This window comes from Apis mellifera, linkage group LG13 (genome assembly GCF_003254395.2).
Source record: "Apis mellifera strain DH4 linkage group LG13, Amel_HAv3.1, whole genome shotgun sequence".
Lineage (NCBI taxonomy): Eukaryota > Metazoa > Arthropoda > Insecta > Hymenoptera > Apidae > Apis > Apis mellifera.
In genome coordinates, this window is record NC_037650.1 from 10,899,659 (window position 1) to 10,971,747 (window position 72,089).

General features: G+C 29.3%; 3 protein-coding genes across 7 annotated transcripts; all 3 read right to left on the minus strand.

Moving 5' to 3' along the window:
* Positions 1 to 340: 340 nt before the first annotated feature.
* Positions 341 to 28,732, minus strand: LOC412876 (pyruvate carboxylase, mitochondrial). Of its 2 annotated transcripts, XM_006568043.3 has the most exons (14): positions 28,575 to 28,732; positions 16,390 to 16,984; positions 14,371 to 14,690; positions 12,980 to 13,130; positions 11,191 to 11,402; positions 9,973 to 10,175; positions 9,361 to 9,622; positions 8,884 to 9,202; positions 6,340 to 6,390; positions 4,839 to 5,306; positions 2,985 to 3,374; positions 2,355 to 2,790; positions 1,819 to 2,215; positions 341 to 1,741 (listed from the first exon to the last, which is right to left on the minus strand). In XM_006568043.3, exons 2-14 carry the CDS (start codon positions 16,520 to 16,522, stop codon positions 1,493 to 1,495), a joined length of 3,591 nt encoding a protein of 1,196 aa, XP_006568106.1. In that variant the 5' UTR covers positions 16,523 to 16,984; positions 28,575 to 28,732; the 3' UTR covers positions 341 to 1,492. The 2 variants fall into 2 exon arrangements, with proteins under 2 accessions (XP_006568106.1, XP_006568107.1); XM_006568044.3 differs by lacking the exon at positions 6,340 to 6,390 and having other exon boundaries at positions 28,575 to 28,731.
* Positions 28,733 to 36,654: 7,922 nt separating this feature from the next.
* Positions 36,655 to 49,595, minus strand: LOC100577322 (cell wall integrity and stress response component 2). The gene is made up of 4 exons (XM_006568046.3): positions 49,463 to 49,595; positions 45,686 to 46,153; positions 43,681 to 44,096; positions 36,655 to 38,155 (listed from the first exon to the last, which is right to left on the minus strand). Exons 2-4 carry the CDS (start codon positions 46,140 to 46,142, stop codon positions 37,946 to 37,948), a joined length of 1,083 nt encoding a protein of 360 aa, XP_006568109.1. The 5' UTR covers positions 46,143 to 46,153; positions 49,463 to 49,595; the 3' UTR covers positions 36,655 to 37,945.
* Positions 49,596 to 50,164: 569 nt separating this feature from the next.
* On the minus strand, positions 50,165 to 57,114 carry LOC409736 (methylmalonate-semialdehyde dehydrogenase [acylating]-like protein). Of its 4 annotated transcripts, none has more exons than XM_393234.7 (8): positions 56,990 to 57,114; positions 55,289 to 55,361; positions 53,633 to 53,832; positions 53,415 to 53,493; positions 52,845 to 53,212; positions 51,070 to 51,498; positions 50,698 to 50,976; positions 50,165 to 50,509 (listed from the first exon to the last, which is right to left on the minus strand). In XM_393234.7, exons 1-8 carry the CDS (start codon positions 57,020 to 57,022, stop codon positions 50,408 to 50,410), a joined length of 1,563 nt encoding a protein of 520 aa, XP_393234.2. In that variant the 5' UTR covers positions 57,023 to 57,114; the 3' UTR covers positions 50,165 to 50,407. The 4 variants fall into 4 exon arrangements, with proteins under 4 accessions (XP_393234.2, XP_006568110.1, XP_006568114.1 ...); XM_006568047.3 differs by lacking the exon at positions 56,990 to 57,114 and adding an exon at positions 56,635 to 56,756; XM_006568051.3 differs by lacking the exon at positions 55,289 to 55,361 and having other exon boundaries at positions 56,990 to 57,059.
* Between the last annotated feature and the right edge of the window lie 14,975 nt (positions 57,115 to 72,089).

Here is a 72,089-nt window from a genome sequence, read left to right on the forward strand (position 1 = left end):
AAATAATTTATCATTGTTTTTTGAAACGTTTTTTTCACGTGAAAAAAAATAAACTAACACCAATTTTAATAATTCAATTCTCGTGAAAATATGGTTTGGAAAACGCTGATGTAAACGTTGGCACTTAACACATTTAAGAAATTCATCTTCGTAAAGAACATTTCGTAAAATCCGTTTGAATCTCTTTGATATCGAATATAACAGAGAAGTATCATCATTCAATTTCAATGTTCATGATGAGACTATACGTAGGCCTTTGACATATATATATATATATATATATATATATATATATATATATATATATATATATATATATATATATATATATATATATATATATATATATATTTTATTTTCAACTTAATTAATCAAATATGAACACGAAGATATCGACATTTCAGGCAGCATAGATCAATTCTCATTGCAACGCGTAATAGTTTTTCGTCGAATCGCTTTAACTCTCTTATTCGAGCTTAATGATTCAATAGACGACATTATTCTTTCTTGTAATTTACAGATCACGATATTTTCATCGAAAGCATTTCATTTGTGCGTGCAATGTTAAAATTAAATAAACTAGAGATGTGATCATCGCAAAAAGGATGAAGATAAAGATATAACTGTACAACGTGTGTCTCATCTAAAACAAGATATCCTGTTTCAAATGATCTGTATAATATTCAAAAATGTAATAGTCGATAAAAAAATATGTTCGATGATGAAGATGTTCATGAAGGATACATTAATGGAACGTTCGTTGCTTTCGTTCCTCGATAATGATTTCGTTTCTCGTGTTGGAGCGAATGTTTATACACAATTTTTTTTTCGTCGGCGAACAAGAGGTGCACCTTTGTTTAATCAAGCTAACATTACACATTTTATTTCCTTTCTATTATTTTCTCGAGGTAGCAGTAAAAAATTTACAATCTTTGTATAACGATTTCCTTAACACTTTCGTATATTTAAAGTTTCGAAATTTGTAATCAAATTTGCTTCTTTCTTATATAACATTCGAAATCTTAAAAGTCATCGAAACTGAAAAAAGAATTCTTTTTTTTTTTTTTTTGCAAGTTTCGAAGTCTCGTGAAATATCAGATTCGAATTTTTAAAATGTAATTAAATTTTCGACTTGATTCGACATCGTAAATGTAAAAATCTTATGTTATCAGAGAATATTTATATTTATATCGATAGATTCCGATGCTTAAACGATTAAAAAGTGGATTAAAGTAGTTCAAAAGAAGTATACGTACATATATATATATATATAAAAAGTACTTTCAAGTTTTGATTATCGATCAAAAAGATAAATAGTATGCGATTCTTAGATCTAAAAATTTTTACAAGTGATTATTCTCTACTATTTTTTTAGGCAGCAATGTTGCTTCATCTTCGATCAATCGAACAAAATGCACTCTTGTCTCATCAAACGTGCACAATGAAACGAATTTTTCAAGAGACGATTCAGTCCCAGGATTGGTTAACAGTTCTATTCAAAGGTTAACACTAAGTCGTCCCCTTCTAATCTCATTCCCTGAGTGACGTCCAGCGTCTTGATCTTTCCAGCTTTCGGCGCCTGGACCACCATTTCCATTTTCATGGCGGACAATACGACCAACGGCGCTCCTTTCTCGACAGTGTCGCCTACTTTCACCCTGATGTCGATCACGGTACCAGGCATGGGTGCTCCGACCTGATTTTTGTCTCCTTTCGCAGCTTTGGGGTGTACGTGAAGCTCCTGAAGTCAAAGATATAATTTTTTTCTTCCTCTTCAACTTAAAAGTAACAAATAGAGGAAGGACAATTGGATTGTACCTTGACAGCTTCTTTATCCTTGATGAACACGGATCTGAGTTGGCCGTTCATCTCGAAGAATACCTCGCGTTCTCCGTTCTTCGTGAGATCTTCGGCAACAGCCAGGGTCTTGATGGCCAACGTTTTACCTTTTTCGATCGTCACGTCGAACTCCTCGCCAACTTTCGGTCCCGTCAAAAAGATCCTGGTTTCCAATTTGTCCACGGGCCCATACTGTTCCCGAAAGTTTAAATAATCGTTGGTGACCTCGGGATACAGGGCTGCCGACATGATATCTCTGTTCGTGAGGTGAGGATGAGATTCTCGTAACTGGCTTTTCAACGCGTCGAAATCCAACGGTGGCAGAGTCTCGCCAGGCCTTCCTTTCACGCGTGGCATGTCTTTCAATACCTTTGACCTGTGAAACAAAGGTATATTGAGGGAAAACATAAGGCCAAATATTTGATTTTTTGAATTCTTTTTTTTGTAATTAATTGGAAATAGAAATAATCCTTTAAAGATAACTTTGCAACGTTTTATAACATATTTGAACGTACCTGAGAGGCTCAGGGAATCCTCCGTGAGGCTCGCCGATAGCACCTTGCAAGAATTCTACGACCGACTTAGGGAAGGACAATTCCTCTGCCTTGTTCACGACATCTTCGGAAGAAAGTTTGTTTTGAACCATGAACTGCGCCAAATCGCCAACCACTTTCGAGCTTGGAGTGACTTTGATGATATCGCCTAGCAATAAATTAGCTTCTCTGTAAGCTTTCTTCACGTCCTCGAAGAACGCCCCCAAACCAAGGGAATAGGCTTGGAATTGCAAGTTTGTGTATTGACCTCCGGGGATTTCGTTCAGGTAAACGTCCGCGTTTCCAGATTTCATGGTCGTCGTGCATTCGAAGGGGGCGTACAGAGTTCTGGTCTGCTCCCAATACGCAGAATATTCCGAAATGTCGCTCAGATTAATCTCGGTGTCCTTTGGCGTTCCTGTATTATTTTTTAAAACGTGCTGATAACTATACTCATTCACCTCGTTCTTTTATACGTGTTCTATTTTCGACGAATTTTAACTTGATCTTTAAAACAACTTTAACTTTTTCTCGTATTATTATTACGAATTTTGTTTATCATCGATTGGGCAAAATCGATGGCATGAACATAAAACAAAAGAAACAGGTTACCGATAAGAGAGGCGACCACGGCACCCATGGAAGGTTGGCTGGTCATTCCAGACATGCTATCAACGGCAACGTCAACGACATCTGCCCCGCTCTCCGCGCAAGATAACATGGACGCCACCCCAGCTCCCGCGGTGTCGTGCGTGTGAACGTGGATCGGTATATCGGGATGCTTCTGCCTGATCGCATCGATCAACATGCTGGCGGCTTTCGGCTTCAGAAGACCGGCCATATCCTTGATCGATAACACGTGAGTACCGGCCTTCACCAACTCATCCGCCAAGTCCGTGTAATACTTCAAATTGTACTTCTTTTTGTTCGGATCGCTCACGTCACCCGTGTACGAAATCGCAGCCTCGACTATGCCTCCTGCTTTGCCAGCCGCGTCCATACCTGTTCAAAATATAATTATACTGATATTTGATATTTCATTCTCTTGCTCTCTTTTAGATTCTTTTAGACTTTACTATTGGGTTGGCAACTAAGTAACTGCGGATCTTTTTTAAAAAATCAAAGACAATTTTTTCATGGAACTAAATAACTTTATTCTGTAATGTGTTGCCCATTTTGATCAATGACCTTTTGCCATCTTTCAGGCAGCATCATAATCCCACGTTCATAAAACTTCTGGTTTTTATTAGCAAAAAACTGAATCAGGTACGATTTGATATCATCATCATTATTGAAATTTTTACCATTCAAGGAGTTTTGTAAAGATCGAAACAAAAAGTAATCAGATGGTGCAAGGTCAGGACTATATGGTGGATGTGGCAAAACATCCCAACCAAGCTCCAATAATTTTTGCCGAGTGACCAAAGATGTGTGTGGCCTTGCATTGTCATGATGGAATACAACACCTTTTCGATTTGTCAATTCGGGCCGCTTTTCTTCAACTGCATTGTTTAATTTCGTTAGTTGTTCAATGTAGACAACAGAATTGATCGTTCGGTTGGGTGGTAAGAGTTCAAAATAGACAATTCCTTTGTAATCCCACGAAACTGATAACAAAACCTTCTTTTGACGAATACCAGCTTTTGATGTTGTTTGAGCTGGTTCACGTGGCCTGCTCCACCATCTTTTCCGCTTGATATTGTTGTAAACAACCCATTTTTCATCGCCAGTTATCAATCGTTTTAAAAATGGATCATTTTCATTACGTTTCTTTAGCAAATCGCAGCTGTTAACGCGTTGCGTTAAATGCTTTTCTTTCAGTTCGTGAGGAACCCATGTATTGAGTTTTTGAACATAGCCAAGTTGTTTTAAGTGGTTTTCAATGCATGTATGTGATACATGAAGTTTCTCTGCAATCTCCCGAGTTGTACTGTGACGATCTGAATCGATTATTACTTTGATTAAGTCGTCATTAACTTCAACTGAAATCCGCAATTACTTAGTTGCCAACCCAATATTTTAAATTGCCAGTTCCAATCTATTTTTGAAGCTATTAATTAATTTATATTAAAGTTCTATTCTGAACAACAGCAAGTTCATGTGTTGATGAAGGTTTACATTTATCATTAAATTCCCAAGGTTCTAAAGTTCTGATTTTGAAAAAATTCTGAGGTTACAAAAGTTCTGAAGTTGAAAGAGTTCTAAAGTCCAAAAAGTTCTCCTAATAACTCTTTTTTAATAACATTGTGGATCATGTTTGATCGACAATTTAAAGAAAATTTCTAGAAACTAGAAACAAACAAGGATGATTCTGATTAAGATAATCGTTTCTAATAAATGTATAAAAGCATTCTCAAAATTCTTCTCTCAAAAACAAGCATTGCCCTCGCAGTATCATCCTGTACCTAAATCTGTTCAATGTCTGAACAATAAATAGACATTTTCCTTTTCTCTCGAGATTCTTACCGAGAATTAAATTCGGCAAATAATTCAACGAATCGAACACCCTGAAGATATCCATCCCAGTCTGCACAGCCAGCTCGCAGAATTTATAAACGACATTGTCCGGATAATTGGTGTAGCCGACAGCGTTGGCGCCTCTCAGAAGCATCTGGAAGGGAATGTTGGGTATCGCCTTCCTCATGTCCTCCAACCTTTCCCAGGGACACTCGTGCAAGAATCTGAGGGCAACGTCGAACGTGGCGCCACCCCAATTCTCCAGGGAGTAAAGGTTGCTGAACTTGTGCGCGACGAATGGCGCGATCATCAAGAGATCGTGCGACCTCACGCGAGTCGCTAGAAGAGATTGGTGAGCATCACGGAACGTGGTGTCCATCAGAAGTAATCCTTTGTGCTGCCTTATAGCTTTGGCGAAAGCTTCCGGACCTTGCTTCTTGTAGATGTCGCGAAAGCCTTTCGGTGGTTCCAATACACCTGAAAAATTTGAAAAAGTTTTTTCAAATAAATGGAAATTGGGAGAAATTTTGAGAAGCTTTTACGTGCAGGGATTAGTGTAGCTTACGTATGCAGTGTAAAAAAAGAAGCGTTAAACAGTTGAAATGGAAAATGTCTTTTGATGAGATTGGAAAAATTTTTTTTTTTTTGTATATTGCTTTGGTTTTAATATAATATTACATCATTGTTATTAGGAATTTATAATTTAAGATATTTTAAACCACATTTTGAAAGTTTTATTAATTATGATATAATGATTAACAATATGAAATCATGTGTTAATTAGCAATTGTTAGAAACTTTATTTTCACAAATATTAATTTAAAGTAGACTTAATTATTGTAATTGTTATTAACGACATTTTCCATTCTTCGATTCTTTTGCATTATCCTTTTTTTTTTAATTATTTTCCCTTCCTAAAAATTTAAACATTATGAAACAACTTTTCGTTAATTAAAATCATGGTATTAAATAGAATAATATTGAAATGTTTAATTATCTCCTTTGTACAATTTTGATATTTCAATTTGTATAGTGATCGCTTAATTGATATTTAAAATGTAACATTAATTTGAATTTTTGAAATATTTTCATTTTTCTAATGTAATGTAAAATTCCATTACTATTTGTCATATTTAAATCATGTCAATTGTCAATTAATAATTATCTTTAAATAAATTATTACATTAATAATAAGTGAAAAGTAGATATTATAATATTTTATTTCAATTTTCACATGTAAAAATATAATGTAATGAATTTTACTTGATATTATTGAATTTTATTTTATGAAAGACTTAACGAATTTTTTTTTCATTGCACAAATTCCAATTACAATTATACATATCTGCAATGAAATGAAGTGAAATGAAAATAAAAAATAATAAAATTTGTTTAATAAATTTGTTTAGTAAATAATTTACCATTTCCTAGCTGTATTTCTATATTGTCAATCTTACCCAATTAACTTAAAAAGAAAAAAATAAAGAAATGAACACATATTAAAGCATACCTGTTGCATCTGGATCATTGTTCTCTTCTGCAGCTGCAAGCTTAGCAAAGTCTAAAAAAAAATGGCCAAACGAAAAGGTAAAAGCATGCGATAAACAATTTGGTGTAATGTACGAGGGATTATTAATAAAGTTTAAAATATAAGAAAAATGATAAAAAAAATTATTGAATGATAGAAAAGGAGAAAAGTAGCGATGATAATTTAAATAAATAACATTTTATCAAGGATAAAAGTAACTACAATTTCAGTTATGTAATTGTTGTTAATTAATAAACACAGATAAAAGAAGTTTTATATCACAAATATTTATGTTATTTTCGTGTGTCGAAAGAAAAATTTAAAGTTACGTAGAAATGAAAACACCATATGTATGAAAATAAAAAATTTCTTGTGTCTGTGTCTATGTATATATTATATGTGTATGTGTATATAGTGTACATTAAAGAAATGGATAATGCGCAACATAAAATATATATTAGAATGAATCCCTTGCAAATATGTTTTTAACGGAGCAGAAAGCTTAGTGTTTTATTGAACAAATAAAAATGTCTACGTGAAATAAAATAAATTATAATAAATTATAAATTTATTAACCCCACAACTTTTCATTTTATATTCTATAAATCTACGTATGTAAAGAATAAAATAGATTTTGATGTAAAAAATTAAAAATAATATTATGCAATATTAATATTATGATTAGTTATTAGCCATATTAAATAAAATAATGTCAATAAAAATGAAAAAAATATTTTAAAAAATTATAAAAATATCTATTTGATTTAGATATAATAAAAATAATATATTATAATTGGATTTATGCATTATTTAAATTTGTTATTATGTTCCTTTAAATATATAATTATACATAGATTATGTATAGTTTAGAATTGTTAAAATTTATTAAAATAAATTCAAAAAGAAATCGTGTAATTTTATAATTTTTTCCAAAATACGAAAATTCAATTTCGCCAATTATATATATTTTCAAATAGCATTTGAATTCAACAACTCTCTACTGTTGAAATCTTCAATATTGAAATAAATTTTAACCTTTTGAAGTCTTATGTAACTTTTTCTATATCTTTGTTTCATAATGAATAATGTTTCATATTTTTTTTTTGTTGAAAACACTAATGAAAACAATATTAAATACAAAAAATAAAAAATTAAAAAATATTTTAATATACTTTGTGAAATAATTTATAAATAATAAATATCAAAACAATAAGCTATCTCTTAAACATAATATCTAATGAAAAATAAAATTTTTAATTATTATATAACGAAAAAATGAAATAATAAAATAATAAAATATTCTGGACAACAAAAGGTTAATTTTGAAACCACATTTCTCCATGGAACACTGATTATTATTTAAGTAAGTAATAATATATGATCAAATAAATAATATAAAAATTACACAAAGTGTTAATATATTCTATAATTCAAAACAAACACAAAAGTCAATATACAAAAGTATCGATTAAAGCTTATTTATTAAGTTACAAGCAATTTAAATTTACATTAAATGAAGCGAGAGGGAAACAGAGTGAGACGACACAATTGCACAACGAAGATAGATCTGTTTCGCTGCCTCGCCGCTACGCGGCGCAACGTGACGTTGTCGTGCTTCATCTATGCAAATTAAATCGCTCGTAATTTAATAAATAATCATTCAATATTTTTGAATTTTATTTTATGTTTTTGTACTTCTTTTAGCCTTTAAAATCAAGAAACTGTCAGACGAATATATTAACATCCTATATTTTTCGATAATGTCCTTTACATTATCTATTATCATATACGATGTTTGAAGTACAGTTTTTTTACATACCGTCTACGTCATGTGAACTTTTTATCCTATCTTTATCTATAATAACACATACCAAAACTACCGTTAATCTATACATATAGAGACCGTTACACGTGAAAAAATGTTGTATGCACTATATGAAATTTGAAGACAATTTTGAAGTACATAAAAAATATTAAATCGATACTCGAAAATTATCTCGTTTCTCATTAATATAGCGTAAAAAGAAGTAATAATTCTTCGTGTTTGAAAAGTTAAAGAAAAAAAGATTCTCTATTTTAATTTATCAATTAACAAAAGTCTAAGATTTGAAGAAAAAAAATTCACCTTAATTTTATAAAGATTAAAGATATCTAGAAATGAGAATAATTTTAACTATTTCATTATAAATATATATTTTACTGTAAATAAATATTCAGTGTTCCATAGTGACAAAAAATCAAAGAAACAAACCGCTGTGCAGCAACCAATAATCAAACCCTCTATGCACAAGTGAAGAAAATAAAAAAATTTGGCCCCTTCGATTCGTTGTCCCATATATTGAAAGCAATTCTTCTCTTTAATTCCAATATCTCAACCCAAAATATAACTCCAATATCTTTTCCATGCCCAATCGTCTTCATCACGAAATCACGGTGAGAAGCGACTCGATTGATATAATATTAATTAATATTTAAGGATTGACACCTGATTTAAGTTTACTTATTCCTACGTAAATGATACTATACCTAGAGCGACTTGAGGAATGTGAGGTTTTATCTCTGCTGGTTTTAACGGCGTAGCCAATGGAGTGCTGGGTCCATTTACCAAGACTGAGCCAAGATAGTTGAGCAACTTCTGAGCACGATTCTGACTCGGTTGGAATTGAAACAACTGTGGATTCTCATCAATGAAGTAAGTGTCCACCTTTCCGTTCAGGAATTTCTGATTCTCCAACACGTTCAGAAGGAACGGTATGTTCGTTTTCACTCCACGGACACGAAATTCCCGGAGGGCACGATTCATTTTCGCGCAAGACGATTGCAAATCACCCGCGTGAGCTATAACCTGGGAACAGAATTATATAGAAGAGATATACACTGAAAATTAATTAAAATTTTGACAGACGTCGTTCAACATCGTTGCCTCTCTTAAAGCTTTTCAAAATCATATCTCGAAACAATTTTCTTCAGATTTTTTCCCAAGATTTATGCAAGTGTTTTTACCTTGACTAGAAGCGAGTCGTAGTAAGGCGAGATAATCGCGCCAGCGAATGCAGAGGCACCATCCAATCGAATACCCATACCTTCTCCAGAACGGAACACCTCGATTCTTCCGGTATCCGGCTGGAAATTCTTCGCAGGATCTTCCGTGGTAACTCGGCATTGTATCGCGAAACCTTGAGGAACGATTTTTTCTTGCGTCATACCCAGCTCAGGTAACGTGATACCCTCGGCAATACGGATTTGAGATTGCACCAAGTCGATTCTGGAAGATTAATCTTGATTGGTTTAATGCACGTCTGATCGAATACTTGTAATCTTTAATTTAAATAAGTTTCTTCCCATTGGAGCAATATCGAGTTTAATAATAAAATTTATTACTTTAATATAACTATTTATCTTAATTATATTATTAATTTGATCGAATATTGAATGTTCTTTTAATATACCATAAAAATGAATATGGAAATTTATAAAGTTTTGAGATATTTAGAGTATCTGTTATTTAGTTTAATATTTTAAAATTGTTTTATAATTCGTTATGTAAAATATTGTTACATCATGTAATATCTATGAGACAAATTCAACATGCAACAATATCTTTTATACACGTACCCAGTGATCTCCTCCGTGACAGTGTGCTCGACTTGCAATCTAGCATTGACCTCAATGAAGTAGAAATTTCCGGATTCATCAGCCAAAAATTCGACGGTACCAGCGTTCGAATATCCAACATGTTTTGCCAACCTTACAGCGTGCTCGGTCATTTTATTTCTAACTTTGGGATCTAATCGTGGAGCAGGAGCGATCTCGACCACCTGAAATTTCCGTTTTCGTTGTTGACATACTCGAACACACACATTCGATGGAACGAAGATTAATTTACTTCGCGCTATTTTACTTGATGTTTTCAATGTCTCTTGACGAATGAGTCGGCGTAGAAGTTTTTAATTATTGTCATATTTTTCTGTCTTTTATTTTTTCTTTTTTTTTCTTTTTTTTTGCACATTTTTGTTCCACATTTTTTCCAACGTTGCCCTCGTTTTCTCTACGGTATATGGGCAAACAATCGAGCAATCGTGAAACGTATTTAAATTCCTATTCGAATTCTCGAGAAGCAAGAGAGTGAAATTTAATTATTTCTCGTGAAAAATAAAATTTTTATTATATTTCTTTCTTATGGAATTTTGGAATATTAATTTTAATCGTTTAATTTTGGAATGTTTACGCTAATCATTACATACAATCTATATTTATTTCATAAAAGATCAAATAGCAGAATATTATTAAACGAATAAAATTTTTATCAAGAAATATTTATTTTTTAAAGTTGTATCGTAAAGTTACCATCGTAAATTCATATTTCTCTTGTAATATAATTTGTAATAATATCTATTGATACATCTATTGATATGTGATTAATGAATTTGCAAAAATGAATAATTCATAACAACTTATCAATAATTATATCGTATAAGTCAAACCATATAATCATACAATCATATTTTACATAATATTTCCATCAATAATTGCAATATGAGCAAACTTTTAATCTCAACATTGAAATTTATTTTCGTTCTCTCTATATAAAATTTCATCAATATTTATTATACAAGAAATACTAAAAAAAAAAAAAAAAAAAAAAAAGACATCGATTATAATTTTTGTTTAAAATATATCCGATCCTCTAGTGCAATTGTATTATTTCTATGAATAATGTAAACGTGTCTTTAAAAATAGATCAAAAACGATTAAAGAGAATTAAAAAGAATGATTTTGTAAATAAGTAAGAGTATCCACGATTACTTATGTTAATTTTTCTCGTTTACCAACCTTCTGGTGACGGCGTTGCACGGAACAATCGCGTTCATAAAGATGGACAACATTGCCAGCTTGATCTCCCAATAATTGAACCTCGATGTGCCTTGGCCTCTCGATGAATTTTTCAATGAACATCGCCCCATTCCCGAAAGCTGCCTTAGCTTCGGAAGATGCCCGATCGAACATTTCTCGGACCTCCTCCATGTGCCTTACGACTCTCATTCCTGTAAAAAAAGCCTTCCTTTTAGAATCGTTTAAATAAGATCAATCGATTAATAAAAATTTAGAAGAAAAAATGAAGAATCGTGATACAGCGTTATATTTTTTATTATAACAATTATTTTTATATTGTGCTTATGGAAATATTTGCACGTAAGATTCTACCCATGTCTGATCTATTTCGTATTCTTTTCGTGTTATTGTTCGTACAAGATGACTCAGTACTCGTATTACAAACATATATATATATATATTTTTTTTTTCTTAGAATACATTTATTGAATGTCTATTATGAACTACTATTTTACTGGTTTTGAACTTTTGCCAAGAAAATAGAATATGTAAATATATTGTATTTCTTTTATATACTGCTATTATTTAAAATATAATCGAGATTCAAGCAGATTGAATTATATTTTTACTTTGAAAATGAAATTTCTAGAAATGAAAGAAATTTAAATTATAATTTATTAAATTATAATTTATTTGGTTTAATATGTAAATATATTATATTTCTTTTATATACTGCTATTATTTAAAATATAATCGAGATTCAAACAGATTGAATTATACGTATATTTTTACTTTGAAAATGAAATTTCTAGAAATGAAAGAAATTTAAATTATAATTTATTAAATTATAATTTATTTGGTTTAATATGTAAATATATTGTATTTCTTTTATATACTGCTATTATTTAAAATATAATCGAGATTCAAGCAGATTGAATTATACGTATATTTTTACTTTGAAAATGAAATTTCTAGAAATGAAAGAAATTTAAATTATAATTTATTAAATTATAATTTATTTGGTTTAATATGTAAATATATTGTATTTCTTTTATATACTGCTATTATTTAAAATATAATCGAGATTCAAATAGATTGAATTATACGTATATTTTTACTTTGAAAATGAAATTTCTAGAAATGAAAGAAATTTAAATTATAATTTATTAAATTATAATATTCATTTCAATTTTAAATAAAATTAAATATTTAATTCAAAGGATATTCAAATGATTTGATGATAGGTAACGACGAATGACAAAAAAGACAATAAATGTGGATTCTACAAAATAGTTCTCGCGATGAATAGACGTTTATGGAGAAGAAAATGAGAGACAAAAAATATTAGAAATAATAGAAGTGAATACATATTGTACCATCTATCAGCTTACTTTACCGAGACCTAGATTTCTGTAAGACAGGAAACAATTATAAAAGAAAATAGATACATATTATGACTTATACAACTTAAATACAATATTTTCTTATGATACAATACCTTTTTTACGATTATTCCGTAGAATTTTTCAAAGGTATTCCAGGAGATTCATTAAAATTTATAAAAATTAAAAAAAAAATACTTTTAAAAACGTATAAAAGCTAAATTAACGAATGATTCGAGAAAAAACAATTTACAAAAAGAGCGAATGACTCGAAAGAATAAAAGGAGAAAAGAATGAAAGAAAAGAAAAACATTTTAAAAATGTAACAAATTTTAGAAAAATAAGAAACGATCGATATTGCATTTGATAGAAAATTTAAAGTTGAATTGAACAGAATAAAATTCTACCTCTTCCACCTCCTCCGTAAGCGGCTTTGAAAATGACCGGAAGTCCGTGTTTCATGCAAAATTCCATCGCCTCGTCGGACGTGGTTACCGGTCCATCTGTCCCCGGAACAATCGGCACACCAGCATCTATCGCAGCTTGTCTCGCGGCTACCTAATAACATATATATATTTATTTTTCATTTTTATCAATAAACGATTTTAAATAAAATATTTATTTAAAAATCAATCTATATCTTTATACTTTTGCAAGAATATTTTTTCTCCTTTAATCCTTTAACTGCGGATATGGTTTTTAAATCACATACTGAATAGCCAAAGATGGATAATATAAATAACATGTTAATTTTTGCTATATATCAAATAAGGGTTTATATATAGCACTAAAGTAAAAATAAAATAAATAGAATAAAAAAAATTTTTGGAAATAGAATATCACTTTAGTACTTTTATTTCTTATCCTATTTTATCTTATTTTATCCTAGATAAAGATAAAAGTTTAGTTTCATTTTGTCTATAATTATTCTCTTTCAAAGTATATTTCTAATATGGATAAGCCTTCTACTTTTTCCAGAGTTCTTCAAGAAAAGGCATTTTAAAAATGTTGACGAATATAGTGATGAAATTCAGTATAAATTTTGAGATTTTTAGAAATCTCTGTAATAACAACTTGTATATTTATTATATGATATTTTTATTTTGTATACTTTTTGTAATTTATAAAATAATCGAAATTATATCGTCTGATATTATGATTTGATTTTGATAAAGTATTTTTCCTCTTTTAGAAAGAAAAAACGTATTTTCATAAAATTATTGCTTTTGAAAATGTATTAATAATTATTAATAAAATATTCAATATAATTCTAGTGCCTTACAAAAAATACAATTAAATGATTCTTCTTAATAAAATATAATAGAATTTTGCAAAAATTTTTAAAAAATATTTATAAATATAATGAAATTCTGATAACTTTTAATAAATTATATAATACAACTTCTTATAGTTCCAAATAGATGATATTGATAGACTTTTTTAAAATTGAATTTATGATATCATATAATGATTTGAAAAGTTAGAAAGTTTACTAAATTATATATGCATAAAGTAGAATCTTGCAAAAATTATAATTGGAATAGTAAAATGGTTAGAATAGTTTTTTACAATTTTTTTAATTTATATTAATAAATATTATAATAATAAATTTGAATTATATTAATAAATTTGAAAATTTAAAAAAAATACATTTTAAAGATTTATGTTATACATATCATTATGAAAAACTACAACTTTTATCATCTTCAATCGTTAATTCATATTCATAATTAATCGATTTTAATGAAATTTTTAACACGTATAATTTTTGATTAACATAATTTTTAAAGACATATACCTTGTCACCCATTTGTTGAACCACTTTCGGGCTAGGGCCAATGAATCTTATTCCAGCATTGATCACCGCCTCCGCGAAATCCGATCGCTCAGACAGGAAACCGTAACCGGGATGAATAGCGTCCACGTTATTCTCTTTCGCGACTTTGATGATTTCCGGGATATTCAAGTATGCCTGGACAGGTGGCAGCCCTCTGCCCACCACGTAACCCTCGTCGGCTTTCTGTCTGTGCATTTGCATCTTGTCTTGTTCCGAATAAATGGCCACGGACCGGATTCCCAGTTCCGTGCATGCTCGAAACACACGGATCGCGATTTCTCCTGTGAAAATGATAAAATGAAAAATCTTTCCAGATGGGTCGAAAACGAAGAAGAGAAAAAGTTATATGTTAAAGAAAAGATTAAATTAGAAACCAGATTATATTATGTATATCTGTATTCTTTTTTAAAATATATTTTTATTTTTTCAAAGTAATATTTTTATTTTATTTTTGTCTTACACGATATGTCTATAAATATTTGAAGATAAAAATGTCTGGAAAAAGAGAGAGAGAGAGAGAAAGTGTGCGATAAAATTTAATAATTTTAGAAGAATTAAAAATGGTAAATAAGATAAGTTAAAATTGAATGGAATTTGATTCTTGGATAAGAAAAGTACGTTAAAGGTAACGTATGTAACGTTCTGATGTATGCTCTGACGTTCTATGATAGATTACAAAGATAGATCACCGGTGTGTTAAAGAAGAAGCTAGCGGCATAATTAAGTAGAGTGCCATAGATTGATGTACATCGTTCGTTATCGAATATTCAATGTACCCGAAGTTGTTCGTATATTTATAGCTAGTTTTATAAATGACAATATAATGAAAGAAGGCCGATCGATATCCAAAGCGATCGTAATAAAATACAAATTCACGTTGTTTATTCTATATAATAAGCAATCTAAAGATACAAATGGAGCTGTAAAAATATTTCTTACGAAAAGAATCCAGCTTTTTGCATCACAATACATTATCTCATTGTCCGAATATAAATAAGCATCATTATCGAACGAAGACATAATAACACGCACCGCATCATCATTCATTTTGCACGTTATCATTCAACTCGATTCGATTCTCTCCATCATTACTCTCGGTCGCGTGATTTACGTCTTTTCAATATTTCTATTATTAAAGATTTTAACAAGTGAATGGATATAATTTACATTTATAAAACGCATAGCGAGGGTCAATGTCGTCTTCGTTGTGGTTCGATGCTTTTGCTATATTAAAAATTTTATAATATTATAAAATAATATTATAAAAATGATAGAAATTGAACGAAATGAAAATATGAATCGAAATATAGATTCAATATGTTTATATAGACGAGAATAATCTTCGTTGGAGAAACGATCTGGTGTCTTCGTATCCGTTCAATGAAATTGAAATTGGACGATGTTCGATAAATTGGCTTATCAAATTGCACGATCGAAATAAATATTATGAATGAGCATACGGGCTGGTGAATGTTAATTTACCAAATTTAGTAATCTAATTTCAAAGCAGATAAATCTAATCATTATTTGATAATCATTATGGAAGATAAAATTATTGGCATGTGTGAATAAAAAATTTAAAAACCAGACAAATCTAAAGAATAATTTCGTGAAATTTAAATCATCGTTTAAAACTGTATATTTGGTATTTAATTGCGAACCGTTTCATTATTAGTGGGTCAGTTACGACTACTGTTTGGACTAAAGATAGATACGCGAATGATTTAAATACGAACTAACAAGGAGTAAATTAAGAAGTAGATGAATAAATTAAATCGAAACTAATAGACGTACTATTGCTTTCCATTAATCGTATCGATTCATCGATTCATAATTTTTTAAATCTCTCTCTTTAAATCGTTCATTAAATTTTTTTCTCTCTTTCATTGTTAATAATTCATAATTAACTTAATTTTATTTTAATCATTTATTTTAATTTGAAACATGAATGAAATGAAAGATAGATCGAAAGAAACTCACCTCGATTGGCCACAAGGACGCTCCTGATCGGCCTGTATTCAACACTGGTGCCGAAACATCTTTTTGCAACTTTATACACTTGCAACACGTTTCTATGTTTGACCAATGCGTATCTAGCACGCGAGGAATGCATTTTTATCTTTTCTTCCACACGGACAACACTTTCACAAACAATACCAATTACACCGTTCGTAAATTTTCGAATTGACAAGTTGCAACTCGTTGCAACTACGTTTCAAAAAATTATATATTTATATACCTTTTGTTGATATTTTTAAACATCGAACGAACTTCAAAGTTACGTAAAGTTTAAACATCTGTTGCCTCGATATATTTTTCCAACGAGAGGAGGAACTTTTTTACGATAACGTTAACTTATAATTTTCTCTATTTGCAAATAATAAAGGAAATATGTATATATATATCTCTTGTTTATTCTTCCCGATATTTAATAATATTTATCGCTTCTAGTATCTATATTATATCGAACAATACTGTTTAATATGCACGAACGTCGATGTGTCGTGAAATTTTAATCGGATGGATGGATGAATTTCTTCATCGAGAGTCCGGCGTCGAGTGATTGCCAAGCTTCCTGAAACATCACATTTTATAATTAATTCGCGATCAAACAAATCCTTATTATTTTCCAATGGAAGAATTTGAAACAATGATATCATTAAGAGATATAATAGATTGTATCGATTAAATATTTTGTATTTATTGGATAGATCGTACGTATAGATGTAGAGTGATATCTGAACGATGTTTAATTCGAACAAGTGAAAATATCACACGTTGAATTGATCGAGATTTCCAATCTGTTGACGTTTTAATGAGAGCACAAAATAATTTTTATTAACTATAATTGTATAATATTATATAATATAACTATATATATATTATATATTAATATATTAATATAATATATATATTTATTATTATATATTTATATATTAATATATTATACAATAATATATTATTGTATAATATAACTATAATAATTGTATAATTGTTCATACGGAAGATTTTATGATACAAAATCTTCAGATTTTCCTTATTCATTTCGATATAAAAATAAAAATTTTTAATTTTTGTATATTCAAATATAATTGCCAGTATTTTTTAATTTGCTTTCGAGCGAATGACTTTTAATCAATTATCAAATGATTGATTAATCGACAGAAGATTGATTATATCTCTACAGTAGTTTTGAATACAAAAGATTCTATTGTATTTCCAATTATTATATCAAGAGTATAACTGTATCATTATCGTTCGCGTTTTCGAGGTGTTTGAACTTTGAAAAAGAAAATATAACGAGTTCAATAATATTAAAGAATAGGAAGCTAATCAATATCTTATCGAGATTGAATTACTGCGTTCAATATCAATTATAAAAAAAAGAGAATTTCGATAATATTTGAATATAGATATTGCAAAAAATGTGTTTAATATTTTCAAAACACGATTTATAACATAGTTGAAGTAAAAGTTGAGCAAAATGGAAAACAGAAATGAGATTAACATAGATTTACGTCAATAGAATATGAAATTGCATTTTTTTCCTTCGTCTCCTCATATTTATAACTGTATTTATAATATATAATTACACGAAAAAAAAATGAATTAATAAATGATAAATTTATAAATCTATAAATATCCATATATTCAGATGAAAACAAAGATTCCTCATCAAAATTTTTAATACAGAATTTCATAGAAAAATAGGATAAATAAATTATTTAATAAACTAACAATTAGCAAAAGAAAATAAATGATTTGATTTTATGTAAAAAATCTTTTAAACATGTGTAAATGAATTTATTACTAAACGTAATAATAATAATTAATAAACGGTATTACTTAAACAAATTAATTAATACAGAAATTAATACAAATTTTTAATACAGAATTTCATAGAAAAATAGGATGAATAAATTATTTAATAAACTAACAATTAGCAAAAGAAAATAAATGATTTGATTTTATGTAAAAAATCTTTTAAACATGTGCAAACGAATTTATTACTAAACGTAATAATAATAATTAATAAACGGTATTACTTAAACAAATTAATAACCATAGTTATATAATACCTTATTATATATAAACATTAATCTTCACATAGCAATCGTTCCCTGAAAATGAACTCGCGTATTTTATACCATGTTAACTCGAATATCTACTAGAAATTCCATTGCATTTCTAACTCTCACTATCTGTTACATAAAAATCCTCTCAATATAAATAATTCATTAATATGTTCGCAAATAGCAAATAGAAGTAATATAAAATTCCGTTTTACGAGCAGCTTTTTAAAATGTTATAATTTCAGTTATATAGAATTAATTTGCGATTTAAAATCTTTCGCGCAATTTTACTTTATTATCATTATATTAAATCACATACTATAATTTAGAAGAAGAATTAAATTATTTATAAACTTCATCGTATCATTACAACAAACGTTCTGATTCATTATAACGAAATTTCTTGGATCACTGATCTTGTATTTATCAAAGCCAATGCCATGAAAAATATTTTGGACTGGCAACGATCATCGATTTGCGAATTAAACAAAATCTAAATTAATTAAATCGCTTGCTTTATTCGTATCGTTCGCAATAAATATAATAAAACTGTTAGAAATAAAAAGTTGAGTATCGAAGTTAAATTTTGAATTGTATTATTGTAATAAAAAAACTTATTGTAACGATCACATGAATCTGAAACGACATTTTTGAATATCAACTTTCGTATTTGTTTTGGTCTCTAGAATCAATTCTTCACAAATATTATATTAACACTTAATATTCTATCATCTCGTTGTAGAAAATATTTTCAAACGAGTGTTCAATATTCAAAATACGAAAAGAGAAATTTTGAGAGTGAATTTCATCTACTCGTTCGAAGATATTTTTTTTTATGGGAAAAAAAAGATATATAAAATAAAGACGTAAATTTTTATCGAAATTAGATTAATTTTTCCTATAATATTAAAATTAAAATTACATTTTAATATTTTTCCGAATTAATGTATATTCAAATTCGAACCTCGACCTTCAATATCGTACTTTGAATCAGCAGTGGCTCTCACAATTATTTCTCAGATCGTTGTTCCTCTATGATACGCACTTCTTATAAATAAAAGCTAGATAAAGTCTCTGAATATATTATCTCGGTTATTTAAGAGATGTCACAGCGTTCATTGAATAAATTAAAACGTTGGAATTCATTGCAATCGTTGAAAAGATGAGACAATTTAGATTAAGATGTTTGAAGCAAAATTTCAATCAGTTCATTTATTTCAAACAATTATTTCTGTTTCTGTTTCTCTCTTCTTTTCCAAATTAAAATAATTATAATGATTTTTAATACCTTTTAAATACAATTATTCACAAAAGTGTGTGTATGTATACATATACCTACATTTATTTATATTTATATACTGGTAATTTTCTATTGAAAGATTAAATAATAAAAAATATAAGAAATATAAATAAAAATATTTTTTGTTTATGGTTTTATTGGTTTTGTATTTTATCCTAGTTATATTCTTTGTTTTTAATCAACTAAAAAATATGTAATTCTAATAATACTTGCAAATTGTGTAATCCATTATGCAACTCTCCTTGATAACCTTGCGCAATTTCCTTAAATGACCAGTAGTCTCGGACTTCAAAGTTGGAAATCATTGATCGAATCCATTTAAATCTTTCAATACCTTGACATTGCAAATGTTCTATTTATCCTAATGTAAGTACTTTAACTACTTTATCAAACAAAGACTTAATGTGTCATGATATTAGAAAAAACTATAAATTTTGTTAAATATAAGATAATTACCGAATATCTTATATATATATATATATTTGTTATAAATAATTTTAAAAATAATTAATTTATAATTAATTTATACACGAAGGAAATAATTATTTTGTTCAAATAAAGCAATTGTAATTTCAATTTCAATTTCTTTTTTATAAATTTTTTCGTCCAAAGCGAAGAAAAAGGAAGGAAAAAGAAAATATAAAAGAAATATAGTCGTAAGTAATAAAATTTCGATCAAGAAAAATTAAAAAGTAATTTCTTTCTAACTTCGTAATCGAGTTTGCTTTATTTGATAAAATTGATAAAAACTTCTTTATAAAATGTAAATTTTCCACCAGACTCGAGATAATCTCTCTTTCGAACTTCTCGAGTGTCAAAGAATATATAATTTGTTTTTAAAATAAAAAAAAAATTACAATTAACGTTGATTTACAAATTGTAAAACGAGCCATATATTATAACAATCCTTGTAATTTATCAAACTATCAAATTTCTTTATTATCAAATGTCTTTCAATCTTTATTATCAAACCCGTAATGAGTTGATAAAAAGTCAATGAGAGAAGAGAAGAGAAAAAATGAATCGCGTTTTATGGTCCATTGAGATCGATGCCAGTTAATTATGATAACGGCTCTTATCGTTCCTTGACATCGTATGTTTTCCACAATGCTTTTCTTACGTAACGTCTTTAGACTATGAACCTCGCACAAGATCGTAATTTGTAAACTCTGTTTAAATACATTGTTATTAAAAAATATATATTAAATAATTCGTAAATTTAATATCAATGAAATATTTCTTTCAATGATTTTGTCAAAAGATCGAAATTTTTATTATTGCTGGGATTATTAGATTATTAAAATATTGAATATCCGAGCATTTTATTCATTATAATTTTTTAATTTATAATTTTTTAAGTAATCAAGAAACGGCGGTTAGAAACAGATGAAAATTATTTGAAAAACGTTTAAAAAGATTTATGTTGGTATGATATCCATATGAATTTGAAGGCAATCAGGCGCCTGCTCTCGCAATTTTTTTAATCTTTGAAAGATCATTGATTTGATCGATCTTCCGAGGATGAAAAAAAAATCGTCTGCAATGTAAATTATTTATATTCTCGTTGGTAAACATGTATAATGTATTAAAATTCTTTTTGATATTTTTTTGCTTTCTTTCATTTGGTTCAATGATAGATTTTAAATTGCTATAATTATAGAGAGAGAGAGAGAGAAAAAATTTATATTTATTCAATATGAAAAGAAAATGATAAGAATATATTATGTCTATTAGTTATAGAAGAGACTTTATCGATGAAAACAAAAATAAAATATGAAATTTTAGATAATTTCAAGAATAATTTAAAAGAAAAAATACGAAATTTTATTTTAGAAATATATTTTTTTTTGATACAATCTCAGTTAAAGTTTGGTCATTGTACGATCGTTATATAATCTTATATAAGGAAACTTAAGAAAAATAATTGAGGAGAATTTCATAAAAATAATACTACTTCATTAAAATTTCTCTTTTTAATTGGAAAAAATTAATTAAAAAAAAAAAAAAATGATTCCTTTCTTTACAGCACGAACATATGAGAACATAAAAATTTAAATGAAACTAAATATTTAAATTTGTCATATTTCAATAAAATAAATTAAAAATATAATTATTTACATTTACGTAATGTTTTTTTCATTTGAAAGGACAACTACTAGTTATTTTAAAGTTTCAATTATTACAAAAGTATCAATTCAAAATAAGATACTAATAAATAAAATAGCATCATTTTAAAAAAGCAATATTTTCATCATACGATATTAAACTCACTGCATAAATTATTATAAACTTAATGTTACGAAATTGTAAGCAAATTGGCCTGAAAATTAGTCTTTGCGATGGAAAAAATGCTTCACCAAAAAATATTAATTCAATTAATTTTAACTCAAAAAAAGATGCGCTTCAATTTTTGAAAGGATCATTTCTTACTTGTGTTTTTGAACACGTGTGTGTTAAAAAAACATTTTATACCCGTTCACTCCTTTTAAACAGAAAGCTATTGAATTTATCCTTCATACGTGAAAGAAATTACATCAAAGAAAAGATTGATAGTAAAAAGATTGAAAGTAATCATGTTTACTTCGTATCTTACTTAATAAAATTATGCGTCTACTGTATTTATAATTTATTAATTCTGCATATTATTAATTGATTTTTTAGGAATGAAATTTTGCATCACTTATGTAAATTAAATGTAATGTAATCTTATTTTACTAAATTTTACTCAAATTTGATAATAATGTTGTTACAACATTACTTACATTACTTACATTATTACAACATTATTATAATTTTATTATTCTCTTTTTTTCCATATGTATAAAATATAAAAGCAAATCTCTATTTCATAATTTTATCATTAATATACATGATCGTAAATTATTATGCATATTATTATAATTTTTCTGAATGCCATTGGTATTATGAATATTTATATACAGAAGTAACATGTATGAGCATGTAGAATAAAAATATATGAATAAAAATATGTGAAATATATAAAATAGCAAATATATATATAATATAAAAATTTATATATCATAATTCCTATACTACTACGAATTGCACATGGCAAGTAAGAAGAAGAGCCTCGAACTTCTGCCAGAATTTAATAGAGTTAAAAATAGAATAGCCTTATAGCATTGATCTATCTAGTTTGCCAAGAAAACTACAAAATAGTGATTCGTGTCATTGACACGAATGAAAATACTATTATATTCAATCGCAATCGCTGATACGATGCATTTTCATAATTGATCGAAGAATAAATAATTATTTAAAATTAAATATTTAAAAATATGTATATATATATTTTTAAAGTATATATTACATAATTTAAATATGAATATGAATATAATTTTTTTTTTATTATTTTCAATTGAAAAGAATCTTCTCTATCATTATTAGATATTTTTAAAATTACAGTTTAAATATTTATAAAAAATATCTACATCTTTCTTGATCAAATATGAAAGATAATCGAATTAATTACATTAGAAATAAAAAACAACAAGAAATTTGATAATTTTATTCCATTCTTCATCTTAATTTTTCTTTATCTTCATCTTAATTTGATGGTAGAATCATAATAATATAGTATAGAAAATATACATTACCTTTACATGTAAACACAGGAACAATTAAAGACATCCTGAGACATCCATGTTTCATATTCAACCATATAAAACACATGAGGATATATCATGCTGGAAAATCTTCTATAATATCTTGTACAATAATTCTATTTTACTATTCATTCATGCTGCATATTTCAATTTATCATGTTTAGAAAAATCATCGTTACAATATTGAATTGTTATACCTTTTAAACCTTCGGAGTTAATATCATAATTAAATTTAAGCCTTATTGCAAATGTGTGTTATTATTTCATTGCCCATGATTTGAACAAATTCAACTGCAATTTGCATAGAGATATTTGATAATTTTATCATTTCACAGTGAACGAAAAGGAAACTGTACTATTGTACAAAGCGAAATGGTCGGCCTTGAACGTAATACCCTGCCGGACACATTAAATTAATACGTGTCATAGAACCGATTCAATAACCCTTACGGTCTACATTGACATCTTTCTCCTTTTAGATTAGCCTTTTCGAATTTTGTAACATTTTTTATTGAATATGTAATGTGACAATTTTCATTCTGATTCTCTTTTCTCCTTACAATAATTGAAGCAATACTCCTTGTTCTTTATTTGTTTATTTTTTTTTGAATAGCCACCTTTTTTCTGATAAGTAAAATTTAAAAATAAATTAATTATAGAACAAAAAATAAAATATATTTAAATATAAAGTTATTCTTGGCGTGCATTTATTGTTGCAACGACTGTACACAACCATGTGTTTATTGGTCAATGACCATTCAATAAGTCGTCAATTTAATATTCATTGACAATGAAATTCAAGTGGCGTTTTTAGCTTTACCTTTACTTTATCATCTATCACAATAAAGAATTTCATATGTTAAAAACAGTAGATAAAGTCGATTAAAATAATCTCAAAATGAGAATTTCATATATATATATACATTTATGACTTACCAAAAGATATGCAAAATAATTTCAATATATTTATTATATACATGATTTTTACAGAAGATTTTATGCATTTGCATCTCATCATACGCAATGAGGAGATTATTTTGCAGTACAATGTACGTTTTAAGTTATAGGATAAATTACAATAAATTATAGATAATTTATTTTCTATAATTTTAAAATCATTATTTTAGCTTTATTTTAATTTTTAATATAAAATTTTGATATCTTGATCTGCTCTTTTATGAATTACTTGAAACTTAAAGATAAGGAAAATATTTTTGATGATCGATTTAAATATCGAGATAAACACAACAAAAATTAATATATAAAAATATAAATTGGAGACTCTTTTTTTTTCTTTTTTTAAATGAAATTATAATTTAATATATAAAAACTCAAATGATCGATTAATGACTTTATAGGTCGTTTCAAGGTCAAATAAATAATAACACAATTTAACTTCCTTAATATCGTAAAATTTTTCTTTAAAAATTTTTTTCATTGGCAGATTAAAATGAAATGCTTTGAATTCTTTCAATAGAATCGTTATTTAATCATTATTTATTCGAGTTATTGTGAAAAATTATCTTCTAATCTAGAGAAAACATTGGAATCTCTGGATTTTCCACGCTACAAACATTGATAAACGATAATTATCAATGTCAATGGAAACTGAATTACACAAATAAAGTATCGTTTTATCAAAATATGTAGTAATTGAAAATTAAATATTTCTTAAACAATTTCACTTATTGACTAGATAATAAATTTAATGGAAAAATTAGAAATTCCATTTAATTTATCACTATTCTTCTTACATATTCGTATAATATTATAAAGTATTATATACTAATAAAAAATTAGTTTCAAATATCTCAACTTGTATTGTTAATTATTATTGTAACACGATATATTTATATACGATTCAAAACAAAAATATTCCGCTCCAAAGTTTAAGGATCAATAGTTCGAAAGATAATCCGTTTTACAATTAATCTTATAACCTAAAACGTACATTGTACTGTAAAATAATCTTCTCATGGAGATTTAAATAAAAATATTTCGTTTTAAATAAAAATATAAAATTCAATTATGTATTGATAAAATTAATAATTATTTATCATGTTTTATTAAACTTATCACAATTCGAAGAATAACGATAAAATTTTATGTTTCACAATTACGAAAACGTTAACCTATAAAATTGCGAAAATAACTTTGATCTTTTATATCGAAGAAAAATGAGGAACATTATAATATCGCGTATCATATTCATATTAACAATTTAATATGAATAATAGATATTGTAATAACATTGTATCATTTATACAGATGTTGCAATAAACAACACAAACGACTAATCTAATGCATCAAGAATAATTTTCCCTTATCCAGTATCGATAATTTTTTAATTTAATAAAAATGATACATCTCATGCTTCGCACACGCAATTTAATTCTCTCTGCGTCGAGTTCTACTTCTATTAATACGACTTCTTAATTAGTCTATCCTTATTTTCCGTATTATAGGTCTTCATCAAATTAAACTCGTTAAACATTACCACCGCCAAGATTAAATTTCAACCAAACCACTTGAGATACGTCATTGAGTTACGTTGTAAATTTTACTGGTGCAAACTGCGAGACAATTCCCAGCTATCGATCCAGCAACAGCACAGCGTCGGGAACAGTTGATCCGGAAATCACACGTACAATCTTAATTCCTTCCACAACATTCTAACATTTTCTTTCCAGCGCGCATCTCATTCTTCATAAACCTTTCTATGCGATCAACAGATTTTTTTCCTTTTAATATTATCTCACTTTCGATCGTGCACAATCTTGAAACGCAATACCGTTTTATCGTTTATTCTTACCATTTTGTAATCGTGTCTGTGACTCCATTAACCGTGCGATTTGATATGCTGGAAAAGCGGTGGTATCGATTTTTAGAAAACTGAAAGCATCGTCGAGATGAAAAAAAAAAAAAGAGAGAGAGAGAAACAGCTGATTCATCGATCTCATGAGTGGCCAGACGAAAAACTGAGCCAAGAATTTAGAGAAAGGTTGCTGCAGCTTATTGTTCTTCGATTTCGACGTTAACCCCGAAAAAGGGGCGTTAACTCGATCGATATTACTAGCAGGGTGGTAGAAATACTAGCCAAGAGTCTTCTCAAGAGTCATAACCATAACCTTTCTCGAAGACTTTTCATTTTTTCTTTTTTACTTTTAGTTTTTCTTTTCTTTTAGTATAATTTGAGCATTGAGATATTTTTTATTCTCGAGAAAGAAAAATTGTTAAGAGTGAATTTAATCATTGAAACACGAATTCGTCTCTTCAGATATTACTACGCAATTTTTGTATGTGTGTGCACGTGATTTATAATTCGCATTATATTTGAAAAACGACGTCTCTTTGATTAGCGTATGTATTATGTATGTATGTACTATATTATATGCAAGCGACTGATACACGTGTTCTCGATGCCGCATTGATACCTCACTTAATGTGTTTGTGAGTATTTATCGTACAATTGTATCGTACAATTGTCGTAGTTGTCTGTTTAACGACGTTTAGTAATTAAAACATTTATAAAATGCATAAAATATCCATATATATATATGTTATTTTTTATATTAATTTTAATATATTTTTTATTTAATCGAAATAATCGTTGAAACGTTTGATCTGAAAATATTTTATATCCATAAAGAGAGAAATATAAAATATAATAATATTAATAGAATAATGCGAGTGATAAATACCATCAATGTGTAGTTATGATTCATCAATCGATATTTGTTATTTGTTTCATTAAGAAATTGCTTATCGCTTGATTATTTAATTGCACGTAATTATATATACATAAAATGATTTCTTTTTTTCTATGTTTTGAAACAAAAATATTGCCGCAACGAGAAACGGAGCTTATTTGAAAAAAAAAAAAAATTAAAACTAAATCGCATCGCTAGACGGGTTATGCAAATAATACGTCTTATTTGCATACGATAAATAGTAATAGATCACGTGATAGATCGAAAAATAATTTTAAGAAAAAAAAATCTTATGTGCTCGTTGACCTATGAATTTTTCCGATTACTTAACTTCGATAATTTAACAGAAATGTTGTTTGTATAAAATTCGATGTTTTACAACGAGATATAATTTTTCGATCGAACAAAACAATTCCCAAATTTTAAGTAAAAAAAAAAAACTTTGTTTGTCTTATTGATATAAAAATTTTAAATATAACAACAAGTTAAAGTTATCTGAAATCGTTTACAAATATATGCGTAATAAAAGTATAGAGCATAAAGATTGGGAAAAAAAAAAAAAAAAAAAAAAAGAACTGAACTAAAACTTCGCTAAAAACTTTTTAAATCGCGAAAAATCATATACGATCATAACGTTGGAATGATCAATACGAAAGATCATACGATCTTGACTGAAGGATCGAAGATCGCGATCTTTCGTATTGATTATTCCTCGATCGACTGTAGACTGATTTTACCCGATTATATTATATAAACGTCCTAAACGTCATTCGGGGTAGATCGTATGCCCGGAACGTTTATAAACGTTTGATCGACCGTTCGATTTAACGAGTCTTTGTCAAACCGAGCAAAATTAACTTAATTACACGCGTATAAAAATTCGCGTGGAATAGAAAAAAGAAGAGAAAGGAAAGAGAAGGAGAAGCACGCACACACAGCACGCGACAAACAATCGCACGTTTGAATCGAATCCGATTCGCTAAGGACCAACGATTTATATTTGCAGTGGCGATCGAGTATTGCGCCAATTCGAATTCGGTGGAGAAGTTCGGCGAGAGAAGCGGTGTGTCGGTAAGATTGGTGAAAAATTCGGCACACGCGCGATCAATCAACGCGCCGTGACCCTCGGGCATCGAATCGAGAGTAGCCGAACCGAGGCACGATAAGTCGTGAGTGAATTTCGTTCACACACGCGAGAGAAACAACAAGCGTCATCAACACTTGTCACTATGGTCGCGAGCAACGATTTCCAGGTTTCTAGGACAATTTCCACCAAGCCACGATGCGTGGCGTGAATTGTCAATAATAGATATTGCCGCGCGAGGAAAATCGCGCGGAAAAAACGGTTAGGTTTTTAGCGAGATTAAATAGCGCAGCGATTATAACCGGTCGCGTGACGCAATGCAGGCGAAAAAAATCACGCGAAAAATACAAAAGAATTTCGGTGTGTACTTACGGGTGTCGTTACGCCGGGGACAAGGCAGGCCAGACCCCGTCCGGCTAAAGTCTAAGCCGCAGTGAAATCTTGGAACACGTCGGACTGATCTCGCTGGCACACGCGTTCGACCTCTACGGAAATAGAGACAGGCGCGATTGGTGTATCAACTTGCGCCTGCTCGTACTTACAGTGACGCGCGTTTCGTCGGACGATCGACAGTATCGCCATCTGATGGCCGACGCGTGTAAAGGGGAACGTTATCGGAAGCTGGACAATAGCGGCGCGAGAGACAATGTTTTCCGACGGTGTATCGTGCGAGTTTGCCTCTGCTTGCTACAGAATTTATTCGATGCAGTTGACGTGAAGAATTATATGTATTGTTCGATGTTTGATTTGGAGGAAAGTAAAAGTGTTAGATAAGAATAGGAATCATAAAGATTTATGGAACGTAAAAGGAGATTAGGAGATTATCTTATGGAGAAATTTTTATTGATATTGGAGTATTCATGAGAATAATCTCGAAAAGTGTATTATACAGGTGTTTTATATCGTTATTGATTTGTTTATTATTTTGAAAATTTAATAATTAATGATTAAATTTATACTAAATGAGTGTTTTGTTTGTCAAAGACAAGTTGTAAATTTTAGTACAAGTATGAAAAAAATACGTATAATCGGAATATTTCGGTATATTCATAAATAAAAGATTAAATGTTATATATAATATAATTAGAATTTTAATCGCGCAAAGATTATTCTTGACTCGATCACGTAGAAGTTACATCATTATAATTTATTGTGAGAGAAATTTTATATTTTATATGTTTACTTTCAAATATGTAAAAAGTTTCTTCAGACAACCGCATAATAGTGCCACCTATCGGACATTCAATGCCAAAGAAATTTATTATAGACTTAATTATTCTTAATAATAGTGTATCGTATGAGTTTAATTCAATCATAGATCGTTTGTCTGTGGTTCAATATCTGGCCTGACGATTACGCCACTTTTGATAAAATGTCTAAGTGCAGTTTTCGACTTTTTCTACGTCATGTGAAATAATTATTCTCCATTAAAATAAATTATATATTTTTTTTTTATCTATATCTTTAACTTATGATATTTTTTTGGTGATGTGCAATAAGTATTTTGAAGAAGGAAACATTTTTAAATCAATTTTGATATTAATTGTATAATTAATATTTTTAATTGATATAAACAGAAAAATATAATACAAAATTGATATAAAACCAAGTATAATTATTAGTAATTATATTTATTACAATTAATAATTTTAATTTTATGATTTTATTTTATTTACTAAAATGTATGCACTTTTTAAATATTTTATATATACAATTTTTAAATATCACTACAGCATTTGATTTTGCTATAAAAATTTATCATAAATATGTTGAAATAATGTGGTTAAAAAACGTATTAGACTATTCACTAATGAATCTTGTAAGTAATCTGTAATCAAGAATATTACCAAATATGTATTTATTTACATCTAAAAATTGTTCTTTCATTCTTTGAATGATAAAATTCTATTTACGTATGTCAGGAGAATCACGAGAATATGATTGATAGCAAACGATGCTAGAAACGTCGAAAAAGTTATCAGTAAATAACCTTTTGAAAAATTTATTACATATATAATATATAATGTATATAATATAATATATATAATATAATAGAAAAACTGTAAAAAGATGGCTTGTCAAATCTCTGATGCATAATTTTATTATTTATTACACATCTAAAGATGAAATAAATTATTATGAAAATTAATATCACGATAAAGAAAAGTACAAATAAATGTTCACGTATCGTATATAATATTGAAGAAAAAGATAAATGATTATTTAGACGGTGCAATCAGTAGAATAAGACACAATGGTATGTATATATGCGTAAGTAAATGTCTGATGATCGAATATGAACGTTTGTCATGGCATGTCTGTTTCTCCTTATTATATTCTGTTGCCATCAATGCCATCTTGCGACAGTATTGTGCAACATACAAATCGTACGCCATCTATCTACGATTTGATGCGTTATAAACTTAAAATTTTTATAAAAAATAGATCAATATAAAGAACAATAAATTTCAATTTTTTTCAATATCACATTAAAATATTTTAATTTAATATTATTATTGAAGAAAAAAGAAATATAGTTATAAAATATGAAATAAAGATACGAACTTTCTAATCAAATATTTAAATGATAAGTAGAATATTAATAGTATTAAGTTAATTAAAATAATTTAAGATATACAAAATGAAAAGCAAAAAAAGAGGAAACTATATAAAAAAGAGACATGTTATTCAACTAATTTCAATTTATTTCGAATCTTGTCAGAGATATTTTTTGTTTTTTTCTTTTCATAAAAATTGAGATATCTTTTTTCAAAATATAAGAAATAATGCAAAAAAATTGATAATAGATTTGCTTCATTTATTTTTGCTTTTTATTTCAGTAAAAACTTATTTCATATAACTTATCTTTTTTATATTTTCATACTTGGTAGTAATATTTCATACTACGTAGTTTTTGTTATATATCCAGAATTTAAAATAAGATATAATTTTTAAAATGTTTTTAAAAAAAAAGTACTTATAAATATCCATGAAATAAATCAATTCCTATAATATTTTAAAACTTAGTTATTTTTTCGCACATAATAATTTTTAGAATCCATTAAATGTAAAAATATTAATAAAAGATCAACAATCTTATCTAATATTGATAGAGACAATAAATTATTTGCAATTAATAATTACATCTGGATTGATTCAATGAAATCTTTTGACAGATGTGAAACAAAAAAAAAGAAAATGAAAAACCAAAATTTATTCTCAACGTTTTATTCATTTTGTATACACTTATAGGCCCTAATTAGGCATGAGCTATTCCAATTTTAACTCGAATTAACATATCAATTCTCAATAATAAACGCACCAACGATCAATGATCCATGCCACGATTCTCGAGACATACATTACAATGTTTAATAATATATGTACACAGAATTGTTTCGCCTACCTAAGCTAGCTAATGCGATAAGCCGTGTAACGGTAATCAATTGTTACATTAACTGCGTTTTCATTAATAATATCGTGTTCATCGTCGAATCGTTGTACACACGGTCAGAAATTATATCGAATTAATCGAATAAATTCATGCGTTGTTTCCACCGAATCGTAAATCCACGTGCGATACAGATTTAACGGGATCATCGTTTCGTTATTACACCCACTCGAAACACGTATTTCATTCTTGTTAATTCATTATCGCTTCTACTATTCGTTCGACTTCGTGTTTCAATCGCATTTTTTTTTTTCATTCTCCGTTTTCTTCGATTTCCCATATCATTAATATCGCGATCGATGAATAAACGCATCTTTCATCGTGGAAAACTGCCGCACTTTTAATTTTTGTGGTATTAATTAAATTGGCGAGTCGACATTTTATTTGGCGAAGGAACAAAGAGTAGAATCACTTTGAATTCGATATTTTTTTAAATCATCAAGAATAGGATGGCTGAGAAAATATTTTTTGCTTTACCAATTAAGATTTCTCAAAAACTTCATTTTTTTCGAAATGAATTAATTTATAATATATTCGAGGTGAAAGTGACAATAAAAGATTCATCAAAATTTATGAAGTTGGATCAAGTAAATGAAAGACTCTTGTATAGGAATAAAAGGGAAGGAACTTTATTGGAAAATAAAAGGAACAGGAAGTATTTATTTTTCTGATATTCTCTCCCTTTCTCTCTCTCTCTCTCTCTTTCTCTTTCTTTTTTTCTGAAATTGTATGTTGAATTTTTATGATAATTTTCAAAAAGAATTGCAATTTTCGCCTTCTGACTATTACGGCGATTAACTTTTTCTTTCTTTATTTGTCCGTCATTTTTAAAGAATACTGTTTCGAAACTTGTTAAACTTTTATACACAAAGAAGAAGATAAAGATTCCAGCGACTGCCACACTATTATAAAGACAAATTGTATTTCATCTTTGTTTGTTGTGCGATTACTGAATGTCTTTAATATTTTTATATTTTTTAAATTTTACGTTTTATAATTTTTTAATATTTTTTATTTTGGAAAGTACCGATCAAAATTTTGGAATTAATAACACATTTCATAAAATTCAAAAATATTTAAAATAATAATTAGATTATCAATTGGAAAATTTTTTTTCTCGAAAAATATTTTATCGAAATAAGAAAAATTGTTAACATGTATTCAAGATTAATTTCAAATTGATAAACAAAATTAGAATAAATATGAGAAGAAAAAAAAAAAGATTCCAACTTTTGATCGGTTTTCTTTTTCAAGAAAATACGAATCACGTTCAATTACATTGTCTAATTGATATTTCAATTATTTTCATCGCGATTATCATCTCGAAACATTCATACAGATGATATTTGCGATATTATGCTTAATATTATTTTTTTAAGGATATTTCACAATTTCATTCGTTACACGGCCTCATTTTTTTCAAATATATATATGTGTGTGTATATATACAATATCTCATTTGTTATCCACTTAATATTTATAATTTTTAAATATATACTTATTTATTTATATTTATATGTGTATAATAGGTATGCGAATACTTATATACAATTATATGTATATATATAAATATATATATATATATATATGTGGAAGTCAAAAATTAATAAAGTTAAAAAAATATAATCTTCAAAATAGAAACTATAACCGTCTCTCTCTTTTCAGCTACAGCACTATTGTGTCACTTATAAGTCCTTTATTCTCATTTGTCTTTTTTTTTTTTCTCTCTTTGTTCCTTATTTCTTCAAAAATGCACAGGACATCTCTCTCTCTCTCTCTCTTTCTCTCTCTTTCCTTTCTCTCTCTCTCTTTCTCTCTCTCTCTTTCTCTCTGTCCCTTTTCTTGTTGTTTTCTTTATACATTGTATTACATGTGTATTTATAATTTGCGTGTTCATTGGCTCGAGAACGAAGGAACGTTCGTGAAAAGAAAAATTTACTCCTTCTGATCACGTTTCTCAAAGCTTTGTCAATCATCTAATTACCATTCGACGAGCCTTCGAGCTTTGTCCTTTTTTTAATTAATAAATCAATCGATTGCTGTTCGAACAGATATAATAAAAAAAAAATGATACAACATCGTGAACGTTCACTGTTCGCATCTCATCTATTTCTATATCGATATGATTTTACAAAATCGATTTCTAGCGTACGATTATTTCGCAGAAATAATGTATTTCTCGCATAATTATAGGAAATATTGGTTCAAATAATTGGTCTTACGCTTAATTACAGGTAACACATATTTATACACACAAACGCGTAACGTATCGTTTTATATGTTTATCGATGAACTAAATGTTTCATTAATTTACTCGCTGGATTTTTTCTGCAATGCAGTTTTCACTGTCGACTACAAAAATCTTTTTTTTACAAAATGATCGTCATGATTTTTCTCGCAGTGAAGCAATGGTAATTGAGCAACAGGTCTTACAATCTGCTAATAATTCAGTAAAATTACTGTTTCGTAATTAAGTCGTTTTGCTGACTTTTTTTTTTACAAAAATTTATTTTTTTGAAAGAAACAATCGTTTCGTTCAAGCTTTTTTTTTTTTCTTTTATTAAAGAAAATGATTCAATGATTTTCGTTATTTACAAATATTGAAAAAAGTGACATAAAAGACATAAGGAATATTTTCTTAAATAAAAATACAATATTATAAAATGAAATTTTAAACAATCGTTTTAAAATTATTATTTAATTGAGCTCGTTTATTATTTTTATTATTAGTAGTAGTAGTATTAGTATTAGTATTATTATAAAAATATCAAAACGTATCTAAATTTATAAATTAATTGTTTAAATAATAATTTATCTAATTTACATTCTGTGTATTGCCTTAAAAAATACTGAACGATGCTGTTTGATGTGAAAATTGCATGAAAAGTGGCGCAAAAAATACTACGTTCGATTGTCTCCTACAAATTCTGTTGTAGACCATCGCCATTTTAATTATAGAAGAAATACATTTCACTAATAGAAATTTTTTAAATCCTTAGTAAAAATGTCTTAATAATAAAAATGTTGTTTTTTTCTTTTTTTTTCTTTTTTCTTTTTTCGTTAATATTAACATACAATACGATATCGCAAGACAATCCAATTAATCGTTAATTACTCACGGTAAAAGTGATTAATTAATAATTAGTAATTTTAATCGCAGTTTGGAATATCGATATATTAATGAAAAATACGAATATATTGGAAATTGAAACAACGTCTTTTTTTACACAATTTGTACACATTTTTCATAAATTAATCATAAAATAATATTTTTGCTACGAAATTCTGTTTCATAATATATGCAATGTTTCTAGATAATTTTTTACACAGGAAATAAAAATAAAAAATATTGTTAAAACGATTTGACCGTTGTATAAATAATCATATAATATTGTACGAATTTATTTAATAAACAAGTCGCATGTAAATTCCAGTTACAATGTTTTAAAATAATATATGTTCAATTCATATTTTGTAGAATAATGAATAATTTTAGGATATTTGTCGATTTAAATTAATACATATCGTGCGATAATAAATTTAAATATATCCAAGCCAAATCGTTATCGTTCTTTCGCAATGTATCTGACGTATTATATCAAAATGACATGCTGCTCCGTTACGTAAGCTTATCAGTGAAATTATAATTTAAATTTTATCTGTATCATCGATACGTATTTTTTTTCTCATTTTTCATCCCATTGGTTATATCTAAGGGACGATGAAATGAAAGAAAATGGAAAAAAAAAAAATGATAAGGAATTTGCGGGTCAACTTTTCACTGATTAATCGTAGCTCGTTTTACTGAGAAGCGATTAATTAACAAAGTGAACATTTTTTTGAAAAAAAAAAGAAATATCTTTATCAATTAAAAAATTGAACGAAAAATATTCAGTTAATTATATTTTGTCTTTAAAGGAACTTTCATTATATTCTGAAACAAAGAGAAATAAATTGATTTTTAAGAACGCCTATCAGGTAATTAAATAATAAAATAAGATATTGAATACGAATGAGATGATTGTAAAATGTGGTATCGTTCGAGAGACAATGAAATATAATTTTAGAAAATTTTATGATCTATCTTTGATGATATTTTGTCCACATGTTTAAATTACATCGTTCACATGTATAAATTTCCTAAAAATAAATACAACAACATATCTATTAATTACAAAGAAATGTGAGTTTGATATGAAAAATTGTAATAAAATTAATAAAAGAGTCATAGAAAATTAGAAAAATTAAAATTAAAATAAATTTAAAACTGTTATATTCGATTCGAATGTAAATTAAAAGGAATGAATTTTTAAACAATTAATTAAATTGATTTTTCATGGCAGTAAATTTATGCGATGATGAAACGAAACAAAGAATTTTATCGGTGCTAAAAAATTTTAGAGTGCGATTTCTTCCGATTTTTCAAAAAAATCGGCAAAGTATTCGTATCATTTTACGATCATGTATAAGTGCATATTGCATACATTATAGAAAATTTAGCAAATAGTGTGACCGAATTAAGGAGACTGTCCTTTAATATTTGACATTATTCTTGACATATCGTTAATATCGATTTCTTTTTAAAGATGCAATATATGTGTAACATTCTTGTTTGACATTTTAGAAATGTCAAACAAAAAACTTATAAATTTAATAATTATTAATCAATAAAAGTTCGTATAAAGATATAAATGAGAGAAAAAAATCTGACTAGAGATTGGAATTCAATATAGAAAAAAAACTTAAAGATCAAAAATACAACACAAGATATTAATATTCACTATTTGAATATCAAATATTTTATTGACCTTTATTGATCAATGATAAATATTATAATTATTTCCAAATCTCGATGAAAAGTGATCTATAAGTGACATTAATAGAAGATTAATTTATTATTTCCTCTAATAAGATAACAAAGATAATAAACGAAATATAAAAGATTCCTTTAAGATTTCTTTAAAATTTTCATCGATAATTAACGATACTTTCTTTCTTTTCTTTTTTTTTTTTTTTTTTTTTTTTCAGAAACTATCTCCTTAATGAGTCATCGAGGTACGTAGCTTTGTTACTTACTCATACGTATAGGTTTATTTCTTCACACATACGTTTGTAGCAAAGAGTTTCGAAATTCTTTGATAAATCTATGATCCTCAGCAGAGATATGCAAGATATTTTATAAAACGTTAAAAAAATCATTAGAACTTTTTGACATCAAGAAATACGAATCTCGTGCAATCCACTATTAAACTATTAAACAGCCAGTGAATATCTACTCATAATCGAAAGGAATCTCTCTTTTTTTTTTTTTTTTGAGAAAGAAATTTTACATTTCATCTCTTAAACTTTGTTGACAGAGATTTAATCGTAATGTTTAAAAAAAAATGTGTGTATAACACGTCATGGTCCGATGGAGTATCAATTATTAAGATACATAAATTATAACGTCTGAAAGAAAATACAATTAGATTCGACAATCTTGTCTATACTGATAAATAACAGATCTCAATTATTTTTTGGAATGATTAAATTAAAAGCAATTCTTGGAATTGATTATTGGAAATATATATAAAAAAATCAAAATATCAATAACACGTGCAAAGAATTATTAATACTTTGATCTATCAAATATCCTTGTGATAATTAAATATTACGCGATATCTTTCAAAACTGTCAAATATTAATAAGAAATGTTCGTATCAAAAAATCCCTCGTTAAAACATCATAAGTTTAGCATACACGTCTCTGAAACTATAATCGAAATTGATTTTTCGCGATCGACTATGCACAACTACGTAACCAAAACGTAAAAATAAAAGGAATATTGCCCCAAAGGAATATCGAAGAAAATAGTAACGTGAAATAATCTACTCTAATAATAAAACAAATAAAAAATAACTATACTATAAAATTCAATATCTTTTAATTATAGCAAAATTATTCCGAATTATCACCAATTTCTAAAAACTTCAGTTTTCAAGCATAGAAACTTAAGAAAAGAACTGAAAATTTACGTTGATTTGTCAGAATTAGACGTGGATGTTTTTCTCCATAGTTGGGCAACAATAATTTACTTCGTCAATTCCTTTAAAAAACGGAGCCTCCCACACTCGATCGATCGAAGCCGGAAAATATTAATATCCCCCCCCCCTCCCCTCCCCTCCCTCCATGATCGTCCGTCCCGATGTTTCACGCGAGATTATCTAAATCTAAAGTGACGCATGTACGTGTTGTAAAAATATGCGAGTCTTACGAGCTCTACGTGGCTCTCTCCCCGTGATGGAGATCACGATTACTCTTTCTCTTCGGTTTCCTGGCTCTCGGCGCCCAGCAGGGTCGATTTGTCTTCCTCGTGGCCCTCCACTTCCGGTTCCTCCACACTCTGACGCTGGCGTCTCGTAGCCTTTCGCTGCACGTACAGTAGAAGGGAGATGCTGACGCTTGCCAAGGCCGCGAACACGGCCAGGACTATGTAAATCCTTATCGGCATTTGGTTTAACCCCTGCGGAATAACGCGGATGCCACTTTTTCTTTAGTCTGTCGAGGTTAAACGTTGGGGGAAGATCGGATTGTGCGATAAGATGAGAGGAAAATGAAATAAAAATAAAAATAATGAAACGATACTTCGAAGAATTGATTCTTCTGAAACGAAAGGAAATGTTGTTATACGATATAAAAATATTGGTTGAGACTTATTTGTTAATTTATTCGAGCAATTGAAGATTGTTTTATTGTATTGGAATTGAAATGTTTCTTTTTATTATTATTTATTATTATATTTCTTTTTATTATTATTTAAATTTTCAATAGCAATAATGTGATTATTCGTAGATTTCAAAGAATATTATCATTATGATATTTGTGTGATAATTAGTGATTAAGTTATTCGAGGTCAAGATTACTCGATAAAGTTTAATATATAAGTGAAGTTTTTGAAAAACTTGGGCGAACGAGGCTTGTTCAAACACATTCGTGACTCGTCGTAAATTTATTCGTTTATAATGAAACAAAACTTAGTATCGGAAATTTTGACCCAGTTAAGTAATTCAATATGATAATGGTTTTAAGCTTCGTGTCTATTAAATAGACAATTCCCCGGTAAATATTTTATATTGAGAAATTATCGAGAAACTAGGTAAATTTCCATTAATAAATAGTTATAAATAGTATATTAATAGAAGTATTTTCTAAATAGTTTCTTTTAAATTAAATTATACAATGATAAATGTGCTTTTCCTATTTTTTTTTTTTTCAAATTTATGCAAACTTATTTTTGCGATTCATTCGAAAATTCTTGTATCGAACAAATTATTTTAATTATTTTAAAAATTGTTATAATTCTGAAAATATCGATTTTTTTTTATTTATATTTATTAGGACTTCTCTTTTTCCAACGAATTTTATTTTTTATCCTGAAAATTATGAACTTTACCTTCTATGAATCTTAACATATATATAGCATAAGATTATTTGTAATTAACCGCCAAATTTCCATCTACATCATCATTCAAAAAAATTTGTCATTTACATTATCCTAATGTGATCTCGATCATTATTTTATACAACGAAAATTTCTATAAAATTTATTAAATATTTGAGAGAATAAAAAAGATGAGATCATTTGTCATCAAATGTTTATATTTTTCATCCTTTGAAATTTCTGTACAGAATTTTATGACGTAATTATAATTACATCATGTAAATAACACGGAATACCGTGCTTTAATTTTACTTGAAGAAAGTAAAATTTCTAAGGGCATAATTTAAGACTGGATTTCCCCCAGGTTGTTTTAAAGTATACTTTTCTAAAGTAACATAAATTATCCTGGGGAAATCGATATTGAATGGGATTTCCATTGAAATCGAACACTGATTCCGCGTGTTCCCGATAAGATCTTTGCCTGTGAGAAGACTGTTTGAAATTCTGATTGGTGGGGGGTCGTCTAACGGTCGACACGTAGGATTAATCTTCCATTTAAATAACTTTTCCCTTTAAGAAGACACATTTACCGTACGGAATGTAATTTAATTTAATCCGTGAAATTGGATGCCGCCCTTCTTCCAGATTAATTTTTCACAGTTTCCTCCGCTCTCTCGTGTAAATCTCGCAGCATCGAAATATTGAAATTTAATGTTATTAACAGATACATTATACGATGCGTAGCCGTGTGATTTGAGAAAATACGAGGAGAGGAAAAAAATTCGATGTGGGATTCGACGATGATTTATATGGAAAAACTGATATTTCGATTATGCAAATATATAAATTCATGTTAGAATTAAAAGATCATTCGTTCAATTCTATTTCTTTCTCTATTTGTTTGAAAGATATTTTAACATTCTTCGAGTTTTGAATATTCTCTTTGTACCCTCTTTTTATTTTTGTAATTTTGTCACAATAATGAATTACACGTAAATATTCTAAATATCAATGAATTAAGTGAAAATCGATAATGGATAATTTTCAACGATTTAAAATTTTTAATAATAGCCAATAATCAAGAGGTATACACACACACAATTTTACAACATTAAAAAGTGGGGGATCGTCGTCTCAATATTAAAGGAGGAAACGAACCGTCTCATTTTGCGCACAGCTGATTTGCCTCTTTGTCTGTGCTACTTCAACCGGAAGCGGTGATAAACAGAGGCGCGTTATCACTGCGTGGACCGCCGCAATTTATGAAACTTGCATTAAGGCGATCGTCTGTTGCCTCATCTCGAGCCAACGATAAATCCAACGTTTTTTCCAAGTATGCAACGATTTGAAAATTCCGACGAAACAGGGGGGGGGGAGATAATTTTGATTTAATTTATTAATTTATTATTTTCCACGCGAATAAAAATGAAAATGTGACGAGACAAGGAGTAAAGTGGATCAAAACATCGATAAATTTTATGAATCTTTGTGCAATTAAAAAAAATATGCGATAACTTTTATTCTTCTTTAAATAAAATTGTACGATAATTGTACGGCAATTACACAACGATGGTCGCGTTGGAAATGAAGGAGGAAAATAATCTTCGAAGGAACGATTACCCGGCGTTACTTTCTCCTCGTCTCGTGGCCAGAAAGAGATAATGGTGGCATAAAAGAGAAAACCGTGGGAGAGAGAAATAATAAAAGGAAGCCGGCTATTTCTCGTCTCTGCTTTAAGATTCACCAACATGCCCTGCCTATCGATCGCGACTCCCTAGTACCTTCGGTTTTAGATGTCTTTGCTGCAACGCGATCAATATTTATGTAGAATACAAATTAACCTTTGGGATTCGTAAAGATCCACCTTAAATTTTCTATTCGACTCGAGCGTGTTTGAATCCTCGAGAGGGATGCGGAAGAAATTTTAAAAGGAAGGCAGAACCTATATCGTTCGATTTTCTATTATTTTTATCGAAGATTCTACCGGTGGAAACTCTATCCGATTACATTTTTATCGCTATTATTTATTTTTATCGAAACGATATTCCAACTTGTTTTTATTCGATCGGTTTTATTGTTTAATTTAAAGTTTGATGGGGATAAATGTTTTTGTTTAGGAAGAAAATAGTAAAAGGATTTAGAAGAAAGGGAAACAATTTAGGAAATTAAAACTTCGGTTGAACGAAGTTTTGAAGCTACGATGATTATTTTTTATCGAAAAATAATTCGATAAATAAGAATGAAAACAACGACAAATTTAACTTTAACTCGTAACTTTTTGAAAATCGAGTATACGATATAATATAATATCTTGTTTATATATATTCTTATATTTGGATAAATTTGTGAAATATTATCGAAGAATCGATTCTAGATGTGAAAACAAATGTAAAATATACAAAAATATCGAGGTTTATTTATTAAGTTACGTGCGAGTAAAGTTTGCTTTAAATAAAGCGAGATGGAGACAAAGTGATGGCACGCGGTACGACAGAGATAAAATTTGTTCTCGATAACGCCGCGACGCGGCGCTGCTGTTTCGCTTCGTCTAACTTGAATTACTTATAACTTGTTAAATATGCCTCAACCGATATTTTCGTATATCAATTTTTGCGTTTTTTTCGGCGTTTAGAATTGATGAAAGTAATGCCAAATAAATATATTTCTGTATTGTTAATTACACTTGTCGTTATAAAAAAGAAAATAATGAAATAAATGGAAAAAGATAGCAAACTTGTTAAATATATCTCAACCGATATTTTCGTACATCAATTTTTGCGTTTATTTCGGCGTTTAGAATCGATGAAAGTATGCCAAATAAATATATTTCTGTATTGTTAATAACACTTGTCGTTATAAAAAAGAAAATAATGAAATAAAATAAATGGAAAAAGATAGCAAACTTATTAAACATGCCTCAACCGATATTTTCGTACATCAATTTTTGCGTTTATTTCGGCGTTTAGAATCGATGAAAGTAATGCCAAATAAATATATTTCTGTATTGTTAATAACACTTGTCGTTATAAAAAAGAAAAAATAATAAAAGAAAATAAATGGAAAAAAGGTAGTAAACTTGTTAAATATGCTTCAACCGATATTTTCGTACATCAATTTTTGGGTTTATTTCGGCGTTTAGAATCGATGAAAGTATGCCAAATAAATATATTTCTGTATTGTTAATAACACTTGTCCTTATAAAAAAAAAAATAGTGAAATAAAATAAATGGAAAAAGATAGCAAACTTGTTAAACATGCCTCAACCGATATTTTCGTACATCAATTTTTGCGTTTATTTCGGCGTTTAGAATCGATGAAAATATGCCAAATAAATATATTTCTGTATTGTTAATAACATTTGTCGTTATAAAAAAGAAAAAATAATAAAAGAAAATAAATGGAAAAAAGGTAGTAAACTTGTTAAATATGCTTCAACCGATATTTTCGTACATCAATTTTTGGGTTTATTTCGGCGTTTAGAATCGATGAAAGTATGCCAAATAAATATATTTCTGTATTGTTAATAACACTTGTCCTTATAAAAAAAAAAAATAGTGAAATAAAATAAATGGAAAAAGATAGCAAACTTGTTAAATATGTCTCAACCGATATTTTCGTACATCAATTTTTGCGTTTATTTCGGCGTTTAGAATCGATGAAAGTAATGCCAAATAAATATATTTCTGTATTGTTAATAACATTTGTCGTTATAAAAAAGAAAAAATAATAAAAGAAAATAAATGGAAAAAAGGTAGCAAACTTGTTAAATATGTCTCAACCGATATTTTCGTACATCAATTTTTGCGTTTATTTTGGCATTTAGAATCGATGAAAGTAATGCCAAATAAATATATTTCTGTATTGTTAATAATACTTATAAAAAAAAAAAAAAAATAAATGGAAAAAGGTAGCAAATTTAAATAAGAAGGCTGAAATTGAAAATAGTCGCGGGAAGCGCGTAATATTAAAATCGAGGATTTTAACAGAGACGAATGTGAAAAAGCTGTAGAATGTATGCCGTTTTTTAGACGCAATTGTCCGCTATTCACGGTGTGCTTGTGAATTCCAAAGCAGCAAAGTTTTGAACTATTTGGAGCGGACAGAGTGTACTCGGTCATAGAGTTTATGAGATAAGAAACCACAAATACGCAGAAATTTACGCTGTCGAATAGCACTGTACTATAACTCGGCTAAAATTTTAAACCAACGACGAAAGATATGTTGAAATTTTTTTCACTATTCGCTCTGTATTATTCACTCCCCATTTAACGTGAACTTAAATCGTTAACAATTTAACGTAAACAAATCTTTCACGAACGTCTCCAAACATTCCTTCCTAAAATTAATAATATTGTTCAACAAAAAAAAAATAGGATGAAAAATTATAATACGAGAACGTAAAAATAACAACATCATTCCATTAACTACAGAAATATCGAGCAAACGTTTCAAAGCTTTTTTGTGTGTGAAATTCAGGCTTCGTTATTTCCAAGATGAAAACTAGTCAATGGATGCACGACGAAAAGAGCGATAAGAGTAGAATTCGACCCACTTACACCCTGCATTATCGCACATGCTCGTTAACTTACTTGCGGAGATGACTGTACCTTCCATTGGAAGTCGGACGAGGGATCGGTGAAGAACCACTTCTGAGGCCACGGGTTTATCGTACCCTCCGGCGTCTTGAAGATCAACCCTTCCAGGCTGAGGCCGTGGGCCAGCACGCTCGTCGTGATGTTTCCTTTCTTGTACGACGCTATCCCCGCCTTCATGTACATCTGCGGTATCGTCTCGTTCTCTCTCAGCTTCAAGGTCACCCTCGGCATCTTCTTTCTCGAAGACGCGCTCGAAGACGTCTTGGCCATCTCGCTTGATGTCGTGCTCCATGTCTTCGAACCGGTCGACGACAGAGTCGACGACGGGGACATCGTGGACGCGAATATCGCGGAGGTGGACGTCTGTCGAGCACTCGTCGACGATTCCGTGCTGGTTTGTTGATACTGCGTGCTACTCGTCGTCGAATCTGCGAACAGAGAGGTCAGGGAGGAAAAGGAATTGAAAGTTCGTAGATTTTTCGTTCCTTCTTAAGTCAATTTTGAAGATATATGTATCATCTGTATGAGTAATTTTGCTTCAGAAACAAAAGAAAATATTTTTTTAATTTATTATACGAAATAAAATATTTGATTCGTCGTTTCCATATAAGTGAGTCTTATTATTAAATGTTTTGTTTTTTGTTTTTTTTTTTAATAAGATAGCGAAATACGAGAGGGAAATTGAAGCGTATAACCGGAGGAAAATCGATATTAAAGGACACGATAAAAGCGATAAATGTCACAGACTTGGTGAGACGATTAAAGGTGAATTTCTCAACGCTCTATTAACGTCACGTTTCCATCGAAATGTTTGCATAATGAAAGCATTTCGCGTGCCGCGTTACGGGAAACTAACCGCGAAACGTTTGAACAATAATTGCGTGGATATTGTCAATTTCTTTTTTATCGATCCAGCTACCTATTAAAAGTTTCGAGAAACTTTTATAGGGGCCGATTAAAGGATAACGTAAATTATTGGCACGTAGAGGACGGAGTGTCGAATTAGCTCGTCTTACCGGATCTAAATTGATCCCAAAATTGAAATCAAACTTCTTAAATAGATAACTCGATATTACCAATATATAAATTGACTTGTAAACCTGTAAAACCGATTTTCAAAAAATAATTCTCTCCTTGTTTGATCGATCTCTTTCCTAGGGAACTAAAAATTATCTTTTCCTTTCTCCTTCAAATAGTAAAAATCTTCGACTTAACGTAAATTATTGGCATCCGGAGGACGGAGTGTCGAATTAGCTCGTCTTACCGGATCTAAATTGATCCCAAAATTGAAATCAAACTTCTTAAATAAATAACTCGATATTACCAATATATAAATTGACTTGTAAACCTGTAAAACCGATTTTCAAAAAATAATTCTCTCCTTGTTTGATCGATCTCTTTCCTAGGAAACTAAAAATTATCTTTTCCTTTCTCCTTCAAATAGTAAAAATCTTCGACTTAACGTAAATTATTGGCACCCGGAGGACGAAGTGTCGAATTAGCTCGTCTTACCGGATCTAAATTGATCCCAAAATTGAAATCAAACTTCTTAAATAGATAACTTGATATTACCAATATATAAATTGACTTGTAAACCTGTAAAACCGATTTTCAAAAAATAATTCTCTCCTTGTTTGATCGATCTCTTTCCTAGGAAACTAAAAATTATCTTTTCCTTTCTCCTTCAAATAGTAAAAATCTTCGACTTAACGTAAATTATTGGCACCCGGAGGACGGAGTGTCGAATTAGCTCGTCTTACCGGATCTAAATTGATCCCAAAATTGAAATCAAACTTCTTAAATAGATAACTCGATATTACCAATATATAAATTGACTTGAAACTTGTCCTAAAACCGATTTTCAAAAAATAATTCTCTCTTTGTTTGATCGATCTCTTTCCTAGGGAACTAAAAATTATCTTTTCCTTTCTCCTTCAAATAATAAAAATCTTCGACTTAACGTACAAATCGATTCAGTCTGGGAAAATGAGGGAGAGTAGAACCAAAGAATTCATACCCGTGGTAGGGAACTCCTCCGACTCTTGTTCGTCTCCATTCAACGCTCCCGTAGTCATCTCGTCCTCGACATCCTGCTTCCTGTAGGCTTCCGTCGATGGAAGCATGGTGGTGATGGTGGCGGTGGCGGCGGCGATCGGAAGCCTGCTTTTGCTTTTGTTCACGCCGCCGGCCTCTTTCCCCTGACTCCTCGACGAGTTTCTCTCTATTGTGTCGTGGCCGACCCGTCCCATCGCGAGCACAGTGCCCGCGAACAGGCTCTGATCATTCTGACTTATGAGAAACGGGGTGGCCACGCAGGACAGGATGATCAGGATGAGCAAAGTGGCTATGGTGTACTTGATCACCCTAGGGCTAGACTTTTCCGACTGCTGAGGGAACTCAGACGAAAACTGGTCCGTTTGCGGTACAATCGTGTACTGCAGACTGGCGTCGCCTTTTCGTACCGTTTTGTACATAATTAATAAACCTGTTGGAAGAAGAATTGGAGAAGAGTTGGAAGGAGGAGGGGAGAAAGAAAAATATGGTACAAATAAATATTTGTGTAAAAATGTAATAATACGTTCGAATAGATAAATAGTCGTGAGGATGAGTAATAATATTCTGGAAGGTTGGTAAATGTATGCAAAAGAGAGAAGAATTTGTGAGAAGAATTTAACGATTCATAGAGCGTTTGAAATGAATTAAATTGAAAAAATTGAAATTGGATGAAGTATGGAATAAAATTTTTTTGTAACGAGCAATTATCCTTTCCTTGGAATTAGTCTTGGAGGTTACAGTTTATTTTCAACGTTCAATTTATCTGGAAATGGATGAAAGAGGCGATGCACCGTTTACCAACTTTGTTCGATACTAATGAAACGAACGTGGGCTTCCTTGTGTAAAGACAAAGTGAACACGTTACGCGACCTGTTGAAAGTGTACACTGCAGAATTTACCGTCCGATGAAACAGCTCTCAATCAGAACTGTTTTCTTAAACGACATGGATGGCAACAAAAACACGAAGCTGGGACAGAAGAAAACAGAGTTTCATTTAGGCGACAATGCGAAAATGAAATTTGACGCGTGTAAAAGATAAACGCGTCCTACTGAAACTGAAACTCGTATATGCTTGGCAATTTTCCATACGTTTTTCAAGCAAAAGGCAGAGATCCCTCTTTTCTTTTTTTTTTTTCTTTATTCTGCATTCACGCTTTTCACGATCTCCTTTCCCTCGTTTTTCTATCTCCATGGAAATTATATAAATATCCATTAATCGAAATTAAACGTTCGCAGTAGAAGAAAATAAGATAAGAGGTAAAAGTATACTGGTTTTTTTAGAAAAGTTTTATAGAAAATTCTTTGATTAAATATTCTGTGTTTAAAGAAAATTTTATTGAAAGTGCGATACTTTGCACAAATTTTTTTAAAAAATTTCTCAAAGAATTAAAGAACCTCGAAAATTATTATTTTTTATTATATATGAAGAAGAATTTCTTTGTATAATTTTTTACAATATTTATTTCATCGAGACAATAACGAATAATTTCTTTAAATTATCATTTTGTTTTCTTATGCTTTAAATTTTCTTTATTTTCATATTAAATTGATTTCCATATGTTTTATATTTTACAACTCCAAAATTACATTATTTTTAGTAAAATTAGATACGATATAACGATCTTAACAATTTTAATTTTGGTTTGCAATTCTTGATGAAAATTTCTCCGTCAAAAATGACCCACATTCTACCATATTAAATCCATCTTGGATAGTTAAATAAAGACCTTAATCGAAAGTAATCCGCGTCAAATAACTGAAGATATTCCGGAAATAATACAGATATTCAAACAAGATAGAAACCATGATAATTTACGCGAATTAGATTAGACAGAAATTTCTCCTTTCTAGAAAAAATAAAAAGGTTCTTTTAATCAACAAACTTATGCTTTATCGACAAAATAATCTTCTTATTTTTTTCCAGTTATTATTTTTAGAAGCAAAAATAATGCAAAAATACGCAAAGAATTTTCCTAATGCGATAAAGGAAAATCTAATTTCAATGTATTAACATAAAACGCGTGAACATTGCGTGTCTACGAGTTCTAATGTATAATAGTCGAATTATTAAAATTTTTTATAACTTGGAGCAATCCCTTTTTAACTTTAATCTTAAAAAAAAAAAAAAAAAAAAAGAGTTATGGTTTACTTTAAAGTATGCACCAGATGAAACGTGGTAAAATACGAGGTTAAATAAAACGCGCTTATACGAAAATAAAAAGTTAATGCCGCTGCCAAGGTATACTTTACGAATTTTAAACCTACAAGGGAAAAAAAAAATTACAATATATCGCTCAATTTACAATTTTTTTCTTTTAAATCCAATCATAAACTTAAGACGGCGATTTTCCAAGTAAAATTACTATTTCAACTATTTTATCTATTCCCGTAACGAGAGGTTATAATTTATCATTGCTACTTACTAAGGTTGCTCGTAAAAATATAAAACAACTTGCATTTTATAGCAATCATAAAGAACTATTCCGCAATATACTTTGACAAATTTTTCAATCCAACTTAAAGATGTGGTAATATAAATTCGTTCGTAATACGTTTCAATTCCACTCGTGAAGAAGAAAAATTCCAATTTATTTGCGGAGGAAATTTAAAATTCGCGAAACTTACGAATTCGATCGTCACAGCCTCGTTATAAAAATATATATATATATATATATACACGAAATAATTATGTTTCATGATAATTTGAATTTTAAATTTCAAATCACGTATATATATATACATATCTTTCAGATTGGATTATACACGTAGACACACTAATAATTAGTTATAGGGCAACGTGTATTTTAACGAAACAGTTGTCTCGTAAACTTGTAATAGTAGATCCCTATCTTAATAACGATAATCTCGTACAAACGCATGTATATGTTTCGTTCGAATGGAATGGGACGAAAATTAACACGTGAAATTTACAGAGGCACGAATAATTAATTAACCAAACTCGATACGTTCAAAACATATATATATATATACATCAAAACTTGTTTATACGAGAAAAAAATATTTTCAATTTTATCTTCCCAATAATTTTACAATTATTTTATATATTCAAATAATATTCCTTTCATTTTTACTTTCGTCTTAATTAATAAGAATAATATAAGAAAATATAAGATTCACATAAATTCGAGATACAAAAACGCGTTCGAGTTTTACTATCCGCGAATCAGCACCGACGTCGACCCATATTTTTCCAAATTCCCAAAGGATTATCGAGCGTGGTCGGAGAAAAGAAAGGACAACAGAGGCCGACGTCTTCCGCCGTGGGGAATCGATTCCCGATTTTCCTCGGCAAATATCAAATCACTGGCCTAGTCGACGCCGGTCGCTCCAACGTACGCTTTTAACACGGCCGGTTTCTCTAACAAGCTAACTCTATATCGAAAAGATATTATATAAATATTTGAAAAAAGAAAGAAACCTTCGAGACAGTAATAAAAAGAAATCCATCCAAGATCGAAAGAAAATATGATTTCGAGACGGAGACGGAAGATGTCTAAGGAGGAGGAAGCAACAATTCTGTGGAGGACCGGACGAGTGTCAGGTTGCACGAAAGTCGATGAAAACAAATGAAACGACCGCAATGCTTTCGAAGCGTACACCTTTGCCACGAAACGAATGGCGAGTGCACGAGAAATGCGTGGTGGGAAAAGGATCGATGCGAGATAAATCGAGGACAGGCACAGAGCGACGAGAAGAGCGACGAGGATGGATACTCACTGGATATGTGAACAACCGAAAGGGGTTGGTATTCTTCGTATCCCACTTCCGGCAGCCTGCTCCGTCGGAACGAACACGACAATCCGGGACAGGCAGAACCTCGCCTGTGAGAGAAATTTCGTTGGAAAATGCGCAGATGCGCCTTGCCAACCGGGGGGGTGGCAGTGCGGCTGCGCGCGCGTTCCGCTTGCTTTCCGGAAATCCGTCACCGTTTTCAATGTTTTCCACGATGGGGATGCGAGGGAGCGAGTTGGGTTCAAGGACGTTGCAGGACTCGTCGACCTTGAACTTCTCTTGCGGCTATCTTCTTATTTTACGTGTATCCGCTCGCCAGTCGTTCATCCTCCCATCTTCCTTCCTCAATTTTTCCATCACTTTTTTTTTTATTCCTTAGCCTTTATTATTATATTTATATTTAAGGGAGAGAGAGAGAGAGAAAAGTGATTTGATATGAAAATTAAAGAAATTTGTTGGAAAGATTAAGGATTTGAAGTTTTTGAGTTATGGAATATTGTGTTGTAATGTCGTTTAAGACGTGTAATTTTTGTTTTATTTTATGTAAACAAGGATATTTTTCAATTCTTATAATATGAAAACAATAGAGAGAAAGATTCTTGGATTGAGTTTTCTCTGTGATTTGAAAATTCGTGAATAATTAAACAATGATTGATACGGTATGCATTCTGAAAGATAAAAATAAAATTTTGCTAAAAATATTTTATTATTCTGGTACAAAATATAAATATAGTGAACATAATATATTTTATTTACTTATAGGAATAATGGAAGACATCGTTGTATGTAACATAATTTTAGAATATCGCTTGTTTTCCTGTTTAAGGAAAACGAATAACTTTTTACTCTATTTCATTATCATTCATCTGTTCGCAAAAATCGGTAACGAATATACAGCAAGATTTTTTTAAGATGCGAATATTATTCATTTTATTGCATAGTCGGCATAGCTGTCGAGGAAGCGATATCACCGGCATCTTCGGATCTCCACAGCTGAGTTATCGTTTTCACTTGTGTGTAAAAATTTATACCCTGAAAAAAGTAACACGTTCAGAAAATATTTCACAATTTACATACAAAATGTTATGAATTCAAGCTTTAAAAATTATGATATAAATTTTTATTGACGTAAAGAATTAATTTCATCCTCGTATCTCTATCGAAGATGAAATTAAAAAAGCAAGTCCAAATTTTTAATCATCGACAATAATTTCACTCACGTGCTTCCCATAAAAATGATTATCACCCAAAAATGATCCTTTGTTTCCAGTGAAACTGAACATTGGCAAAGGCACTGGGATAGGAACATTTACGCCAACTTGACCAGCTTCGATCCTATTTACGAACGCTCTCGCCGTTGCACCGTTCGACGTGAATACAGCAGTCCCGTTCCCGTAAGGGCTTTTGTTAATAATATCGATCGCCTCGTCCAAAGTGTCGGTGAAAATGCACGAGAGAACGGGTCCAAAAATCTCCTCGGTGTAACACTTCATGGTAGGCTGAAACATATTGCGAGATAACCTTCCATTCAATCATCGATATTAAAAATTCTAAATCTATTAAATCTCGATCGATCGTGCGCATAGAAATACCTTCACATCGGTCAACACGGTCGGTCCAACGAAATTCCCCTTTTCGAAACCACGGACAACGAGGCCTCTGCCATCGAGAGCTAACGTGGCGCCATCTTTCACGCCCGACTCGACGAGATCGCATATCCTCTCCTTGGATCGAGGCGATATAACCGGTCCAAGATCGGTCCCAGGCACGTGTCCGGCGTTCACTTTCAATTTCTTCGATGCTCGAACCAATTCTGGGATCCACTCTTTCGATTTGCCCACGAATATGGCCACCGAGAGTGCCATGCATCTTTGGCCCGCCGCTCCAAACGCCGCACCCACGATTTGGGAGATGCTCTTATTTTTGTTCGCATCCGGTAGAACTATGCAATGGTTCTTCGCGCCCATGTTGCACTGCACCCGTTTTCCATGAGCACTGCTTTGCTTGTAAATGTATTTCCCCTGTAAGAAAAGAAAAATGTTACTCAAAATTTATTTTATTCGACTCGAGATGTTTAGAAATTTGTATTCAAATTTTATAAAGCAAGATTAAAAGAATAAAATACTCGTATATAAAGGGTGTCCCAAAATTAACGCAAGATTTGAATTTGCCGCCATTTTTGCATTTATATATAGTTGTTGGCAACCCTGAAAAAAGAACAGTTTGAGAGTTTAGGGTTAGTAAAAATGGAGCGTTATACGATACAACAACGTGGAATGGATTATTAATCGTGAAAAAGTGGATGCTGGTTTTTCCAGCAAAATAATCCTAAGTGATGAAGCACATTTTCACCTCGATGGCTTTGCTAATCGCCAAAATTGCTGTGTTTGGGGTTCAAAGAACCCACGTGTGATTAGCGAAAAACAAATGCATCCATAAGGTGTCATTGTTTGGTGCGAATTTTGGACAGGAGGCATCATTGAACCATACTTTTTTGAAAATGAGGCTGGTCAAGCAGCAACTGTTAATGGTGCTCGATATCGCGACATGATAACGCAATTCTTTCTGCCGAAATTGGACGATATTGATGTGGCCAATATATGGTTTCAACAAGACGATGCCATACAGCCAATGAAACGATTCAATTACTGCACGAGACATTTCCTGGTCGTATACTCTCTCATTTCGGTGATCAGAATTGGCCTCCTAGATCGTGTGATTTAACACCATTAGATTTCTTCTTATTATTTGAAGTCAAAGGTCTATGTCAACAATTCCATAACCACACGTGCATTACAAATTAAACGCTGCATCAACGAAATTCAGCCACAATGCAGAAAGGTTTATGAAAGATTTCGACGAAAGGGTGCGTATGTGCCAGCAAAACGTGTTATTCCATAAATAACCCTATCCTATGTACTTTATGATCTGCTTAAAAAATAAATATCTAAACACTAAAAACTCTCTTTTATATTTAATTCAAATCTTGCGTTAATTTTGGGACACCCTATATTTTTCGCATCGATATTTATGCATCCGTCTGGAAGACAAATTACGAAACGATTCCCTAAAGACTCGATACACTCGAGTTGGAACCCTAAACGACGTCAGAAATTCTGCTTAATTTTCTCATGAACCGTTTCAGTAATAGCGAGAGCATCTCGCAGGGATAAGCAACAGTTAAGACCCCATGAGACTCAGGAGCATCAATATTCTACTCATTGGCAATCTCTACCTTGCCTTCAACGTACCCTCTAATACATAATCGTTTAACCATCGAGCAGATTAATCGATTCTCTCCTCCTTGAGATAAAAGATAAAAGAGAAAAAAAAGGAAAAAAGAACAAAAGAAACACGAAACACGTACCGCTTGATCGGAACCGACGAACGAGACCGCTTTGATGTCAGGATGCTCGCAGATGAAATCGACAGCCGCGTGTTGGCCGTGTATAACGTTCAACAATCCTGGTGGCGCGCCTGCCCTGGTGAACAGATCGGCGAGGATCATCGAGGCGCCTGGCACGCGTTCCGATGGTTTGAGAATAGTGGCGTTTCCACAGGCGACCGAGACCGGAAACGACCAAAGGGGTATCATCGCCGGGAAATTGAAGGGACAGATGGAGGCAGTTACGCCAAGGGGAAGTTTGTAGGAAATTATGTCCATATCTGTGGCGATGTTTGGCGTGCTCTCCCCCATTTGAAGAGAAGGAATCGCGGCACACGCGTCCACCACCTCTGCAACATAAATCAATGTGATGATCTATGGTTCTTGAATGGCTGCGATTCGAAGGGGGAGAGGTCGAACGAGGATCATTGTTCGTGCACGCGTTTGTGTGTGTGTGTTTGTGTTTAGAGCATTTGTCGAGATCTGAAAGTATGATGGATTACAGTAATAAATATAATTTGCTTTATATATATATATTTTTAATAAACTTACGTAAGCCTCGGAGAACGTCACCTTCGGCATCTGCCATTGTCTTCCCATTCTCCCTTACCATGTTCTCTGCGATTTCTTTCTAAGAAAATAATTTATTGCACGAGTGTTTTATGCGTTATCTTAGTTGGAGTTTGTTTTATAGAAAATTTAATTATGAAATAATTGTTAAAAAAATGTTTCTTTCTAAGAATAAAGTTGAAATTTTACAACGAGCTTACCGAGTGTTCGCGAATAAGGGCTTGGTATTTGAGCATCAGTGTTTGTCTTGTAAGTACGCTCGTATTTTTCCATTTTGCATAAGCTTCTTTCGCACTTTTCACGGCTGTCTCCATTTCCTCTCTCGTGCATTTCGGGGTACGACATAAAAGTTCATTTGTTGCTGGGTCGTGAACGTCGGTGAATTCCGTAGCCTTTGATTCTGAAACAAATTAAAACCAGTATTAAATCAGTGTGAGTTAAAAAAAATAATAATAATTACGCTAATTTGTTACATGTTTATTTTTGGAATTCTAAATAATTACTTTTTTTTTTAAATCTTTTATAAAAGTAACTTTATTTTAAGGATAATTTTAATTGAAGAATTTTTGTAATCTTTGCTTAAAAATTTAATCCCATTTTCTGTACATCTTTCATCCAAAGCTATTTGCAATCCTTATCATCTGAATACCGTTGTACTATTTTTGTCATTGATTAACAATGATGAATAAATGAGGATAAATTAAGATCTAAATGGAATGTCCTAGCACATGCTTCTAGCAAAAGCTGAGTAAAATGATCCAGAATATAAATATATCTTAATTAAAGAAATAATAAAAAAAAATATCTCCTTATATCTTTTACCTGGAGAACAAAAAAATTGGTCTATTTAACTTTAATAACTTCCGTATAATCGGTATTATTTATTTCATTTATAAATGTTCTTCATTAAAACAATTCTTAGAATTGAATTCATCTCGAAATATGACGCCTTTTCTGTACAGTTTCAATGGGTGCTCGAGAAGTACTCGTGGCCGCAAGCTTCAATTAAATGCCTTTAAAAGCGCACTTTAAATATTCATAACGGGTTGTATCGTACGAAAAATAGGTTGAAGAGTACTTCAAAGAGCCGAATATCTGTTCCATCCTGTTTTGTTCTTGATAATGCCATAATTGCCTTAGTTTTCAGGCGATCGAGCGAACGCGCACATTTCAATTTTTCGATAGATTCACGTTGAAAACAGGAATGTTGTTTCATAATTGAGTCATAATAAATTCGATGAAAATAATGATCAAACGGTGAATATATTTAAAACTTTATGTTGTATTTCTTTCAGAAAATCTAATCGAAATGTTTAACGAAATTAGAGAAAGAAGAGATAAAATTTTATAATTTGAAAAATATTAATCTTAATAACTATGGATATTTATTCATTCATGCATTTATGAAATGTTTAAAGTTGCAGAAATGGATAAATGATACAATTTACGAAATATTCAAGGTAGAATGCTCGTTATAATATTTACTGTGGAAAACAAATTTTTATTTAGATTCCACTCTTTTATTCATGCTCGTAAAAATATACATTTGCATCCATATGAAAATTTCATGTACAATATGTAAATGTATAAATATAAAAAAAAAAAAGAGAGAAATTAAAATAACGAAGCATCGAAACAATGAGTTAACTATAAATTATTCAAAAGAATAAACGTATGATAAGTTTTTATTTAAAAATTATTAATCCTTACATATTGGATATTGCAAATATTTCTTCTTAACATTATTTATTTTATTTCATTAATTATTTTTCTTGATTTTGATAATGTAAAACGATAATTAATATTAAGAAACAGCATTTATAAAAATATTTTTAAATGTTTATTGCAATAATTACCTACGAATTGGCCATCAATGTACATCTTAACTGTTGGTATGCTACTGCTGTAAGTCCTTGCAGCGAAATACGCCTAAAATACCATTTAGTTAATGTTAAACAATTCTTGATTCAACAATAAATGAATATAACGAGATTCGCATTGAATATTTTTCACATTTTTTTAAAATATTGAATTACATTTTATATCTGCATACAACGTATATATTAATTAAGTAAAAAGAATTGGGACAAAGATGGTATAATAAATAATTTAATCGTAGATTTTACTTTGTAAAATATTTTAACCTGTGACCTCTCTTTATCATATCATTTACAATTACAATAAAAGTAATGACTTATTTTCAAATATAAGACCGCATATTGTATTTGTATTTATATTCATTACGTAATATAGCACAGTATTATATATTTTCTATATTCAATAAGTACAATTTATTGTAAAAGTTATAAATCTTTTTTATCTGGTATCATTATTTGAATTATGCACGATAAATATCATTTTGCAACGATATTCTATAAATCGATTCAATACGAGTATTACGTAAAATACGCCAGCTCTATTACACTAAATTGATAATGACATTCTATTTTACGAGCGTTATTGGCCCCTGTGCATATATAATTCTGAACTCGTCGAAATCAATTGAAACGAAGGCGCGTAATTTGCTTTAGAAAACAACATGGATGATGTACGATAAAAAAACATTCCTTTAATTCTTTTCAAGGATTCGATAAAAGAACACTCCTTTAATTCTTTTCAAGTTCAATTATTTACCAAAGAATATTTCTGCAATTTATCTTTATTGCATGATAAACAAGTGATTTGTACAGATATTGTGATATTTAGAAACGTGTGAGGATCACTTATAAATGGAATAAAATTTATCTCTAATTGTATGATTAACTTCTAATGGGAATACAATTTTATTTTAATTCTGAATATTTAGACGAGTAAATTGTATTACAAGATTATTGTGGAAACTTTGAAGGATGATTTCTTCAGAATAACAAAAATAATTGGAATTAACTGAATGGATATGAGAATGATAGATGTTCGATAATATGTTAATCGAAAGCGTTTAGATGAATACAAATCATAAAAGATATTAAGTAAATGATACACATGTCTGAAAGGCCAAGAACGTTATCGCATAACTTGATAATGAATAAATTTTGCAATTTGTAATTTTAATTAGCAATAAAAACGATTATGGATTGCACATATGAAGGATTGCAAAATTCAAAAAAGATTAATTCGATTAAAAACAATATTGCGAATACATTATTATTATGTATTTATTTAATTTAATAGCTTAATTTTGAATAGCTAGTTTATTTCTAACCTCAATCTCCAAGAAATTTTCCAAGCCGACAAACACGCGAAATCGAATTTTTTAAGACGAATATTTCAATTCAATTTATCACGTACACTCGCATCAATTTTTTAGTTGAAACAATTTCTTAATTAATAATCGGCATCAAATAACATAAATCATAAACTAAAGCAAATAAATTTAAAAATAACACTACAATTATCTCTTTAGCATCGAATCGAAATTTTCATTCATATCATATTCATGTTCATTTGTTTTTATAACATGAAAGATTAAAATGCAATATTGAGTTACTTCTCAATACTATCTCAGATAAAAATACAAAAAATCGAACAAGAATATATGTTACAAATATTCGATATACCTCGCACTTAACAAGTTTCGCGAGGAGCGCCATAATTGTAGAATACACGTTCGAAGTTGACCGTACAGAACTGGCTAATTCACTGAAAAAATGGCCTTGCTTACTATCGTACAAGAGCGTATATTTTCATCAAGATTAGTTACCTCTGTTTACAACATTTTCAGAGATTGATGTTTTTGAAACTGTTGATAGCTTGCTCGTTCGGTTATCATCGAAGAATTCACGAACATGACCGAACAAGGTATCAACACCGTTATTGATTTCAAGTTGCAACGAATAATTCATAATACAACGAGCATTTAATTTTCTTTAATACAACATGTAATTTTAGTAAAATTTAAATTTTGCATTGATCATTCTATAGTATATAGTTATTTGGAAATAGCGCTAAATTTAAAAAAAATCTATTTTTTAAAATGTTTATCAAAATGAACAAGCCGATAAAGAAGGAAATTTGAACTAAAGTATCAACAATTGATAATTCTTGAGAATATACTGTTAGAAAATGTTGTTAGATGTCGCCACTGGATACTTTATTCGCTTATGAAGTTAAAAATAATATATATTATGAATTTATTAATTGCTTTCATTTTTTTTCTTTTTTAATGAATATACCAATATAAATTTCAGAATTTAAATAAGATTATTAAAAAAAAATTAAAATATTGAAACGTATTAAAAAAATTATAAGAAATTATAAACTTTAAAAAGTTTTTACTTAATATTTCAATTATTATAAATAATTTATTTTAATTTATCTTTTTTTTTATTAATGATTTAAATATTATATCATATCTAACTAAATTTTTATATACATACATTTCTGATATTTTTTAAAATCTAAAATTATCTAATTACAATATCAATTAACGAAAAAAAAATTATAATCTATCACAAAAATTTTTATTAAAATTAATTCCAATTATTTCGGCAACAATTTTCAATAACAACGATCGTACATTTCTTTAATTTTGTGTAATATTAAATTTAAATTATACTAAACGATAGTTTAATTAAAATAATACGAACTAGAGCTATTTGTTGGCATAAATCACGCATTTCAATCCAACGTGTTGCAAAATTAACTTCCTATTACAAATATCGTACACGATGTTATAGTCGATCTTATCAATTCCCAATCGATTGCTACAAGAATAATGGCATCTGGTCTGAAAAAAGAAGAAAAAAAAAAAAAGGTATGAGGAACAGGGGAAAGCAGGAATGTTGGTAATCGTTAGGTGGCCCAAGGCATGCGTAACAACTAACCGCGCGATTACACGGAAGTTGATTGGCAAACAATCGTTAGAACCGATCGACAGGTTTCTGGTTCGGTATTAAAGTCTCGTGCGCCGTTTCGTTTTATATGTAGTGTGTGCAGGCTTGAAACGCCTCCGAAAGCTTGCCTATCGATACACCATCGTGATTATGTATGGCGAAGAAAGTGAAACGCGCGATGGAAATTCAGCCTAATAAGGTGAACAAAACGTGTGGCACATTGCTCATTAGCGATAACTATCGACATGGAGTTAGAAAACGATGTTAGAAAACTGTATTAAAAAGTATGATGGGTGATAAGAAGACGATAAGAGATATTTTGGGTATCTTTTGTCTTTTTCCTTTTCGATAAAAACTTAATTACTTGAATCGGTGGCTTTGTTATTTTTTTTGCAACATATTTATGCGAATAAGATTAGAAATCGATAAACAAAAGTTAACGTTTAAGCCTCGCTATGAAAATGAATATGCTGTGGGAAAACGATATTAGAAAACGAGTTTGAGCTGGTGAAAGCAATACGGAGTCGTTAGCGAAAATTTCATTCAAATAGTTTCACAATATCGCTAGATAGAGATATATTCTTAGTCATGCCATGCATTTATTATATCAAGCGATATAATGAAAATAAAATTTTCTACGGTATATAAAGTAATTAATTAATTTCCAGTTCGTTAAGAGAAATATTTAACTACTTTTGTTCATCTCGCATTATATTCTTTATATATTCGCGGAATCTTTTTGAAAAATTCACTTTAGATATAAATTATTATGAAAAAAAATCTCCGTTTCATTTCATCTAACGCAAATTTAATATAAAATAATAAAAATAATAATAAATAATAATAAATTTGTGATCGTGATTTTTGTAGTTCATCAACTTTTCATTCAATTTTTGTGTTTATTTTTAGAATCGAGTCTTTAATTAAATCGGATGAATATATTAAACATTGTATACGAAATAAATTATATCAATTTCAAGAAAAGAAAAATTATAATATTCGCAATGATTTCGAGGAAGAATTATTCTTCCCATCCTACATTTTCAACCATAATTTGCCCCATACAACTAATAAACATGGGACAACTCGAGTCGAAGTGAAATGTTGAAAGCCAGCTTCGTGCCATCGGAATACAAGTGAAAAGGAAATGAAATACGTTTCTTGTAAACAGAACTCGTCGTATTAAGCCACGTGTGACATAACAGTGACATGAATGTGTTCGAAGCTAATCGCTTCAAGTAAAATGAAACATGAACTGTTCAAGTAACGTCCAATGTTTTACGTGGCGGCAATTGCTTTCTCGTTTCGTATGTACGTAATAATTTTACGAAATTGGCTCAATCGGTAACAAAGGAAAGCGATTGTCGTTATAAATTCTTTCTCATATTTTTTTAACGGAAAATTAATTCGAGGAATTACAAAAGTTAATCTAATCGTCACATTTTTCATTGAAAATAAATTAACGTTAATTATAATAATTCGAGAACTCTTTTATTAATCAAACTTTCAATTGACGAATCAATTAAATCAGTTTAATTACTTTCGTATTAATCAATAGATTCTTTTGTATCGTTATTAACGATATTGATATAATTAAATTAAATTATTGGACGATTACTTTTTAAAAAGGATAAAAATTCAATGGCGAATAAATGATGCACGATAAAAGATTGGAAAACAAATAAATCTTCGAATCGATTGATATCGATTCCAACGAATGGCGAAACAGACAATGCTCTTGCGCGAATATTTACTTGAATTTCTATTTTACCGAACGAAATCAAGGAATGGTAATTCGACGACGTTTACATGCACAAGAAGAGTTTCTTGAACGTTGTGTAAAGATTATGTTATCGTCTTGGCAGGATATCGTAACGTGTTTTGTAACGTGTCGTTCGGTGTGCTGAATATTAAACTCACTTTACGATGTTCGTTAAGAAGCCATTCTAGAAAATTAAGTAACATCCTTAATATTTATAAATGATTTCCGATCGTGAGATCAATAGCGAAAGTGATTTCATAATGAATATTATATTTAAAAAAATATATAATATTAAATAACGAGCAAAAAAATTTCATTATTTAAAATTTTCATTCAAAAAAAATTTCAAATTATTTGACAACTGACAACTAGTTTTTTCATTTTTTCTTTTTTTTTTTTCTTTTTTTTTTTTTAATTATTAAACGATACTTCGATTGACATTAACAGAGTTACGAAAGATTTCAAAGGAACGACTTCAATCAAAGCGACACATTCAGGGATCATCGGTTAAATAGAACGAAGGCTCCAACTTTGTGTACCATGATCCGTTTCCGGGACAATTCCGTAAAGAGATATTTGTGAAAGTTAGTCATAGTAGAAAGTTCTTTTCTTCTCTCTATCAACTAAAAAGTATCATTTATATGTGTATCTAATGAATGAAGCTCTGATATTTGAAGAAAGTGAGACCGGATAACTGGATATACGATTTCAAGCGTAAGTTAAAAAACGTTTGACAATAAATTCAATCAGTTAAAAATTTAATTTCAACTAACTTCGAGCGTTTTAATTTTATTCGATTAAATTAACTTGATTAACTTGATTTCAGCAAAGTGGAAAATTATTTTCGTTTCGTTAGAACGATTTTATCGATAAAACGCAGTAAATCGTGAATATTTTCATTCAATTAATAAATTTAATGATTAATTTTCAAGGTGAATGAAAAATATAATGATTAATAAAATTGCGAATTATAAAGTTTTGAATTAAACATCACGAATAATTTTTTCTTATCGTTTACTTAATGTAATTGATTTGTTTTTCTTTTTTCTTCTAGATTAGACGAAGACGAAGAGAGACGGAAATAGAGTGAGACAGCTTTGTTCGTATTACACAAAGATGCCGCGCTGTGGCGCGCGCGTCACTCCGCCTCTGTCTCTCTTCATCTAACGCAAACTTCAAACTCGTGTACACATCTCAATGAATAAAAATCTCAATTAAAACAAAATTTTTGTACATCGATTTATGCTTTTTACTCGTCTCTGAAATTAACTTTTCAAAAATGATGACAATATATATCGAAACTCTATCTGTGTGACTATCTTATTTTTTCGTTAGAATTATTATCTTTTCGTTGTCATCGATTACAAGTGATCGTCTAACTCCAAAAACATCGATAAATGAGTAATCAAGAATAAAAATTCGGCTATTTGGCGCACGTGGACAAAGTATCATCGCTGGGACATGGACAAAGCACATGCGACATTCTCGCGTAATATCGGCTTAAAATTCATCGAATGGCCCGATTACAAAACTGTGCCGCAAAACACCTGGTAATTCGATAATGATGACGGCGTGTAGCGCTACGGGACGAACGACGTTTCGAAATTGGAATCAAAAGCTTCTCCACGTTTTCCAATTGCGCCAATTATCGACTTCGCTTCGTCCATCCCTTTATGATCGAAAATTCTGCGACTGAGATTGAAAAGATTTAATAAGTAATAAAATTAAAGGTTTCGTATATTTGCAATAAAGTTGAAAGAATTTAGTAGATATGATTGATATTTGATTAATTCGTTGTATTTGAAATCGATTTCGATTAAAATAGCTTTGTCATCATCGCCTCATTCTTTTTTCACTATCTTTTAATCTAATTTCGACTTAAATTGTTTTTCAATTTAATAAATAGATTTCAATCGATATTTTTGTGTATCAATTTTTTGTATTTATTCTGATTGTTATTTGCCAGATGGACTTTCGAAAAGAAAGCATATTAATATTTTAATTGTTATATATACATATTTTTTATTATTATTCATGAATTAAATTATAAACTATTAAATTAAATTATACTAATATTATTAATAATTCTATCGTTATTTATAATATTTATATTTTTTTAATCAAATGTATCCCATAATGAATTCCTACATTTTCTTTATTTTATCAATAACGACATTTTATATTTGAACACAAATTTTTGTTTTTATTTTCATATGTTCATATTTCTATTATCGATAAAAACGAATAGCGAAATGAATTAAATATAGTATTCACTTTGTGCCAAAGTGATTTGTAAAATATATTCGTCTAATTTTATACGTTTACACAAGGTTGATCTTTCAAGGCTATAGTTTGGTAATTTCAATACTAACAAAATTCTCTTTATAAGTTTCACATATGTTTCTCGTCTTTTTATTTCTTCATTAAAATTTAGACCTTTGAAGCATGCAAATCACTCGATAAATACTTATTAAATATTAACAATATATATTAACATTTAAAAATTTTTTTATTCTAATTTTATCAAATGATTTATAATTCTTTATAGTTATATGTATATTGAATCACTTGTTGATTTTATTATTAACTCAAAATTAACAGATATTTCTTTGCTACTATTATCTGTAATTCTGGTGAGTCATTTTATAATAATATATTCAAGTATATTGGATTGTATTATGCTACGATTCGGAATAGTCATAATTAGTGACTAAACATTTATCGATAAAAGCGTTTAAAAGTCATTGTGGTTTCGTCAATAGAGATTTCGTCATTTGTTTAAAAAAAAGAATAAAATAAAGATTCTTGATATATGATGAATAATATGCATATTCTTCTTTATGTCATTTATGTTCTAAAAAAAAATTGTTCCGACTAAAGACATCATTTCAAACAATATTTTATTGAAAATTAAAAATAACAATAAACTTTTTTTTCAAACTTTGAAAAAAAGAAATAAATATTTTTTGATAAGAAGAAAAAAATATATATAATTTTATATATATATATAATTTTTAGAATTTTCTTAGAGAAAGAAAAAGAAAATAACTGTTCTAAACTCTTTCTTAATATATAAAATTATTTTTAAAATTATTTCTTATTTCATTATAAATTGTCATTAAAAATTTTTTTCAACATATCAAAATCCATTAAGAAAAAACAAAATATAAGTCTTCAATAAAAAACTACACAATGATAATCTTTATCTTTTTCAAAATAGCTTTCGTCTCAAATTTATACATTATAATTTTCTTTTTTTTTTTTTTTTCATAGAATTCTGTAAAATAATTTCAGAATAAAAAAATAAATTTATTGCCTAATATAATGGTTAACGTTTATGGACATCGTTTCAACAAACTTTCTATTTTTAATCTTTCTGATTCTGAGATTCCAAAATCTACTATTTTACTATTGATTCCAAAATCAATAAATTTATCTTCTATGAATCAAAATTCTCGTAGAATATTTTTGCATAATATAGCAAAAAATATATATTTTCATTAACATAGACAGTGTATAATGCTCACAATTTTCCTGCATATTTTCATTTAAGTCATATAACTGGTTGTTAAGCAAATAAATAGATAATGCCTTTAAATATGCAGATAAGTAATAAATAGATGGATGAACAAATAAGATAGATGAAGTAGAAGTGGGTAGATGGATAGCTAAATAAATATGTACATAACTATGTAGAATGAAATGATAAATAAACTAGGAATAAATAAATAGAACATCTAAATAAAAAAAATTATTAATAATATAATTAAAAATATAAATATATATATAACATAATAAATAAAAAATCAATTTGCCTATAGAAATTTTTTTTATAGAAAATGGAAATTAATTAAATATCGAATGAAGAAACAATGAATAAAATAACGTAAGTAATAATTAAAATAATTAAAAAAATTAATTTAAAATTTAATATAATATTTTAATAAAATTATATTTGCAAAATTTTTATTATATCATATATAGAGCAAAGAAGAAAATAATTTTTAAAATAATTTTTAATATGATTAAAATAAATATAATATTTTTTAAATGAAGAAAAATAATTTCTTGTGAATCGGGATCATAAATTAATATTTTCAAAATTATAAATAATTTTTTATTACAAGGAACGATTCTTTTAGTTCAAAGTAATTCTTTGATCTAAAGATATCGAATAATGGAAATAGAAATAGGTTTTTCTAAGAAAAGAGAGAGAAAGAGGAGGGAGAAACAGAGAGAGAGAGAGAGAGAGAGAGAGAGAGAGAGAGAGAACGTTAAAACAGAATAGAAAGTCTTTTATTAATTTTCAAAGAATATTTGTTTAAACACACTAATAAATTTCTTCTTTCTCTCACATCCGACTCGTAAATAATATATCAATTTGTTTTCTAAAGTCTATACCTCATAATTTTTTCATACGCTTTTTCATACATTCTTGATCATATATATAAAAAATATAATAAATAAATTTAAAAATAAAATAAAATAAACAATATAAAAAATACGATAAAGAAATTCTTTTCACCGTACGATTTATAAATAATGAAGTTTATCTTTATATTTTTCTAATAATTTTTACAATAAATAATACAAATAGATTCAAAGTAAATATTGAAATACTTTAAGGATAAAGTATCATCTCGAATCGAGATGCTAAACGATTGCTTAGCGTCAAATATTTGTCAGGGAATAGTTGTCGCGGAGGATAAATTCAACGCGAATTATTCTTATACGAACGGATTGATTGTGGGGAAAACCTGGAATTAAGTAGAAACGTAGTAGTAGTCTGAATGTCGTGTTTCATGGAACCAATAATAATAGGGGAAATTTGGATGATTGCGAGGACTTGGAACGGTCTCAAGAGTTACAAAGTGCATCGATACTCGAGAGGAACATCTACTGAACTCGTTTAATAAATCACCAGCATCACTTCTTCACTTCTCACTTTTTTTTTTTTTTTTTTAAGAATTTATCAATTTATATTATTCCCATCTCGGATACCTTAGGTATCGAAATATCGAAATATTTAAAAATTTCTTAATAAAATCTGGAGACAAATCTTGGACCAGTGACTACGCAAAGTTTACAATTACGTAGATGGGAAAGGAGGGATTGTTGGGTGACGTGGAAAATGTATTCCCAGCTCACGGTGGACGCGTTTACATGAGCCACGGAAGATTCCCAAGATTCTTGGCGAACGGCCAAAGACAATGAGAGATAAAAGTCGTTCATTCCCTCGGCAGCATCATCGTAGAGGCTGAGAATTCGCAAATCGGGAGCCGCGGTTGCTCGTTTTGTTTTGGCTGCGTTTAGACCTGGCTTCTTCTTCTTCTTCGCTCGCATAATTTCGCGCCCGATCCTTTCAAGTAAAATAATTTCTTTGGATGGATAACTGCCTCTATCCTCCTGCATTTCCCCGTTTCAATCAATTCAAAAGAAATGACAAAATCGTGCAACTCACGATCCAATTCTTACCACATTTCATTTATTTTAACTATCATTTTTTTCTTTGAAACGATTGCTGCTCCCTTCAGAAGAAATTGTAATTTTTTTTAAGAAATATGAATTATTTAAAGTGAACTCTTATCCTTATCGCAAATGTATAAATATTTTTTTTATCTTATAATTTGTATAAAATTTGAAATTGTAATAATAAAATAATAAAATTATATTATTTGGTATATTTCAACCTTTTAGTGATGCATTAAAGTTATTATCTAAAGAGTGATTTTTTTTTAATTATTCAAATTTATTTATTTATAGACCAATAATAATATTTTTTTTATCATTGGTTATATGAATTTTATATCCTTGATTTAGGTCAATATATTTTATAGAATTTAGAATTTTATTTATATTATTAGTTTTGGGTTTAAGAGTTTATCCAACAAATAATTATTTTAGAATCTATACGATTAGTATCAACAATAATTTCATTTGAAATTAATTTATTTTCTTTAGTTTTTAGATTAATGACAAGAAAAGAATATTATAAATATACGGTAATTCAAAGTGTACAGTGATTTATTAAGACACAATTAATTTTTTTCTAAAAGTTGAAATTGAAAAAAAATTTGCACGAAACTAGAAAGAAAAAAAAACCATAATGAGAATGAAAAAGATAAGAAAAAAAACTAATTGAATACATTAACATTCCTATTTCTCCTATTTAAGAAATAAAAAAATCGAATCATTAATCTTAAATTAATTCATTATTGCGCGTATTAGAATATTCGGTACGGTAAATTCTAGGAACAAGAGATAACACTACATTACTACCATCGCTACAATGATGTCTGGCATGATTTTGATTTTATCTAGAATTATGTACGGAGTAATAAGGAAAAGCAAATTACATTATTATATAAGCAGCGTGCAGACTTATATTTGTTTAAAAATATAATACGATATCGTCAGTTATCGAGTCACGAAACAATTCAGTACAGCTCGTCTGTGTTGAAAGAAAAATCTAGAAACATCCGAAAAATTGAATGTTCTAACCTATCATTATATCGAATCGCGTTGCAAAAAGGTTGAGAAACACTGCGGAACGCAGGATCAACGTTAAACAACGCTTCTTTTCGTGTTCCTTTTATTTCTTTCTTTCTTTTTTTTTTCTAATTTCAAACGTAAACTGTCGCGCGAGTTTTGGAGGGAAAAAAAGCAGAAGCAGAAAGAAAAACGGGGAAGACAAAGGGCGAATTAGAAAAAGAAGGCGAGCACGGCCCGATCGGCGGGAGAGTGGGAGAGTAAGTCCGCTTTGCGAGCGGGGTCACCCGGACCCCGGAAGAGCGGGCAAGTGGTGGGGATTAAGGCGAGGCCGCGACATAGCGAACATAATAAAAGTCAGTCCCGGCGTTCGATGTGGTCGGGGACGTTTCTTGATCGTTCTCCAAAAGGTATCGGCCGTGCCTGCGCTCCAACTCCTCACTTCTCCTCTTCTCGTTTTGACCTTGGCCACCTGGTTTCCCTGTTCCGCATTCTAAAAATGTTTTGTACCGTGCGAAGATAGCCAACCGCGATAGACACCGATCCTCTTTCGTCATTATCCTTTTCCGCCATTTAATGCCTTTCGCTCCAACCATCCTCCAATCCTCTGAATTATCCTTCTCTTTCCCCGATATTCCCCTCTTTCTTCTAGACAAGAAGACGTAACACTTTTAGCCTCGTCTTTCTCTTTCTTCTTCTTTGTAAAAGTATAATGTTTTTTTTTTTTTTTAGAATTAAAATCAAAACTAATTTCTTAAAATAATTCCTTAATTTGTTGATTTTTGATTCGTAATAATTATTTTGTCCTTTTTTTCATCTCTCGTCTTTCGTCTTTCAAACAAAAAAATATTCAATCCCTTTCTGAGTATTCTGAGCTAATATATTATTGGTTTAATTAAATCGACGTGTTATAGAAATATGGTATCAATAAATATAGAAAAAAAAAAAAGAAAAAGAACAAAAGATCGATAAATTATTTGTTATAGTTCGATCTTATTCTGACGAGATGTAAATTACGATTAAATTTTGATCACAGATACGCTTGAAATTTCCTCTGGCTTTTGAATCAGTTTCTTACTACTTTTAGATTATGAGATGCAACGGAGCATGCCAAGTAGAAACAAGATTATCATTCGCACCAACAAATGCTCTTTACGATGTTTATCGTTTATCCGATTGCAAATCAGGACATGGACATAGATAAATTATAGTAAACTATCAATTCGATTCTATGATGGTTTTGTAAAATAATAACTTTTATATTATTACAAAAGAAGCAATGTATAAGGAATAAATAAACTCTTTTATCGAAGATTTATTAAATTTATTAGAGATTATAAATTAAATTTGGATTAATCAAATATTAATCATGATTGTCAAGATTACTCGTGTGATATTTTGATATTTAATTACTTAGAAAATTAAAATCGTTTTAGCTCGATTATAATTCGTAATATTTGCAAATATTAATATTTATTGAAAAATTTACTGGAAGATATATTATAAAATTTACATTAAATCAATACGTTCCGCAATTTTTTAGATAATAAGTACGAGGTAACAAAGTTGCGCAATAAATGTTTCATAGATATAAAAGTATGAAATTTAAATTACAAAACTGTAACATTGTGGAACGAATTGAAATTACGGAATATTTTACGTATAGCGAATTAATATAATTACTGCAATTTTAAAATTATTATCTGTTGCCTGACTTATTCGAAGAAGTTAAGGAAATTTACAGAATATTACAGCAACAATAATAATCATTGCATAGAATAAAAATTTATTATTTATTTTTAAGCGTTTCTATCGGCTTAAAGCGGCGAAGAAAAAAAGGATATTAAGGATGGGATTAAAAACTGAAAAAAACAATTACACTTCTGGTATGCAGAAAGTTAATTATATTTTATAAAAAAAAAAAAAAAAAACATATATATATATACGTAATATTATACCTAAATAATTGATTAAAAACGTGAAATAAATATTAGAAAATTTCTATTTATATCAAATTTACGGCATATTTATGCAATTTCTTTTCCGAGAAATAAAAAATTAAATCTAGGCAACCGCATTATTAAATAAACGGGATAATCTACAATTTCTAAAAATCACGATCGTTCCTTTTTCTCTCGAAGACGAGAAACATTCGTTTCTGCGAATACATCACGTTTCCTTTAAACCTCTCTTTCGATTCGCGTTTTCGGTTATCGGGTTCCTCGCCTCTACGAATCGATTATTTAAACGCGAAAGGAGGGCAGGGAAGAGGAGGGGAGGGAATTGTAAACAAATTGAACGACGAAAGTGTAACGATTACGACGAGATTTCTCAAAATTTAGTGACTCACATCCTTGGCACGTGCGATTATTTCATTATCACGCTTGTGCAGGAAATGAAATTTTAGAAGCATATACAGATAGATAGATAAAGAAAGAGAGAAAGAGAGAGAGAAACTGAGGATGTTTATGTGAATATAATTAAATAAATATTACTTTAATATCCCTACAGAGAAGTCAGCAAGTAAAGTCGAAACTTTACTTTAGTTGTAGAAGAGAGATATTGATTTTTATTTTCGACGTTGAAAAATTGGAAATTAAATTTATATGAAATTAATATAAAAAAATGACTATTTGAAATTTAAAATTTTAGAAGCATATACAGATAGATAGATAAAGAGAAAGAGAGAGAGAGAGAAAGAGAGAGAAACTGAGGATGTTTATGTGAATATAATATAATTAAATAAATATTACTTTATTCCTACACAGAAGTCAGTACCGAAATTTTACAGTTGTAGAAGAGAGATATTGATTTTTATCTTCGACGTTGAAAAATTGGAAACTAAATTTATATAAAATTAATATAAAAAAATGATTATTTGAAATTTGAAATTTTACAAGCATATATAGATAGATAGATAAAGAGAAAGAGAGAGAGAGAGAGAGAGAGAGAGAGAGAGAGAGAGAGAGAAAGAGAGAAACTGAGGATGTTTATGTGAATATAATATAATTAAATAAATATTACTTTATTCCTACACAGAAGTCAGCACCGAAATTTTACAGTTGTAGAAGAAAGATATTGATTTTTATCTTCGACGTTGAAAAATTGGAAATTAAATTTATATGAAATTAATATAAAAAAATGACTATTTGAAATTTAAAATTTTAGAAGCATATACAGATAGATAGATAAAGAGAGAGAGAAAGAGAGAAAGAGAAAGAGAGAAACTGAGGATGTTTATGTGAATATAATATAATTAAATAAATATTCCTACAGAGAAGTCAGCACCGAAACTTTACTTTAATTGTAGAAGAGAGATATTGATTTTTATCTTCGACATTCAAAAGTCATTCAAATTAAATTTCTATAAAATTAATATAAAAAAATGATTATTTGAAATTTGAAATTTTAGAAGCATATATAGATAGATAGATAAAGAGAGAGAGAGAGAGAGAGAGAGAGAGAGAGAGAGAGAGAGAGAGAGAGAGAGAAACTGAGGATGTTTATGTGAATATAATATAATTAAATAAATATTACTTTATTCCTACAGAGAAGTCAGCACCGAAATTTTACAGTTGTAGAAAAAAGATATTGATTTTTATTTTCGACGTTGAAAAATTGGAAACTAAATTTATATGAAATTAATATAAAAAAATGACTATTTGAAATAACTCATTATAATTGCAATCTATTATTTTTAATATTAATATTTGAAAATATATATACAAAGGTTGGTTCAAGTCACAATCAATACATATAACTTCATTTTTGGAGAATTCAAAATAATTTTTTTCTTTTTTTAATTCCTGTCCAAATAATTGTCAAGAAATAAAAATCATATCAAGGCATGAAAATACGTGTAAATCATATTTCGCGTACAAGGTAATAAATTCAAATTTATTATTATTTCGTTATCTCGATTGTTCAAACAATAATGAGAGTAATTGTACGTTTTATATAAAAATATACATTTAGAAAGATCCACGTACGTACAAACATACAAACGCGATGCAGAAATTATAACTCTTTCACGAGAAGTTTTACAAATTTGCTGATACTTTCCTGGCCGAAATTATCTCTCGAACGATAATAACACGTGCGCACAAGGGCGTGCATAATAACAGAGTAGCAACTTTTAATTTATTCGGACGCCGATAATTTGTAAATTTTAATTTTATCTTCATCGCTACGCGATAGCAGGGATTGACTTTTTTTTTTTTTTTTTTTTTTTTTCCTTTCATAAGATTGCATTGCTTTCGTTTAATTCATATCGCCCTTTAGACGAGAGATTTAATAAGAAGTTCGAAAGTACTGTGCAATTTCATAATTGTTTCACGCAATCTCGTGCTATTTACGTTCTTAATTAATGTATTTAAAATTCATGTTAATAAGTTAGATACGCTAAGAGTATCTTATCTTTGCATTCATTCTTGTTTCTTCTTCTTTTTCTTTTATTATTTGTTTCTTTTTATAGTGTACAAAAATATTGTTTTCTTCTAATGTAAATTAAAACGAAAAAAAAAAAAAAGAATGATGAATCGAAGATGAAAAATTGAAACGGTTGTAATGTAATTATAATTTACAATTTTGCGGAAAGATTATTATTTTATTTCGATAACACGAATTTCTAATGAATGAAACGATGTTAATATTCTCGTAAATTCGAAATATTCGTCAATTTTTTTCTGATTAAATTTGATCGAGTATAAATTTCTACGAATTTATATTTAATCATTTTTCTAATCGAAGACGTTGGTCAAACGAGCGACATAATCGCAGAAAGAAGAAAAAAAGGAAAAAAAAAAAAAATGGAAACACGTTCCATTCAATGTCGAGATATATTCTTTAATTGAGTTTCGATGCATTACTGGGAGAAAAAATTATAACTTGTTGGCTACGAGCGTTAACCAATTCCGGAACTTTAATTGCAAATTAAAGTTTCATAAACATCGGTGGAATTTAGAAAGAAGACCGTAGGACGCAATTATGTATAATAAGGAAATTCATGTATCGTAATTGCAAATTAATTTTCATTCAAACCAGTCGTAAGTTTATTATATAGAGAGAAAGAGGAGGAGCTAGCCGAAGGAAACGGATAATCACGATGGAAACGTTTAAATTTCCTCATTGGGGAACCGAGACCGAGACTTCCTCGATAACTGTTCCTCAGGGATCTAATCGTTGATGAAAATTTATGAACAGATGCGATGAGATTATTCGATCGAAAATTTCTAAACGTGAATTTTATCTCGTTTCAAAAACACCTATCATTTCCCTTCCATTGTTTCCCAATTAGAATTGGTAAGTAAAGTCTTTTCATTAATTTCAATTTTAAAAATTTTAATCACGTTGTCTCTAACGTGAGTTAAATCGAGTTAGAGCTGCCAGATCTATCCACATAGATATAGAAACGAGTTGACTCGTGGTATTCGAGTGTATTATAAGAGAGGAAAGCGAAAAACGGTTTTGGAATACAGGAAAGTAAAAAATTATCATTGCGGATCGTAGATGTTGCAAAACCGATTCCGAAGATACGTATCGAACGATCGATCGGGATAAATCTATTACCTTTCA

What these genes read in the sequence shown, in the direction of transcription:
- LOC100577322 (XM_006568046.3), bottom strand. Translation starts at nt 46,142, where the DNA reads ATGTACAAAACGGTACGAAAAGGCGACGCCAGTCTGCAGTACACGATT. An exon ending in GGAGGAGTTCCCTACCACGG is followed by an intron (nt 44,097 to 45,685) that starts GTATGAATTCTT and finishes CTCTGTTCGCAG; the next exon opens with ATTCGACGACGAGTAGCACG. An exon ending in CGTCCGACTTCCAATGGAAG is followed by an intron (nt 38,156 to 43,680) that starts GTACAGTCATCT and finishes GTTATTCCGCAG; the next exon opens with GGGTTAAACCAAATGCCGAT.
- LOC412876 (XM_006568043.3), bottom strand. Translation starts at nt 16,522, where the DNA reads ATGCATTCCTCGCGTGCTAGATACGCATTGGTCAAACATAGAAACGTG. An exon ending in ACGACTCGCTTCTAGTCAAG is followed by an intron (nt 9,203 to 9,360) that starts GTAAAAACACTT and finishes TTCTGTTCCCAG; the next exon opens with GTTATAGCTCACGCGGGTGA. An exon ending in AGGATAAAGAAGCTGTCAAG is followed by an intron (nt 1,742 to 1,818) that starts GTACAATCCAAT and finishes CTTTGACTTCAG; the next exon opens with GAGCTTCACGTACACCCCAA.
- LOC409736 (XM_393234.7), bottom strand. Translation starts at nt 57,022, where the DNA reads ATGGCGCTCCTCGCGAAACTTGTTAAGTGCGAG. An exon ending in TGACGTTCTCCGAGGCTTAC is followed by an intron (nt 53,213 to 53,414) that starts GTAAGTTTATTA and finishes TTTATGTTGCAG; the next exon opens with AGGTGGTGGACGCGTGTGCC. An exon ending in TCGTCGGTTCCGATCAAGCG is followed by an intron (nt 51,499 to 52,844) that starts GTACGTGTTTCG and finishes CTTTTCTTACAG; the next exon opens with GGGAAATACATTTACAAGCA.